General features: G+C 44.2%; 1 protein-coding gene across 1 annotated transcript; it reads left to right on the forward strand.

The window, feature by feature from the left end:
• Window positions 1–10,815: 10,815 nt before the first annotated feature.
• On the forward strand, window positions 10,816–28,720 carry LOC311104028 (SEC14-like protein 1). Its single transcript, XM_084145679.1, has 17 exons — window positions 10,816–10,977; window positions 13,452–13,543; window positions 21,263–21,412; window positions 21,636–21,767; window positions 22,325–22,453; window positions 22,843–23,056; window positions 23,238–23,347; window positions 23,510–23,699; window positions 24,904–24,992; window positions 25,125–25,195; window positions 25,285–25,456; window positions 25,610–25,744; window positions 25,954–26,088; window positions 26,298–26,552; window positions 27,574–27,752; window positions 28,016–28,117; window positions 28,229–28,720. Exons 2-17 carry the CDS (start codon window positions 13,481–13,483, stop codon window positions 28,299–28,301), a joined length of 2,199 nt encoding a protein of 732 aa, XP_084001805.1. The 5' UTR covers window positions 10,816–10,977; window positions 13,452–13,480; the 3' UTR covers window positions 28,302–28,720.
• Window positions 28,721–72,089: the final 43,369 nt, after the last annotated feature.

The following is a 72,089-nucleotide window of genomic DNA, read 5'->3' on the forward strand; positions in this document are numbered from 1 at the left end:
TGACCACCACTCTCTCGCTACCCCCCCGTAGCGCCCCTGGTCTGGTCCCGCTGGACTGGACACCGGTGGAGCGGATTGCTCAGGCTCCGGTGTGGAGCAGCTGACCGGTACCTGACCAGGCACCGATTGAACAGGCACAGGCTGTGCCGGGCTGATGACGCGCACCACTGGCTTGGTGCGGGGAGCAGGAACGGGCCGGACCGGGCTGACGACGCGCACCACTGGCTTGGTGCGGGGAGCAGGAACAGGCCGGACCGGGCTGGCGACGCGCACCACTGTCTTGGTGCGGGGAGCAGGAACAGGCCGGACCGGGCTGACGACGCGCACCACTGGCTTGGTGCGGGGAGCAGGAACAGGCCGGACCGGGCTGACGACGCGCACCACTGGCTTGGTGCGGGGAGCAGGAACAGGCCGGACCGGGCTGACGACGTGCACCACTGGCTTGGTGCGGGGAGCAGGAACAGGCCGGACCGGGCTGGCAACGCGCACCACTGGCTTGGTGCGGGGAGCAGGAACGGGCCGGGCCGGACTGGGAACACGCACCACTGGCTTGGTGCGGGTAGCAGGAACAGGCCGGACCGGGCTGACGACGCGCACCACTTGCTTGGTGCGAGGAGCGGGACTGGGTTTCCTCATAAACCTCCGCTCCCTCTGCTGCCTACTCAGTTCCTCTCGCCGTGCCTCTACACTCTCCTTCTCCCTTAACGCCTCCTGTAGCTCCTCCCTCTGACCAATTAACTCCTGCTCCCTCTGGACCAATAGCCCCCGTAACCTGGTGGCCTCCTCTCCTAGTCTGCAGATACGCCCTGTCGCTGCCTCCTGCTGCCTAGCCTGAGTACGGGGAGTTGGCTCTGCTCTACCTCTAGGCTCCGTCAACCTCCCTTCCAGCCCCCCAAACCTGGTGGCCTCCTCTCCTAATCCGCCGATACGTCCTGTAGCTGCCTCCAGCATCCCCGTCGTCCATGCCGTGTGCCCCCCCCAAAAAAAAATCTTGGGGTTGCCTCTCGCCTGTCCGAAGACGGCACGGTTGGCGCCGTACCTCCTCTCTCGCCAGGGCCTTAACTTTTGCCGATGGCCCTCTGCCCGCGAACATGTCCTCCCAAGACCACCATTCGCCCACCTGGGACATCGCCAACTTCTCCAGTTCCTTACCCGGCATTTGCTCCTGAACACGCTGCTTGGTCCTGTTTTGGTGGGATCTTCTGTCACGATCGTCGTAAGAACCGGACCAAGGCGCAGCGTGGTAAGCGTACATCTTTATTAATTAACGTACTTAACACACACAAACAAAACAACAAACCAAACGATACGTGAAGTCCTAGGTTATACACCAAAACAAACCTTACGGAACAAGATCCCACCATTAACTAGTGCCAACCGGCTGCCTAAGTATGGTTCCCAATCAGAGACAACGAGAATCAGCTGCCTCTGATTGGGAACCACCCTGGCCAACATAGAAAACACGAACTAGAACGAAACATAGAAAATACAACATAGACACTACACACCCTGGCTCAACATTAAAGAGTCCCCAGAGCCAGGGCGTGACAAAATGAGGTCCCAGGAATATTCACCCAAGGTACCATTACTGTAAATATGTAGCGAAATTTCACATCCATTACCTCCTAAACAGTGTAAATGTATTGATACTTTGGACTACATGTTGTTTGGCTAATGTCACCCATGTCTTCTAAGTCTCCTCCTGTACCCACACACATACAGATAGCCTTTCCTCAATTATGAATTCATCAGTGGCCACCCCCCAGACCTTTTTAAAGTGGGTATCAGTCTTAATGTAGGCTTATACACATCAATAACTTCATTACATCAGTCAAGCCATTAGGATTTATATAAGTGTTCATTCTTGGCCTCTTTCTCCTTGTGCAGAAATTACTTTCCCATCAGACATCACTTCAGATTAGACTCCTGACTCCTGTTGGAACATCATGTTGCATGTACAGTAAGAGGTTAGTGTGGGGGTAAACTGACTGAGGGAAGAAATAATCACGCTTAAAAACAGAGTATCCGTACTGCAGCCATAAATTAATAATATGAATGAATCATCCATGGAGGAATTATAATATATTATTCTTACTGTAAGTGCTTTCTGGCCTCTTCAATATACAAGCAATGATAATAGATCATTAAAACAATTCCTTGAGCGATTGAACCTCCTGCACCCAGACAAGATCATTCTTAGGCTACCATCTGCCTCTGTCTTTGGTATTGTGCATTACTTTGAAAACTGCTGCTGCAAGTCTGAAATAATCATAGTTTTGTTTACCAGCTTGCTGGGAGTGTGTGAGTGTGAGTTTGTGTGTGTGGCTGAGCAAATCTCCCAGAAGGTAACTATGCCATTTTTCTTTTGTCATTGACAAAGTACCTGCCTGGGAGTCCTAAATTGACTATGGTGTGAGGACCTCTAGTGGACTGTAGATTAACTACAGTCACTGCACAATAACCTAACCTTGAGTTAACCACCATGATCACCAATGGAGTGCTGTCTGTCACCCAGGGGACATGGAGGACGGACGGACAGCCATGCTAATGTTGTTTGGTCAGGCTGCTTACACTGTCACCCCCCCCCCCCATTAAACCAGCTGCTGAATGGAGAGATTAGCCCCATCTCTCACTCCTCTCACTCATAGAAAAAGGCCCTCTCTGGAGCTGACCGGGTTTAAGGGACTGATAAATTGCTTCTGCTCGTTCCTTAATATATCCTGACCTTTACTACACACACACAGATGTGTATTTTCCCTGACGCGCTAGCCCCTACATACTGTATATTGTTTGTTATTACGGCTGAAATTGCTTTCATTAGAATCTCTCTCTTCATCATGGGTATTTGCATTGGGTGTAACCTTTATCTACTATGATCAGATAGCCTTTCCTCAATTATGAATTCATCAGTGCGCACTAATGTTAAAATATTATTCTAAATGCACTTGGACACAGCTTTAACCTACAGTACTTACTTCAATGAATCATTGGCTATTGGTACTAAATAGTCATTCCTTGATATTTGGACTCAAAAAGACCTCGGATAAGAAATCACATCTATGTAGAAGAAGCTGTTTCTGCAGAACAAAGAAGGGCTGGGCTGCACTGGTTAATTACCAGATTGAAGACTGAGCATCATTTAAAAGCAAGGCAAGCAATCAAACCAGAACCCCCAATCTCTCCGAAGTAATTACTAGATCCATGCCTTCTACACCGAGCTGTCAATCACTCCACACAATCAGGCTCCAGCTTCATACTGAGATAAAGCGCTCTCTACAGTTAAAGGGATTGTAATGAGACAAAAACATTTTAGACTTTGTGTTTGTGTGTCTGTGTCTATCGGGAATTGTTTTAATGAGCAATTGATACAGATCAACAGGCTATCATCCTGAGTCAGTTCAGCCTCGGGCACACTTCTCTCACTCTGATGTCAGTAATACTTTTCAGCATGGACACACACACATTCTCTTTCTATAAGGGGATTTCCTGGGCTGTTTAGTTGAGAGTGAGTGAGGGGTATTTTAATTGGATTTTGAATGATCCCTTCCACAGTGTTGAACTCCAAGGCTTTTGGAACGAGTTTACTGTTGGTTCTGAAGTGAGTTAAATTCCTTCAAAGCCTTTTGTATTTTTTTGTTTTCTGAGAGGGCTTTGGTTATAATTTAAACTGACTCCTTCCCTTATGGTATCTTCCCCAAAACTACTATGGGAGAAACAGAGAACTTTCCGGAGCTGAAAGAAAGCACAATGGTCACATTGTATCACTGGGGGAAAGCCTTATCTACTACACTGACTCACTGCTGCTAACTAAAAAGGGGGAACTTAAAGAATAAGGGAGATGAAACAGGATGGTGTCACCCTGGACCTGAACATCACTTGTTAAGGTTGCTATTGCCTAGATGTTAATGATCCCTCTGTTGACAATGGTAAAGATGAGGGAGAATTATAGATACAGACAAAGATGGTGACAACAGCAACTGCACAATCTCTCTTGTGTGTGTGTGTGCAAGTGTGTGTGTGAGATGTGAAGCTCTGAGTGTGTCTGAGATCTGGAGGCGGCGTACAGGGGAGGACAACATTCAATTAGAGCCAATCTCAGAATTACAGCTAATCAGACAGGATATATAATGTGTCTGCAATGAGGATGATAAGGTCAGGTTGGAGGGGATAGAGGAGCTGAGTGTAATACTGCAGGTCAAATCAAATCAAATCAAATCAAATTGTATTGGTCACATGCGCCGAATACAACAGGTGCAGACATTACAGTGAAATGCTTACTTACAGCCCTTAACCAACCTTTGGACAGGACTGTCTGCAGAGATGCTCACTGAGATACTTTCAAAATGGGGATAGGAAACAGTAATCCGGATATAAAAGAGAACAAGGGATAGGAGCTATACCCATATGTGTTCAATGAAAGGGTTTATACAGGTAGGCTGGAGAAAGTGAATACATCTGTTGGTGCTGTGGCTACCTTGATGACATTTCTAGAGATATAGAGATTTATTGTTTGCTCAGACTGTCGTCTTTTAGAGATCATTATCCTTGTTGACAAGCAACAGCAGCTGTGGGAGTAATAGCGGAAAAAAAGCAGAAGGATAATTCAAATCTTGGCATGGCCAGCACATTACAGGCTCCAGCTGTGCATTTCAGTGGTGTTTAAAAATAACATTTATGCGTTGGTGTTTTATTATACAGTCTGCCATCTACCTGGTATTTTCTTTTGAAATGACTCGGTCAAAATGGTGATTATAATAATTACCTTTCGGCAGTGGTGGAAAAAGTACCTAATTGTCATACTTGAGTAAAAGTAAACATACCATAATAAATGACTCAAGTAAAAGTGAAAGTCACCCAGTAAAATACTACTTGAGTAAAAGTCTAAAACTATTTGGTTTTAAATATACATTAGTATCAAAAGTAAATGTAATCGCTAAAATGTAATTAAGTATCAAAAGTAAAAGCATAAATCATTTCAAATTCCTTTTATTAAGCAAACCAGATGGCACCATTTTCTTTTTTTTCTTTTATTTACGGTAGCCAGGGGCACACTTCAACATTTAGACATAATTTACTAACGAAGCATGTGTGTTTAATGAGTCCGCCAGATCAGAGGCGGTAGGGATCCCTAGGGATGTTCTGTTAAGTGTGTGAATTGGGCCATTTTCCTGTGCTGCTAAGCATTCAAAATGTAACAAGTACTTTTGGGTATCAGGGAAAATGTATGGAGTAAAAAGTACAATATTTTCTTTAGGAATGTAGTGAAGTAAAAGTAGTCAAAAATATGAACAGTAAAGTACAGATACCCAAAAAAAACTACTTAAGTAATACTTTAAAGTATTTTTACTTAAGTACATTACACCACTGCCTTTCGGTTTCTTTGGGATTCATGTAGAAAATAGCCCTCTATATCATTTGGTAAATAACTGAATGTACAAACTGTTACTGTACCACGTGATTTCTAACTAAATACCAGGTCAATAGAGGCTGAAACAGGACTGTGAAATACATTTTTGCATTTTCCTCTGCTGTCTCAGCTGTTAAGTAACCTTCACTCATTTGTTTTGTGCAATATGTTGAAGGGAGGCTTGTCAACACACAAACCCAACCAGGATCCTCCTGAAAACCATGGCGTGCTGCCCAGCTAGCACATTTGGTTTCTTGGAAGTTGTGGGAACGTACGTTTTTCAACCCTCTGAGAACGGAAGTGAAAATGTTCCTGATAAGTTTTAATTAACGTTCTGAGAACTAAAATTATAGTTTACTTGAAAGGAAATTCAATAACTTTCAGAGAACATGTTTCAATAAGACTTTTAATAAAACTGCTAGCTTAGTTTGGGTTAACCTCCAAGCACAGATAGGACACATGGAAATGAATTTGCTTTGGCATTAATCATGCAAACACATTTATTTTTGTTGTTTTGTGGCACAGCATCAGTATGATTCAAACCTAGGATGGAGCTTGCATTCTATGTTTTTTTTAAACTCATACAACACTGTTAATTTTAGACAATTCAAACAGAGTCCATTTCAAAGGAAACAAGCACTCATTTAGATCAGGTGTGGCCAATTAGTGGGCGTGGCCAACAAACCTGAACACACTTAACAAGATAAAGGATAGAGAGAGTTTTGTTGAAACTGAAAGAATAGAATGTATATGTTTTTAAATAACATTTGTAGAACCATTCTTAGAATACTCTCAGAACGTTCTCGGAACAATTTGAAAACATGACTTGAAATAGTATCATGAGGGAACCTGTAGGAAACGTTATGCTGAAGTACTGTAATTCCCACAGAAGAACATTATTCCGAGAACGTTAAGAAACAATGTGGGAACATGACTTTAAATATAACCACAAGGAAACCTGTAGGAAACGTTATGCTGAAGTACTGTAATTCCCACAGAAGAACGTTGTTTCTTAACGTTCTCTGAACTATTTCAGAACATTCCCGATGTCAACATTCCTAGAACATTACCAACATTTTAATTAAATGTAACCATCTTTGAACTTTTAGGAAACGTTCTGTTAAAGTAATGAAATACCAACCAATTATCCTTCACGATTCCCAGAAAGTTGTGGGAAGGTTGGATGCAAAAGAACCATAGGACAACCACACTCTCACCAAGCTCTAAGAAACATATCGTTCTCAGAACATGATGTGCTAGCTGGGTGAGAAGTAACAGTCTGCCTTTGCATTTTAAAGCATTCTTAATTGATGTCAAATATGGAACAATTTCACTCAAATTATCTAAAACCAGGGGCTGCATTTTCAGATAAAAGCCCCTCAATGCCAAAACAGTGTTATGTTATGATGCAGTCTCTCTTTTTTCTAGAAGATCTTTGGGAGGGCAAAGTGGCACAAGATGGCATTATGGACTTAGTCTTGAGCTGACTGGAAGAGAGTTTCTAACTTTGTTAACTCCATTCCCCCTTCCTGCCCCTGCTCTATGCAACAACAACAAAAATGTTTTACTTCTGCCAGATCATCTTTGATCCAGCAGCTTTGAATCCCTCTCCAGATGCTGCCTCCGGAGCTATACTACTGGCCAGAACCAGGGCCAGAGCCAGAACCAAGGCCACAGCCAGGCTGAGGCCAGGGATGTCCAGACACACACAGTTAAGACAGCTGCCACCATAGCCAGTCCAGGGACTGGACCTAAAAATCGGTCATTCTTTGGCGAGCTCTCATATTACAACTGAGTGCAATGTGATGATGACGACTATTTTAAACAATGCATTATATAATTCAAGACATTATTGTGACAAACAACACAAACAACATTTGTTCAATTTAAAGGTGTTTATTATTGAAATCAAGGGAGATTTCGGACACAGTCTGACTGAGTCTCCTCCACTACCATGGCCGTCTAGTTGAGTCGCTTGACACAGACAAAGGCAAACAGGTTGGAACAGGTCAGATCATTTCATTGCATTCCACCTGGCCAGTTAGTGAGAACACAGTCTTCAGCGCCTTCGTCATTATCTGGCTGCTCTCCGTTCCAGCGGGTGAAGTCCACCTGGGAGCCGTCAGACCACATCCACCTGCCCTCCTTGTGGGTGTCACTCAGTCAGATCCAGGTGGGACTCTCAGCAGGATCGTAGCTCTTGATCAGGTTGTTTATAAAGTAGTGTTCATCCAGGTTGTGGACAGAGGCCCGGTTAGCTTTCTGAGACACGCAGTATTACTCTACATTAGCCCAATCAACACACGTGGCAATGTACTTGAAGCAACGGCCATTAGAGCTGTACCAGCCCATGGGGCAGGAGCCCTAGAATAGCTCTCCATCCCGGCCAGACAGAACATAGCAAGGCTGAGGAGAGAGAAGAAACAGTGGAGCACTGACATGGTGAAAAGGTGATGAGATCTGCAGCTCTGCTCCTGTGTACGTGGCTGGTAGGCTGAGAGGTTCACTGGGCCAGGCTTTTATTTCATTTAGAAAGGATGGGACAAGGTTTGTTGCTAGGCGGGATATCATTGGTAGATCATTTCTGGACGTGGAACCCTCATCATCTCAAAATGAACGGTATGCAAATGTCATCTTTGAGGCTGTTTAGTCAGTGCATTTGGCAACAACAAAAAACCACAGAAATCTGAGGTTTTAAGTGTATTTCTCTCTACCTTCACTAAGAGCTGTATGAATAAGCTGTAAAGGGCAGCACTACAAGATAAGTGCTATTGCCACATAACCCAGTCCTTATCTCTGCAGCTGTGTTCTTCCCATAATCTATCCCAAGTTTAGATAGAAGGAAAGAAAAGACACCAAAATAAACCTTACAAAAGACAAAATATAACTTTTGGGTCAATCCTAAGTGAGATCAACGAAAACTATTGTTACTCTTTAGAGAAAGACAGTACAGAAGTCTTCATCATACAGATACAGTAGTAGGGTTTAGTATTGTATTTTGTGTACTGTAGGCAGTCCAACAGTAAGCAGGTTTCCATTAACCCAGGTTTATTCGACAAAAGCAATGTTTTAACAAAAAAACATTGCGATATAGGACACTTTTTCTAAAGATCGACAACACTTTTATACATTCGACAGGGGTGGATTTGTCTTTTGTCGAAATTGCTTTATTGGCAAGCGGTGATCACGTAACTATAAGCTCCACTCCACATGTAATTCTAAATGCCTACTGCAAATAAATGTTCACCTATAAGAATTGTGTTTCTTTGCAGGACAAGGATTGTCCTGACCTTCAATAATGCTTGAATTACTTCGTCTTGCTTTACTGGTTGGCTGGCAAGTTTCACCGTCCAATTATTTCAGATCTTCAGGAGTGCACCTTGGCATGGACCTTGGCGATACATTGGAACATGAGAAGTATTAGAATTTGGTAAATATTAGTCAATTATTGCATTCTATCCATGCTGGTTTTCGCGGGCTACCTGAGACATGAAACTGATAGGTGGGAGGGCATTTATTTATTAATGCGCAATTTGCCTAAATTGGTAATGGAAACACTTCAACCACTACATTTGTTTTCGACTGTAGGTTTTTGCGAAAGGTGTGACGTCATTACGTCCAGCTGTTTTCATCGACACAAGATAGTTAAATGGAAATGCTCCCTAGCAGGCAATTGTCGCATCTATACTTAACAAAAATATAAATGCAACATGCAACAATTTCAAAGATTTTACTGACTTACAGTTCATATAAGGAAATCAGTCAATTAAAATAAATTCCTTAGGCCCTAATCTATGGATTTTACATGACTGGGAATAAAGATATGCATCTGTTGGTCACAGATACCTTAAAAAAGAGGTAGGGACTTGGAATCAGAAAACCAGTCAGTATCTGGTGTGACCACCATTTGCCTCATGCAGTGCGATACATCTCCTTCAGATATAGTTGATCAGGCTGTTGATTGTGGCTTGTGGAATGTTGTCTCACTCCTCTTCAATGGCTGTGCAAAGTTGCTGGATATTGGCGGGAACTGGAACACACGTCATACACGTAAATCCAGAGCATCTCAAACATGCTCAATGGGTGACATGTCTGGTGAGTATGCAGGCCATGGACGAACCAGGATATTTTCAGCTTCCAGGAATTGTGTACAGATCCTCCAGGAATTGTGTACAGATCCTCCAGGAATTGTGTACAGATTATCATTCTGAAACACGAGGTGATCGCGGTGGATGAATGGCATGACAATGGGTCTCAGGATCTTGTCACAGTATCTCTTTGCATTGAAATTGATGTCGATAAATGCAATTGTGTTCGTTGTCCTTAGCTTATGCCTGCCAATACCATAACCCCACCGCCACCATGGGGCACTGTGTTCACAACGTTGACATCAAGAAACTGCTCGCCCACACCACCCATACACGTGGTCTGCAGTTGTGAGGCCGGTTTGATGTACTGCCAAATTCTCTAAAACGACGTTGGAGGTGGATTATGGTAGAGAAATGAACATTCAATTCTCTGGCATGGCAACAGCTCTGGTGGACATTCCTGGAGTCAGCATGCCAATTGCACGGCCCCTCAAAACTTGAGACATCTATGGCATTGTGTTGTGTGACAAAACTGCACATTTTAGAGTGGCCTTTTATTGTCCCCAGCACAAGGTGCACCTGTATAATGAGCATGCTGTTTAATCAGCTTCTTGATATGCCACACCTGTAAAGTGGATGGATTATTTTGGCAAAGGAGAAATGCTCACTAACAGGGACATAAACAAATTTGTGCACAAAATTGGAGAGAATAATGCTTTTTGTGCGTATGGAACATTTCTGGGATCTTTTATATCAGCTCATGAAACATGGGACCAACACTTTACATATTGCGTTTCTTTTTTTTTGTTCAGTGTATTTTCTAAGCGAACTTTCTAAATGTCTACAAAAAAATCACTGGACAAGTTAATGGAAACGTAGCTATACTGTCTTGATGCAGTGTTAATCGTGAATCCCTAGCGCCATCTACTGACCATATTCTTAAAAGGTCACCGGTTCACACAGTATATTCCTTTGATCACGTTGTACAATAATTGCCCATATTACATTTCATCATATTTGAGGTACTATTATTTTACTATTACTGTAACTAATAACTAAAATACAGCAAAAGCTGAAATTAAATTAATTAACATCTGTATTTTTCCATACAAACAATTTTTTTTAGGATAGGCTACTATGATGGTTTTATTCATTCATGACAGAATATACAATGTTGCAACCTTTTATTTTACTGTCTATGGTTTCAACAGTTACCTTGGCTTATTCCCAGTGTTGTCTACTACTTCACTTGAAAAACACGCTGCTCCATAACAAAATGTTATAAAATTATGTGACGTAGTCAAAAGGGCGGAGTTAGCTACTCCGGCGGCTTGCCTTGTGGGATTCAACATCAACTCGCCAAAGACCTGTCTCAGAAAGTTGGTTTATTTACGTATTTGTGAAAGGGTACCATGGATTTAATATAAGTAAATAGTTTATTGACAAACTTCACTTGACCTATCTCGGATAGTCATTTATCTGGTAAGTTTTGGGTACATTTGTAGCCGTTTAGACCTTGTCATTTCGCTAATGTATGAGGGAGTAGAATTCAGTCTGTTGAGAATGTCGACCATTTAAATATTTTTTTTTTTTTTTTGCCGGTTTGACTGTCATCAAATTGAAGTTGACAAGAGACATAAATAACTTGCCGCTTACGTGTCGAGAAACAGGCTAGCTAGTGTTGTGGATTGTAATAGTTATGATCTATAATACAATAATTCATGTATTAAATTAGTGGAGGTAACGTGTCATTGCACAAGGGAATTTCCTGAAAAAGTGTGATAATGTAGCTGCTGCACTCTTGTCTGTACATGTTTCGTTTTTGTAGCTAACTATGCCATGAAAACCACTCTTTATTTTGAAGTCCAAGCTACTGTATCTGTGTCAGCTGTTCACTGTATAAAACGAATTAACGTGATTAAAAATAAGAAAAAACACAGTCACTAGGCTTAGCCCAGTTGATAGATGCCACTTTTCTCAAATCCCAGCTAGGTACAGTGGGGAAAAAAAGTTTTTAGTCAGCCACCAATTGTGTACGTTCTCCCACTTAAAAAGATGAGAGGCCTGTAATTTTCATCATAGGTACACGTCAACTATGACAGACAAATTGAGAAAAGAAAATCCAGAAAATCACATTGTAGGATTTTTAATGAATTTATTTGCAAATTATGGTGGAAAATAAGTATTTGGTCACCTACAAACAAGCAAGATTTCTGGCTCTCACAGACCTGTAACTTCTTCTTTAAGAGGCTCCTCTGTCCTCCACTCGTTACCTGTATTAATGGCACCTGTTTGAACTTGTTATCAGTATAAAAGACACCTGTCCACTACCTCAAACAGTCACACTCCAAACTCCACTATGGCCAAGACCAAAGAGCTGACAAAGGACACCAGAAACAAAATTGTAGACCTGCACCAGGCTGGGAAGACTGAATCTGCAATAGGTAAGCAGCTTGGTTTGAAGAAATCAACTGTGGGAGCAATTATTAGGAAATGGAAGACATACAAGACCACTGATAATCTCCCTCGATCTGGGGCTCCACGCAAGATTTCACCCTGTGGGGTCAAAATGATCACAAGAACGGTGAGCAAACATCCCAGAACCACACGGGGGGACCTAGTGAATGACCTGCAGAGAGCTGGGACCAAAGTAACAAAGCCTACCATCAGTAACACACTACGCCGCCAGGGACTCAAATCCTGCAGTGCCAGACGTGTCCCCCTGCTTAAGCCAGTACATGTCCAGGCCCGTCTGAAGTTTGCTAGAGTGCATGTGGATGATCCAGAAGAGGATTGGGAGAATGTCATATGGTCAGATGAAACCAAAATATAACTTTTTGGTAAAAACTCAACTCGTCGTGTTTGGAGGACAAAGAATGCTGAGTTGCATCCAAAGAACACCATACCTACTGTGAAGCATGGGGGTGGAAACATCATGCTTTGGGGCTGTTTTTCTGCAAAGGGACCAGGACGACTGATCCGTGTAAAGGAAAGAATGAATGGGGCCATGTATCGTGAGATTTTGAGTGAAAACCTCCTTCCATCAGCAAGGGCATTGAAGATGAAACGTGGCTGGGTCTTTCAGCATGACAATGATCCCAAACACACCGCCCGGGCAACGAAGGAGTGGCTTCGTAAGAAGCATTTCAAGGTCCTGGAGTGGCCTAGCCAGTCTCCAGATCTCAATCCCATAGAAAATCTTTGGAGGGAGTTGAAAGTCCGTGTTGCCCAGCGACAGCCCCAAAACATCACTGCTCTAGAGGAGATCTGCATGGAGGAATGGGCCAAAATACCAGCAACAGTGTGTGAAAACCTTGTGAAGACTTACAGAAAACGTTTGACCTGTGTCATTGCCAACAAAGGGTATATAACAAAGTATTGAGAAACTTTTGTTATTGACCAAATACTTATTTTCCACCATAATTTGCAAATAAATTCATGAAAAATCCTACAATGTGATTTTCTGGATTTTTTTTCTCATTTTGTCTGTCATAGTTGACGTGTACCTATGATGAAAATTACAGGCCTCTCTCATCTTTTTAAGTGGGAGAACTTGCACAATTGGTGGCTGACTAAATACTTTTTTTCCCCACTGTAAATGATTTTGGTCTGGCTCAGTTGTAGCTGATTGTATCATTATGGTCATCGTCCTGTGATTACCGTTGATCTCAGCATGTTAACCGATCAATCAGCTACAACAGTTTATGACCTAAAGAGTAGTGACTTTGCAATTGAGGACAATCAAGCGTTTTGCATCAGGCCAGCTGTCTAGTTGGTTTTACAGCTGACGATACAGCATTTCTCTTTGTTGTCTTTACAAAGCCCATTCCTCTGACCTTTGCGTAATGTTGATGTGAACTTGTGATGTACAGAGGATGTTTTGTTAGTTACAGTTCTCCAGTGCTGTGTCAAGTGAACTCTAACTAACACTAGGGTTTGTCTATTGTACATTTCAGGGCAGAGCTCCAGAGGTTGAGCTACAGCCATGGTGCAACAATACCAGTCACCTGTAAGGGTCTACAAACACCCCTTTGAGCTGATAATGGCGGTAAGTTATGTATATTTGTGTGTGTTTAGGCCTATGCCTTGTCTATGCATATATGTGTGGGATGTTTGTGAGAGGTTGCAGTGCTCATGTGCAAATTGGACCCAGATGCCCAGGCAGTCAGACTGCCAGTGTTTTGTGCTGCAGAAACAGGTTTCTATGCAGCCAAACCACCCTATCTCATCTCATACAATATATCTTTATACACTGTATTACAGTGTCCCTGGGCACTGTATTATGTCATGTTCTAGTGTTTTGTTTGTGAGATCATTGTTTATCCACCTTTTATTTTGGAAACCCAGGACAACCCTTGTCTGATTTTTATTTAGTCTGCAGTATTTCTGTTCACCCAACCTAATTAGTCATGGCAGCAGATAACACAATATCATATTTATTCTAGAGTATGAGACTGTAAAATAGTACGATTTATTTAGTAACTTTTTGCCTTTAGTATTTTTGCAGGCACCTAGACTGAAGTGACTCTCTGTTAAGTGCAATACCATATATTAGCTTTTCCACTTGCCCTGCTGTAATACCCATCATTCTTGATTTCAGTCACCGATCACCACTGCGTAGATGTACTGTACTGATGCAGCAGTAGTTCTGTAGATGGTTGCAAAAGTCATAGGCAATACACCAAACCACAATGTCATACATATACAGTATCTTGTGACTTGGCAGGAAGTCAGCATTCTTATAATCCCAGTTCAGTGAATAGATCAGATCACATGGCTTCAGACAGAGTGGTGGTGGTTGGGGCCCAGTGTTCTAACAGGAAGTCAGGCCCAAAACACAATCAATGTTTAACCATGATATTTATATATTTATTAAGGATCCCCATTACTCTTCCTGGGGTCCAGCAACATTAAGGCAGTTATATACTATTTAAAATATTACATGACATTACATTTCATAACACTTTTCACAACACATTAAGTGTGTTCCCTCAGACCACTACTCTACTACCACATATCTACAACACAAAATCCATGTCTATGTGCGTGTCTTATCATGTGTCTGTGCCTGCGTGTCTCTTCACAGTCCATGCTGATTCATAAGGTGTATTTGCATCTGTTTTTTAAATCTGATTCTACTGCTTGCATCAGTTACCTGATGTGGAATAGAGTTCCATGTAGCCATGACTCTATGTAGTACTATGCGCCTCCCATAGTCTGCCTCTCTCTCACCACGCCACCAGCTGTCTGTCTCTCAGGGTCATCTGTCAAAGAGGCCCCATCATGCTCTATGGGTTTTAGGTTTAAGAGCATGCACATGACAGCATGCCTTGGTGTGGCTGCCTGGGAAGGTTATCTATTTTGGATGTACTAGTCTTCTCAGTCTGATATGTGGTGCATTCTGGCTTGTGACACAGGACAAGCGGTACTCTAGCTCCTCCTCCCATCTCTTCTCTCCTCTCTCCCCTGGGCCTGCTACCACTGTGACTTCCTGCTTAGCTGTGGCTGACTGGCTGCTCTCTGAACTAGGCCCTTAGTGTCATTAGGCGTTGCTGCGCTTGGTCCCTTCTGCTGCCTGGCCTACCGCCACAGCTGGTCTGCCCTGTTAGGGCTGACAGGACTGCTCCATCCGGTGTATGTTGTGGCTTAGTACAGTACAGTTGCACTACAGAGAGAACATGCTGTACGAAGGGTTGTTTATATCATATCAACCCCCACATCTTTTCACTGCACAACCTCAGTGTTTTATGGTGAATAACTGCAATCAGTATATCTTATGATTTATATCCACTTTTATTTTCTAAACTCATGAATTTGAGCTCTTGGCTCGGCATCTGTTTACCTTGTTTCTGCTCTGTTTGAGACGCTGTGCCACTTCCTGTTCTTTGGGGTTATCTATTAAGCCAGAAGCAAGTTACATTATATAATGCAAAGGTTCAGCCCAGGAAAAGGTCATTACTGACAAAGCTTAGCTCATTAAAAACACTGCAATTGTTTCTGATGTAAATGTCCTTTTTCACTATGTTACGCAACAACCTGATTGCGGTGGAAGTCAGGTGCTCTGTTTTTTCTCTAACTGCAGCTGTGGCTCTGCTTTACCAAATACCACAAAACACAACCTTTGTCCCCCAGGAGTTCTTGTCTCAGTTCTAGTCTTGGCAACATCTTTTAAATGTCTGGGAATGTTTTGTTATACTTCCATTCACACACTGTCAGCGTGATTCAAAGGCACATCAAAGATGATCAGTTGATTTAAAGGTTGTGGGGCTGTGAAAAGGCTGTTCTAATGACAGAGCAGTTTACAGTAGATAGAGGGCTAGCCTAGAGGCTTCCTCTGTCCTCTGACTGACCGTCCCAGTGACTGATCCTTGGCTTGGCCCACTGACAGACATTACAGTGTCACTCCTGTCCTGACCCCATCTTCACACTAAGCATGTTGGTTTACCGCTTATCACTGACATCAACATTCCTCCGTTCTCAGGAACGTTTATGTAAACAGATTCGTTTTTCATATTGGGCAGGGATTGGAGAGGCAGCATAGTGTGACGTAAACAGGTAGCTCAGTATGAGCTGTACTGTAATTACAGTGGCAGTCTGAATGACCCTGCTGCAGAGAGTCATCATGAAACTAAATACAGCCTACCTTATCTCAGTCAATCAATTACATTTATTTATTAAGCCCTTTTTACATCAGCAGTTGTCACAAAGTGCTTATACAGAAACCCAGCCTAAAACCCCAAAGGGCAAGCAATGCAGATGTAGAAGCACGGTGGCTAGGAAAAACTCCCTAGAAAGGTAGAAACCTAGAGAGGAACTAGGCTCTGAGGGGTGTCCTGTCCTCTTCTGGCTGTGCAGGGTGGAGGTTATAAGACTACATGGCCATTAAGGCCAGATCGTTCTTCAAGATGTTCATAGATGACCAGCAGGGTCAAATAATAATCACAGTGGTTATAGAGGGTGCAAAAGGTCAGCACCTCAGGAATAAATGTCAGTTGGCTTTACCTAGCAGAACATTCAGATGTCGAGGACAGCAGGTGCTGGAGAGAGAGGGTGGAAAGGGGGGGGGGGGGGATTTAGAGGGAGCATACAGGACAGATCACACAGGACACCAGATAAGACAGGAGAATTACACCAGATAGGACAGACTGACCCTAGCTTTCTGGCATATAGACTATTGCAGCATAGATACTGGAGACTGAGACAGGGGGGGTAAGGGGACTCTGTGGCCCCGTCCAAAGTTACCTCCGGACAGGGCCAACCAGGCTGGGTATAACCCACCCACTTTGTCAAAGCAAACCACCACCAAAGGGATATCAACAGACCACGAACTTACTACAGAGACAGCAAGGGTGGTTCGTTACTCCAGTGCCTTGCGGTTCACCTTCGCATCCCTGGGCCAGAGTACACTCAATCATAGGACCTACTGAAGAGATGAGTGTTCAGTAAAGACTTAAAGGTTGAGACCGAGTCTGCGTCTCTCACATGGATCGGTAGACCATTCCAGAAATTGAGCTCTATAGCAGAAAGCCCTGCCTCCAGCTGTTTGCTTCGAAATTCTAGGAACAATAAGGAGGCCTGTGTCTTGTGACCATAGCGTACGTGTAGGTACAGTTGAAGTCGGAAGTTTACATACACTTAGATTGGAGTAATTAAAACTCGTTTTTCAAACACTCCACACATTTCTTGTTAACAAACTATAGTTTTGGCAAGTCGGTTAGGACATCTACTTTGTGCATGACACAAGTAATTTTTCCAACAATTGTTTACAGACAGATAATTTCACTTATAATTCACTGTATCACAATTCCAGTGGGTCAGAAGTTTACATACACTAAGTTGACTGTGCCTTTAAACAGCTTGGAAAATTCCAGAAAATGATGTCATGGCTTTAGAAGCTTCTGATAGGCTAATTGACATCATTTGAGTCAATTGGAGGTGTACCTGTGGATGTATTTCAAGGCCTGCCTTCAAACTCAGTGCCTCTTTGCTTGACATCATGGGAAAATCAAAAGAAATCAGCCAAGACCTCAGTAAACAAATTGTAGACCTCCACAAGTCTGGTTCATCCTTGGGAGCAATTTCCAAACGCCTGAAGGTACCACGTTCATCTGTACAAACAATAGTACGCAAGTATAAACACCTTGGGACCACTCAGCCGTCATACCGCTCAGGAAGGAGACACGTTCTGTCTCCTAGAGATGAACGTACTTTGGTGCGAAAAGTGCAAATCAATCCCAGAACAACAGCAAAGGACCTTGTGAAGATGCTGGAGGAAACTGGTACGAAAGTATCAATATCCACAGTAAAACAAGTCCTATATCGACATAACCTGAAAGGCCGCTCAGCAAGGAAGAAGCCACTGCTCCAAAACCAGAGTAGGCACATTTGCTATTTAACGCAACAGTTTTTGTTACAAAACTATCGCTAGTGTTGAAAATGCGATGGAAACCAGGAATACAAGTACAACACTAAACAATTTTAAATAAACAGTTGCATTCATGAGTTTTATTGACAAGTGTCAAGGTTGGAAGGCAGTTAGCCTGGGTACCTCTCTTTAGCTAATCCACTCCCTGTACTCATGTCATGTGCCAAAGAAAAACACCACCTGCTGGAGAAGAGATTTTGGGCCCACTTATCCCTCTCGCTTCACCTCTTCCTCTCTGGTGTGACTCACAAATTTCAGTTAATTACTATAGCTCCCGCCTTGGGCAAATCAGTCTAATTTTGTAAATGCCGGATCTCTGGCAAGCCGCATCATTCACCCAAGTTTCGTCAACATCGGGCCAGTGCTGTCGAGATCGCGTGTGACTAACGTACAGACAAAAGGCTGGACGGACGGAGAGTGATCCACAGTCCCCTCCCGGATTTCATCGTTGGGGACAATAAGGTCAGCCAAAACAAAAAACCTGATCAAATGAATTTATATGAATGCTGTACGTACAGAAATTGTTTGCACACTGAAATGAATATCCAACTAGTCACTGACAACTGTGTGGAGTTTGACAGCAATGATGTGAGCTTATTACAGTTTTATAGACACTATGTACTGAGATCTTCTATGTTGAACGACTCTTGTGTAGCTTGTGAGCGTCATAGGGCAAAACATGTTCGTGAGAGTCTCAGCTTTTCATATATAGCTTTTAATAGTTTGTAGCTCAAACCATTCGGACTACAGACATTTTTGTATAAAAGACCCAGCCCCCCCCCCCCCCCCCCGTGTTCCTTTGGGATCCACCCTTGTCTCACAAACACCGCTCTAGCTCAGCCCCTGTTAATCACACAAACTAATGGTTGGTACCACAGACTAATGGTCAAATGCATAAGAAATTGACCAATCCATTGGTACAACCCAATAGTCTGTAGCTCAAACACAGTGTTTTTAAAAGGGGTTAGAAGTCCAAAACGTGCCAGCGTTATGGTGGGACTCATTGAGTTAAGGGTAGAGTTCAGTTGAGAACCATCGTGTCATTAACATGGGTGCTCTTTGTATTGGTCAAGCCTGGTGTGTGTGTTTGTTTGTGTGTGTGTGACATAACTAGCTCACCTCTTGACATTGATTGACTCTGGTTGGACTCCCAGATTGTCACATGACCTACTAATTTATCTGGTGACCTTTGTCCTGAGGGAGTTCTCCAGGGGCCTCAGCAGCATTATAAAGATATCACTCAGACCAGGGGCCAATGTTGACAGAGGAAGCCTGGTCGGTCTGTCTTGGCCTGATTGTCAGCCATAAAAGCAAGGAGAAAGCACACTTTAAAGAGCCACATGACTGCTGTTAGATTACCAGCACTTAAAGCTGGAATCCTGAATGGTGAAACTGACACGTCCGTTTGCGATATTACAACAACAAAGACTGTTTTTCTCTCGGACATCATTGCACGCGTGATAGAACAGCAGCATATGTACAGTGGGGAAAAAAAGTATTTAGTCAGCCACCAATTGTGCAAGTTCTCCCACTTAAAAAGATGAGAGGCCTGTAATTTTCATCATAGGTACACGTCAACTATGACAGACAAAATGAGAAAAAAAATTCCAGAAAATCACATTGTAGGATTTTTTATGAATTTATTTGCAAATTATGGTGGAAAATAAGTATTTGGTCAATAATAAAAGTTTCTCAATACTTTGTTATATACCCTTTGTTGGCAATGACACAGGTCAAACGTTTTCTGTAACTCTTCACAAGGTTTTCACACACTGTTGCTGGTATTTTGGCCCATTCCTCCATGCAGATCTCCTCTAGAGCAGTGATGTTTTGGGGCTGTCGCTGGGCAACACAGACTTTCAACTCCCTCCAAAGATTTTCTATGGGGTTGAGATCTGGAGACTGGCTAGGCCACTCCAGGACCTTGAAATGCTTCTTACGAAGCCACTCCTTCGTTGCCCGGGCGGTGTGTTTGGGGTCATTGTCATGCTGAAAGACCCAGCCACGTTTCATATTCAATGCCCTTGCTGATGGAAGGAGGGTTTCACTCAAAATCTCACGATACATGGCCCCATTCATTCTTTCCTTTACACAGATCAGTCGTCAAGGTCCCTTTGCAGAAAAACAGCCCCAAAGCATGATGTTTCCAACCCCATGCTTCACAGTAGGTATGGTGTTCTTTGGATGCAACTCAGCATTCTTTGTCCTCCAAACATGACGAGTTGAGTTTTTACCAGAAAGTTATATTTTGGTTTCATCTGACCATATGACATTCTCCCAATCCTCTTCTGGATCATCCAAATGCACTTCAGACGGGCCTGGACATGTACTGGCTTAAGCAGGGGGACACGTCTCGCACTGCAGGATTTGAGTCCCTGGCGGCGTAGTGTGTTACTGATGGTTGGCTTTGTTACTTTGGTCCCAGCTCTCAGCAGGTCATTCACTAGGTCCCCCCGTGTGGTTCTGGGATTTTTGCTCACCGTTCTTGTGATCATTTTGACCCCACAGGGTGAGATCTTGCGTGGAGCCCCAGATCTAGGGAGATTATCAGTGGTCTTGTATGTCTTCCATTTCCTAATAATTGCTCCCACAGTTGATTTCTTCAAACCAAGCTGCTTACCTATTGCAGATTCAGTCTTCCCAGCCTTGTGCAGGTCTACAATTTTGTTTTTGGTGTCCTTTGACAGCTCTTTGGTCTTGGCCATTGTGAAGTTTGGAGTGTGACTGTTTGAGGTTGTGGACAGGTGTCTTTTATACTGATAACAAGTTCAAACAGGTGCCATTAATACAGGTAACGAGTGGAGGACAGAGGAGCCTCTTAAAGAAGAAGTTACAGGTCTGTGAGAGCCAGAAATCTTGCTTGTTTGTAGGTGACCAAATACTTATTTTCCACCATAATTTGCAAATAAATTCATTAAAAATCCTACAATGGGTTTTTCTGGATTTTTTTTTCTCAATTTGTCTGTCATAGTTGACGTGTACCTATGATGATAATTACAGGCCTCTCTCATCTTTTTAAGTGGGAGAACTTGCACAATTGGTGGCTGACTAAATACTTTTTTTCCCCACTGTATTACAATTTGTTTTACCTTGATGCGCGACGCTCCCCACCTCTGCTTCGCCAACGAAACAAAAACAATAACAGTGGCCTTAGGGCAGACAGTGACGCTGTTTTCCCAAATGCAGATTCCATCTTTAACCTAAACATTATAACTATTTTTTTGATCAAAGTGATTATAACCCAGAAAATACTTTTACTGTATGCATTTTGTTTTCATCATGTGAGTAATATTGCATATTTTCTTCCTCCTTCCCCCTCCCCCTCCCTCTGTCTCCCGTTAGGCCTATGTGCGGAGGTTTCCCAACTGCCCCCTGATCCCCATCTTTGTGGACAGTGAGGTGGTCAAGGAGGAGCACAGTGATGATGGAGCCACTGTGTTCACTGAGAGGCGCTGTAAGGTGGAGGCAGACGCCCCCCGGCTGTTCAAAAGGGTATCTTACCTTTAACCTTTCACCTTTTAACTTTCCCCTTGAGCAGTGAAGCTACTCAAGCTAGTAATGTATAGTAGTGTCTGTTTTACTCTTATTTTCTTATGTGAAGGCTATTAGTGTTTATTTCCACTCAGACATGAATATCCTGGTAGGAACGTTGTGTTGATGTTGTGTTAGTGTTGTCCAGTGTTGATTGACCGTGGTCTACTCTGTGTGTCTCTAGATGGCTGGTGTGGACTACCTGTACTTCATCCATAAGAACACTCTGGACCGCAGGGAGAGGGCGCTGCACATCGAGGTTGTCAACGAGACCTTCTCCAACAGAGTCATCGTCCATGAGATCTGCAGCTACACGGTGTGTCTCACAACTATAATAATCATCGGTTACATGGGCTGCGTTTTACACAGGCAGCCCAATTCTGATATTTTTTACACTCATTGGTATTTTGACCAATCACATCAGATCTTTGCACATGAGATATTTTTCAGAGCTGATCTGATTGGTCAAAAGACTAGCAACGTATAGTGTTTGTGTCTATTTGACTCTCTTATTTTCTTAAATATGTGAAGGCTATTAGTGATTATAATATATTAGAATTGAGCTGCCTGTGTAAACGCAGCCATACTCTCTCTTTATCACTGGAACATCATAAAACTCATGTCATATACAGTGTCAATGTTTATGATCACTATGTTTGATGTACAGTTACAAGATGACATGGAGTCATACCCTGGGTTGTTCTGAACAGAATGAGCATATGTTTGTCTATGTTTGTCTAATGCATATGCTTTTCATGTTTCTCCTGTAAGAAACATTTTAATTTAGCAGTATCTATATAGGCCAATTACCACGAGTGTAAAGGGTTAATCCATTTGGAGTCTGTATTGTGATGTGTTGTGCTTCCTCCACAGGTTCACCCAGAGAATGAGGAGTGGACGTGTTTCGAGCAGACAGCCAGTCTGGACATCAAGTCCTTCTTTGGCTTTGAGAACGCGGCCGAGAAGCTAGCCATGAAGCAGTACGCCAACAGTATTAAAAAGGTGTGTTCATGTGTCAGTCTGTGAGCATGTGAGTACAGTATACATGTGAGTGTGATAGATGGTATGGCTATAGGATAAGGCAATGGGATATGCCATCATCATCATCCGCCATGCTGCTCCCCCATAAAGACCCAGTGTTACATGATCTTGTTTGCTCAGTCTATTCCCAGGCCTACTGTGATCCAGTCTGGCAGGTCTGTGTAAACTGTGTGTTTTTACCAGGATCTACCCGTTGGGCCATATATCCTGCTCAGCCATGTCACACAATGGTGTGTGTGCGCTCGTATGCGGCCAGGCGCGTGTGTAAACAAACCTGCAGTATGTGCCCACAGTGTTTGCTCATTACACTAGCTACCTGTACTTATGCTGTCATGTGCTCTGTCCTCCAGGGCAAAGAGATCATAGAGTATTACCTGAAGGAGTTGGAGGACGAGGGGGTGACCCACATCCCCCGCTGGAGCCCCCCTCAGGCCCCCCCACCAACTGCCAGGCTCCAGCTGCCACTCACCACTGCCAGTGCCCCTGCCAATGCCATCCCTGTGCACACAGCCAAGGAGACCCTCTCTGCCAGCCTCACAGAGCTACCGGCTGGCTCCCCAGATGGTCAGTGTTCCGAGTCAAAATCAACACCGTAATAAACACACAATCTGAACGATCTGTCACGGCTGAAGTCAGAATCCCATTCCAACATTCTGGCCTTGCCTTGGGCTGCATTGGGCTGGTAGACTGTGGGTATGCATTGGGGTATGTGTGTGAATTGACTGTGTCTGTGTTTTGGTTGCAGACAAGTTGGACGCAGACTACATCAGGCGTTACCTAGGAGACCTGACGCCGCTGCAGGAGAGCTGTCTTATAAGACTACGCCATTGGCTGCAAGAGACCCACAAGGGCAAGGTGAGATGTGTATGAACACACTCAAACTCTGACTCGAATAGCTGCAGAAAAGAACAAGAGGAAAATGTGCATCCAAAGAACATACAAGCGTGAATAAAACTCACATCCGACTCACACACACCACAACATCTGCATAAACACAATCTCCTCTCCCTCCCCTAGATCCCTAAGGACCAGCACGTGCTGCGTTTCCTGCGGGCCCGGGACTTTAACCTGGAGAAGGCCCGGGAGATCCTGTGTCAGTCGCTCACCTGGAGGAAGCAGCACCAGGTGGACTTCCTGCTGGACTCCTGGGAGAGACCTCAGCTGCTACATGACTACTACACCGGGGGCTGGCACCACCACGACAGAGGTAGGTACCACTCGGAGCAGGATAGGGTTAATGGCAGGGTTGTGTTCAATGGGCACAGACAGAAGATTAAAATATATTTTGAAATGTGAAATGAGTGTTCTTAATGCACAAATTCAGGAAGTACTGTACCACCACAGTTTCACAATGTTTTCTTCCGTTTGTTTTCTAGTGAATGTGTCCCAGCTCTTATGTATTGGTAATGACTAACTGTAATGTCTGGTTGCTTCTCTGGAATTGACATCACTAGCTATGTTTCCATTAACTTGTCCAGTGATTTATTTTTTTACATTTTAGAAAGTTTGCATAAAGAATAGTTGTGACAATTGCCTGCTACGGTGCATTTCTGTTGAACTTTTCTGTGTCGATAAAAACAGCTGGACGTAATGACGTCAAACACTTTTTAGCAAAAACCTGGTGTCGAATACAAATTATGTGATTGAAGTGTATTTATTATCCATTTTGGCAAAATGTGCATTAATAAATTGGTGACAGCCTGTATGCCCACTCCCACCTATCTGTTTCATGTCTCAGGTAGCTTGCAAAAGTCAGCATGGATAGAATGCAAGAAATGACTAATATGTATCATGTGCCAATGTAACGCCACGGACCGTGCCATGGTGAAACTTGCACTCCTCTAGCTCAGAAATAATTGGATGGTGAAACTTGCATCCAGCCAACCAGAAAAGCAAGGCAAAGCAATTCAGGCATTCTTGAAAGTCAGGACAATCCTTGTCCTGCAAAGAAACATTATTTTTATAGTATAATTCTTTTGGGATTTAGCAAGCAGTAGGCATTTAGAATTAAATGTGAAGTGGGGTGCCTATCCAGGCGTTGTAAGATCTGGCATGTGTCAGAAACGTCTGGGCAGAGGAAATCACCCATTATCTCCACTTAGCTGATAGCCAATCGGACGTTTAGGACCTCAGACCAGGAAGTGGCCCATAATAACCATAATAACAATAACCCCCACCTAAAAGCCAAAACAGCTGGTAGTAAAACGCCTATATTTACATAAATGACTTTAATGTGAGTTGTAAATGGATATACCATAGATGTGATTATGGTCAACATAATCTGACTCAGTTTCTCTATTGATTTAACTGAATAATGTCTATTGTGTCTGTTTAATGTCATGATCATTACTGATCCTCTTGTAGCTTTGTTAACAGTGCGGTCATGTGTTTGTGTCCATGTCTGTCTGTAGATGGGCGCCCTCTGTATATTCTGCGACTGGGACAAATGGATACCAAGGGTTTAGTACGTGCCTTGGGCGAGGAGTCCCTTCTGAGACAAGTGAGTATGCCACACACACACACACACTCATCCAGATGCTGGGTATAAACACACATATATAAATACATCAACACATACTATACACAAATGCTCGCCCTTCCGCTGACCTCTCACCTCTTCACTCTCCCTCAGGTCCTGTCCATCAACGAGGAGGGTCTGAGGCGTTGTGAAGAGAACACCAGAGTCTTTGGCCGACCCATCAGGTAGCTACCATTTTCATACTCACTCCTCTTATCTCTGTCTCCCCTCCCTGAATACAGTATGTCCTATAACCCCCCTGTCTGTCTGTCAGCTGCTGGACGTGCCTGGTGGACCTGGAGGGGTTAAACATGCGTCACCTGTGGCGACCCGGGGTTAAAGCCCTGCTGAGGATCATAGAGGTGGTGGAGGCCAACTACCCAGAGACCCTGGGACGTCTGCTCATACTGAGGGCTCCACGGGTCTTCCCTGTGCTCTGGACCCTGGTGAGAGCCTTTAACATCACATATTTTAGTGTACATTACATTGTACAGTGCTTTTTCTTTCTCCAACTTGATCACATTCAGGTATTAAATTCCATGTGCAGAGCGAACATATGAGATGACCTTTGACCCTGAGTGTCTGTGCTCTGTTCTCAGGTCAGTCCATTCATTGATGAGAACACCAGGAAGAAGTTCCTGGTGTATGCTGGGAATGACTACCAGGGGCCTGGAGGTCTGGTGGACTACATCGACAGAGAGGTCATCCCTGACTTCCTGGGAGGAGACTGCCTGGTGAGTCTGTCTGGCAGACCAGAGGCTCATCTGGCTGTTGTGTACATTAGACAGTACCCTTCTACATGCATATGAAGTAATATTGGCTAATGCTGTAATATAGTTAACAGTGGGTCCTCTTAAAAGACCTTGTCCTAGCTGTGTGTACTGATAGAACTGGGGGCTGATTGTGTCTCGGTCTCTTGTGTCTCCTGTCATGTCATATCCAGTGTGAGATCCCTGAAGGAGGTATGGTCCCCAAGTCTCTGTATAGGACAGCAGAGGAGCTGGAGAGTGAGGAGCTGCGGCTGTGGACAGACACCATCTACAAGACTGCCAGTGTCTTCAAGGGGGCCCCACATGAGGTAACTTGATCTAATCAGTAACTACAGTACGTGTGTTTTCCAGCTTCTCAGTTGACAGTGCTCAAACAGTGGGTTAGGTGCCCCCCCCCCCCCCGTGGAGAAATACAACACAACAGCAAAAAGCTGTATAAACCCATTACAGTGATTCATTATCTTTTGTCTGTAGTTTTGTTTTCTACTGTGTTCACTCACTACCAATCCTGTTCCAGCTGCTGATCGAAATCTCAGAGCCCTCTTCTGTGATCACCTGGGACTTTGACGTGTGTAAAGGGGACGTCATCTTCAATATCTACCACTCCAGGAGGGCGCCCCAGCCCCCCAAGAGGGACGCCCAGGGGGCTCACAGCAGCATCACGTCGCCAGCCACCAACAACATGCAGCTGATTGACAGATCCTGGATTCTGGGGCAAGACTACAGTATGGTGGAGACAGCACTCACCTGCAAGGAGGGAGAGAGTGTTCAGGTAAGAGACTGAAACAGGCATGGTCACATCCACAGCTGGTACAGGTGGGTCTGATGATTGGTAGTACCTCATTTGGATTTGTGTGAGTGGGTCTGTTCAATTGGCTGTGTTTCTGAAGGTTTCAGAATATATGTGTTCGTGATAACATGTACTACTCACCAACCTCAGGGCTGAATCCTAAGACGTGAGTGTAACTGAAACATCCACTGATGTCAGTGGGAGGTTTCTGTGTTTGGAGTTCTGTGCTGTGTACATATCTAGTCTCTTCATCCCTAGGCAGTGTCTCTGACCAGTGTTTCCGTTAGCTGGTAATTGCTGGCTTTTGGCAACAACAACAAAAACATTATTTTTTTTAACTAAAAGCCGACAAATAGAAACATTGCAATACATGGAAGTTGGTTCAAGTTGTCTTTCAATCCCATCTGTCTACTCTGTCTGTCTTTAGTTCACGCTCTCGATAGCAAACTTGCAACATTTTATCAACTGGTACCGTACCGCAAAGTTTCCAGCGCCAGTGAGTCTGACAAACAAAGCTAGATTCATCTCTCTAAAAGACAATTTACAGAGATGTCATAGAAGTCCACCAAGGAGTATTTAGATGAGGTAGTTTTGCATCCCTCTTCTAATCTAATGCCTGGTCGAGTAGCTAGCTGAAATGCTAAAAATTGTGCAAATCAGGTTGGCTGGCTACTGTACCATGGACTGAGGCACATCCAAGTGGAAAAATGAAGCGATATTGAAAAGCCAGAGGGATGAAGGGATCAAGGAGCTGACGTTCAGTTGGTAGGCTATCATTCCTCCTTACGTAGCTCAATAATCATTGCAGTCACTTCCATGTCGTGTCAATCGGCAGTGGGCACTCCTTAAAAAGCATTCGCCTACACGTGAGGGAATTCAAATGGGTTTCTATTACATAAAGTCTGTAATCTAGATATTGGATATTCTATTAGCTATAGCCGGCATTTGAATGGAACACTGCCTCTGACCCTCCACCTCACCTGTCCCCTCCTCCTCTCCCCAGGGCTCCCATGTGACGCGGTGGCCCGGGTTCTACATCCTCCAGTGGCGGTTCCACTGCTCCCCGGCCTGCTCTGCCTCCAGCCTGCCCCGGGTGGATGACGTGCTGGCCTCCCTGCAGGTCTCCTCCCATAAGTGTAAGGTCATGTTCTACACCGAGGTGCTGGGCTCCCACGACTTCAGGTCAGTCACCATTCACTATACTGTACTGTATAACACAGTGTATGGTTATAGTGATGCTTAGTGTGTAGGGCTGCTGCATGTCGGTGAATACATGTTTTAGGCTAGCTTCTTTTTTTGGCAGTGTGTGTAGTTGTGTGGGGAAAATGTATTTGCTGTGATTTATAAGGGTGTTATAAAGATTCTTAGGGAAAAAATGCTCTAAGAAAATATGTTCTATGGATATTTAATCTATTGTCTGTGTGTCTGTCTGCCTGTCTGTCCAGGGGCTCTATGACCAGTCTGGAGTCCAGTCACAGTGGCTTCTCCCAGCTGAGTGCCGCCACCACCTCCTCTAGCCAATCACAGTCCAGCTCCACCGTATCAAGGTAGCATCCAGCCAATAGGAGGTGAAGGAGTTTGAGTTTTGCAACATGGAGATCCCATTTAGGATCTAACTGACTTCTGATACTGTTGACTTCTGCCCTGTTGCCTTAAAGAAAAACCAGCGCTGTACCAACACCTGCCAATGAGGACTTAACCTTACCGAAGGGGATGAGAGAACTGTTATGAACTGTATGGAACAAGGATAGCCTCTCCTTAATGCCATGTGGGTGGAACGGTGGAGTTCCTATCTGTGATCACCTTCTAGTACTTGCATTTAAAGCAGTGGAAGATGCACTTCTTTCTTTGTGTGCTAATAATAATCGATTTAATTAGTTTCGCTAGTGATATTATTAAAATATACATGTACATTGTTAATTTGTATCTGTATCCATAATTGGTGACATTAAGATTGCTCTGGAAATGGAATATCTGCTATATGAGCATCTGCTGAATGAATAAATGCATATGGAGATTTCTTGGAAACCATCATCATCCTCTTCTTCTTAGTTTTTCTTTCAATAACATTGTTCTTTCTTTTAAGGGGAAATGACAGAGATGTTTCCCATTTTATTGAAACTGAACAATAAAGCACTTCCCATTTTCAGCATTTGTGTAATACAATGATGATCACCGTTTCAGATGGTACTGTTGAAGTTACCCTTATTCACCATAGGATGTCAGTGTGCTACATGAGTAACGATACTACAAACAACCATACTAGAGTAGCCCTTCTCCAGCCAGTGATTCAGTCTTACCAGCCACTCTGTCACTCCTTTCTTTCTACTCCACCTTTTAAAGCTGTGTTGCTGAAATAGAGAAAGGCATGAGTTATAACTGAAATGGCCTATCAGAGATATTACTGTGAGAGGTTCCCAAACCTCTGCCATGGCTTTTCTAAAGCACTATTTGACCTTGGGGGAAGATGCAAATGTTGGCATGTGCGTCAACAAGGTGGTACAGGCTACTGGGTTGTTACGTTTATTATTCCCTGCTAATTTAAATGCAGTGTTGCGTTCCTTCGCCCGCCTTGTGATTGTGCGCAAGGCCATGCAGTCGGCTGTTATTTACATAAAACCTTAATTTCCATAAACTCATCTCTAGCTAAAGCTGACTAATTAATTTTTTATTTTGTTGTTCTGTTGCCCTTGTGACTGTATTTGTTATACAGTAGCTGCTGATACGTACATAATGAAATGGCTGGCGGCCGCAGTGCTTGGTTGAGAGACGGCCTGCTTGGCTGTGCTTGGTTGTTGGGCTCCCTGCTGGGTTGTCAGTGTTGGTAAAACAGGACGTGCGCTGTCTGTCATTGCCAGGAGGATGTTTGCTGACTATTTCATTCAGCTCTAATGACCTCCCAGGACATGTTGTCCACAAACTCCGACTCTGGGCCACACGTTCCTCAAGTCTCATTGGCCAGTTAATTATTGAACTTTGTGCCCTTTACAGTCTAATTTCGTTCTCTTGATCGGGTAAACATCCGCATTGAGTTGGGGTAGACCAAATCTGCGTCATAGCCAAGCTATGTCGATAAACATTAGTATTCACCTTTTTTTGCCAAACACATTTACATGTACAGGAATTGGACTTGGTGAAATGGTGCTGACACAATAAACAGAATATACAGGCAGACTATAAACTAGCTGACAAGCGCTCGAGTCCGCCTCTGTAAGAGCACGCAGTTGAGCGTTCCTCAGCTAACGATAAACAAGATATACAGACATGTAGAAGCAGAGTTTACACATCCACAGAGGGTATGAACAATCTTATGGAAACTAAGAACTACAAGCTTCACTAAACACTAAGCTACATTATAAATTATGTATGTAGAGATGTTTAAATAAAAACAAATGTACAGGATGATGTGCGGTGGGAAATATCTGAGTTCGGAGCATATGAGGATGTGCATAGAGTGCAAAGACCAATGTGCAGTTCTAGGATGATAGTGCAGGGTGCATAGTCCATGAATGAGAAGATCATCGTGGTCCAGGTGGCGGGAGGTATTGGTCGTGATTGACCTGAACCATCCTCTGGTGTGCCTTCTTGGTGATCGCTGTGATGTTGTCCTCCTACTTGAGGTTGTAGGAGATGATGGACCCCAGGAATTGGAATGTCTCAGCCATGCTCACAGCTGAGCCATTGATTTCAAGGGGGAGAGCTGATGAAGGATGTTTCCGGAAGTCAATCACCATCTCCACGGTGTGTATGCATTGGCCATGTGGCAGTGGCACCTCAGTCATAGACATGCTGCAATGGTTAGAGAGGACCTCTGTAGACAGTATGCTGAGGATGCACACACAGTCCAGACTTAGGAGGAGTGCTGGTCTCTTGCCAATACAAGAGTCACTGATGTTGATTTGTTGATCTATTATGAGCATAGTGCTGGTGGGGATGATTCCATACCATGTGCCATTTTCCAGAGATGGCTGAAATTTACATATCTTAGGAAGCCATTAATGTGGAGTGGTACCATCATGTCATTGCTGCCTGCCAGTCTGCACTTTGTTTGCTGTGTGCTATTCATGTTGTATAGCTAGCTATACCTTATTTACTGTGCCTCATTCTGTTTGATGAGGGCATCTTGTTTTATGCTTTTGCTTTTCTATGTCCCTCTATCTCTTTCCCTCGATTTCTCCCTCCCTCTCTTTCTCTCTCTTCTCTTTTGGCACCCCAGACTACATTCTCTCCATCTCTCAGTCCTGTGCTCCATGTGACCATATTAAGACCGTGTAACCGGACAGAGGGCTAGAAGTCATGCTCCAGTGTGGCTTCTCATTAAAGACCAGGGCTGTGTTTCCTTCGCTTCCATCTGAAAAGTCTGACCTTCCTGTTAATTGAAAATGAGAACTCCGGATGAGTCTGGTAAATCATTTTTAGGGAAGAAGAAGTTGAACAGAAACGTTTAAAGCAATGCCTGTGCCGTGTTACTTTGTGGTGTCTAAAGTTTCTAGAGCTCTGACTCAGTTCCTCATTGCTTTGATTAAGGTTAGTCTAAAAAGAGAATACTGATGAAAGTTTTTACCCATGTGAACATGTCTTCTCAGAGAACATTGAGTATCTCAGTTGTATTAAAAGCTGTCTATTAACCAAACTCATATTCGGTAATACACTATGAAGGCCTGATTAATTTGTCCACAACAAGATAGATACAGTCAAGTCTATTTCTCTGTGGTTCCTCATCCTATCTCTCACATCTTACTGCATTGCTTCCCTGCAACAATAGTGCCATCAATCTATCCTCAATTTAGGACAGTTGTCTGAGTGCAGCCCTTGTTTGTAGCTATCTGTTTCGGTTATGTTTAAGTTGTTTTTTTATTGGTTCCTGAAGATCAATCCTGGTGTTATTTCTCTGGTGCGTTTTCTTGGCCGACTGCCTTCCAGACTTGACATTTCCGTTCCGTAGCCCCTTAAACTGAGGCCGGGACTGGTGCATCAGGTATAGGCTGGCACTTCCTAAATGTTACGAAATCAGCAAGCCATCCATTTTCCCTGACGTGGGGAGACTCAGCTCATGAATATCTATCTTTTGTTTCTTCAATTATTAATGGCTCAGGTTGGTATCTTGTGAAATAGCAATAGAGAATGTACACTTTGAATTACAGTAGGTGTTGACTAAACGAAAAACATTCTGAATTTACTACAAGACATGAAAGTCAAAATAGCCAGAATATTCTTTGGCAGATGATTTTCTGTAAACAGATTTGTGATTTTCTAAAGCAGAACTTGAAGCAGTAACAAAACAGTGGTTGGCTACCTGTGAATGAGGACAGTCAGTATGTGGACTGCGTGGGTGGACTGAGAGCCCAGCCGTGTAGCTCAGAGCAGTCTGCTCTCAGTCTGTGTGCCCTAGTCATAGACTGTTCTCTCTGCTACCTCACGGCAAGCGGTACCGGAGTGCCAAGTCTAGGTCCAAAAGGCTTCTCAACAGCTTCTACCCCCAAGCCATAAGACTCCTGAACAGCTACCCGGACAATTTGCACTGCCCCCCCACCCCCACCCCGTCCCCCTTTTTTACTCTGCTGCTACTCTGTTTATTATCTATACATAGTCACTTTAACTCTACCCACATGTACATATTACCTCAATTACCTCGACTAGCCGGTGCCCCTGCACATTGACTCTGCACCGGTACCCCCCTGTATATAGCCTCCCTACTGTTATTTTATTTTACTGCTGCTCTTTAGTTATTAGCTTTTTTTTTTTTTCTTAACACTTTATTTATTTATTTATTTATTTTACTTTGCATTGTTGGTTAAGGGCTTGTAAGTAAGCAGTTCACTGTAATGTCTACACCTGTTGTATTCGGCGCATGTGGAAAATAAAATATGATTTGATTTGACCTGTATGAGCCCAGTCTAGATGGAACCATGGTTGGTGCAGAGGAGGGAAAGTCTGCTGTGATCACCTGGACAGATCTGTCTCTGGCAGCGGGGCCAATCAGACAGGGGAAGGGAGGAGAGGGCGGTGTCTAAGACATCCATCTTCCCCCGGCTCACCTGCCAAGCCTCACCGCCCCTCAGTGAACACAGGCTGACTGTATCGGCAGGCAGCGGGCCGCATGGCAGCCCTCAATACTCTGGGACAAGGTGGATGACTGAAATAGAAAATAACAAAGGGATGGAGGTCGGATGAGAGATAAAGAGAGGGAGGGACTTTAGAGAGGGGGAGAGAGAGAGACAGAGAGAGATTCAGGACAGCTAGCTTCTGGGCATCCTTGGGGATTGGCATGCTGCCTGTTGGCCTCTTTCTCTCCTGTCTCATGCTGTGGTGAGGTGTTATTTTTGGAGTGTGTAATGCAGGACTCCTGTGAGGGGCTACGTCTGCTTTAGTGGCTGGGTGTCTCAACAACTCCATGTCACTATTCTGTCCCACTCTCCTCAGCCCTCATCCAGTGAACTTTTCCCCTTCTCAGTCTCTATGATTTATGGGTAAAAAGTATTAAACTGTGTACTGCAACCTCTGGAAGCGTTTTGTACAAGTAACTGCCAAAATAATGGAAACATTTGAGTAAGTGAGGGATACAAAGTATATTGAAAGCAGGTGCTTCCACACAGGTGTGGTTCCTGAGTTAATTAACATCCTATCATTGTCACACCCTGGCTCTGGGACTCTATATGTTGAGCCAGGGTGTGTATATTCTATGTGTTGTATTTCTGTGTTGGCCAGAGTGGTTCCCAATCAGAGGCAACGAGTGTCAGCTGTTGCTGGTTGTCTCTGATTGGGAGCCATACTTATAGAGGCTGTTTTCCCACATTAGTTGTGGGATCTTGTTCCTTTTGGTGTGTTCCAGTTGGTTTGTTCCTTTTGGTTGTCACATAGGACGGCACGTTATCGTTTGTTGTTTTGTTGTTCGTGCATTCATTAAATAAAAGAAGCATGTTCGTTCATCACGCTGCGCCTTGGTCCACTCTCTCTAACGATCGTGACAATCATGCTTAGGGTCATGTATAAAAATGCTGGGCAGGCCATTATTTTGCCCCCATAGGATGACAATGCCACCATCAACAGGGCACGAGTGGTCACTGAATGGTTTGATGAGCATGAAAATTATGTAAACCGTATGCCATGGCCATCTCAGTCAACAGATCTCAACCCAATTTAACACTTATGGGAGATTCTAGAGAGGCGCCTGAGACGGCGGTTTCCACTACCATCAACAAAACACCAAATTATTGAATTTCTCATTGAAAAATGGTGTCGCATCCCTCCAATAGAGTTCCAGACACTTGTAGAATCTGTGTCAAATTGTATTGAAGCTGTTCTGGCTCGTGGTGGCCCAACACCCTATTAAGACGCTTTATGTTGGTGTTTCCTTTATTTTGGCAGTTACCAGTACCTGTATTGAGCCCTTAGCATTACCATGCAGCTGTAAGGAAGCAGAGACCCAGGAGGGAGAAGTGAGAGAACATAGAAGCAGCACAGCTCTGTGAGGAAAATGCTTTCTGGCAGCGATGATGTCTGCACCCTCTCACTATAATGATGAGGTCGTTACTGTAAGCCAGGCCATAACCGCTCCCATGATGCATACTGGCACCCAACTCAATCTGTCTGTGTTTGTGGCCCGTGTGTCTTCCTATCTCGTATGAACAAACTGCTTCATCATAACTGTTGATTAAGGTCATTCATTTCCGTGGAGGGATGCCTTTCCTCTCTGGTGTTTATGTGGACCACTGACATTAACTACACCATCAGTCTGGCCTGATTACACATCATTAAGGCCAGTGGAGGAGACCTGTTGGCACAATTTGCTACCCACTGTGACACTAATTGTCCATCTGGTTGAGGGGCTGTAGCCCAGGGTATTGGTATGGGTAGACTCTGGTCAGGAAGGGTTATTGGGCTGTACATTCATAGAGACAGGGGGGACATCTTAATTGTCTAAAGTGGCTTCCTCCCCTCATCTGCTCTCCTTCATCTGAACTAATCTTATAACACAGGATAGGTGAAAGCAACCTGGTAGGTGTCTGTTGGGGAATTTGCTTCACCTGCCCTGCTCATTCTAATCAGTGCAAAGCAAGGAAAGGAGATGGACAGAGGAAGCCACTGTAGACAATTGAGATTCACCCAATGTTTCCGCTGCTGTCCAAAAGAGGAACAGTCATTCTTCCCAGAGATGCAGATTGGGCTGTTGTTATTGTCTGTCTGTGGGGACTGTGTGAAGAGTGGTTCTGACAGTAGATGGAGTCTGACAGGCCCTGCATTGCTTGAAGGGAACATGTCATCTGTCTGGGACAGAATTACATTACATTAGATTTGTGCCACCATGTTGTTGCCAGTAATGGCCTGTTTAGGAAATGAACAAGTCCCACACTCAATAACCACCCATATAGGCTGGCTGGGAATTCTTGACAGGGATGAAGGCTTGAGCCCCCATCACCATGCAGTCTGAATGGTGTGGTGGAGAAATCAGAATTGGCTAGGTAACATAGATAATTAAGATGTCTTATCTGCAGAATATGCTTATATGATTGAACTGTTGAACTCTTGTTATTAGAATGTCTCCTTTCAGACTCTGGTGTTGGCAGCTGCACTTCCTCCCTCATATGGGCCTCAGTCACCTGGGGCCCAGAGAGGGGAGAAGTCAGGCTTGTCTATCACATTTCCCTGTTGCTATGCAGAATATCAGAAAGAGAATAGGCCAAAGGATGTCAGAAGGAAACATTGTTTCCATATGTGAATATGTATCTTTACCTATTAAAAACCATGTGAAGGGATGGCATGAGAAATGGGAACAAATCACTTGTCTCCACAATGTCTGTGTGTCAGTCCCCTGGTTCCCTTTCTAGCAAGGTAGAAACTAAGTAACAACAAATGTCCTTCTAAATTCTTAGAACTGAACAAAACAATGAGTTCTTTGTATTTGGGGCTAAGGTCTGGCACAGGATGTGTGGAGTTAGGGTCTGGAACCATTGTATGTTATCTCTGAGGTTGCACCTATCCTGACCTATCCTGAGATGGTATATAACATAGAGGCTCACTCCACTCAGTGGGCTCTCACTCTGTTCGCTTTGGTGTGGGTATTGTGACCAGCTCCCTTATCTATACATTTATAATAAAGTTAATAGGTTCTGATTGGTGATTGACATTACAATGAAATTACAATTACAATGGACTGGTGTAAATAGCCTGTAAAGATGGGATATGACCGTAGATCCAGGGTCTTTGTTCTAAGCCTATTATGCACTTATTGTGTAAAGGACAATCCTGTCTGATTGATGGTCTGGCAGAGGAGACGGAGAATAACTAGTCACTGTTTAGCTGGATTGAATCTTTTTTTGCTCTATTAGACATTATTTGTCAACACAATCTATGCATTCGATGGAGAGTTCTTTCACTAGGAGCTGTACAACTGCAGGTGTCCAGTCTGGTCATCTGGTCATGGTAGTGGTCTGAGTGGGATTAGCCTCTGTGTCACCTTATCAAACGGTGAAAATCAGAAGAGGTGTCCCAACAATACTAAGCCAGTTAGAACCTGAGAGTGAGAGAGTGGCTTAACGTTACATTGAAATCTAAGACAATTACCCAGGCTCTCTTTAAACCTGATATTAACATTAGTCAGGATACTCCATGTTTTCCTGCATCCCATCTAAAGAGGTTGGCTAGGTCTGATGGATCATGGGAAATGGCCTTTTGTCGGTGTGTGTACGTAGTATTTACTACTCCCCCCTCACTCTCAGCAGGCGGGCTAGGAGGAGTGGCTCTCCGCAGCAGACATAATTGACTCTGTGTGGTATAGCGGTGGGCGTATAGTGGGACTCATGTTATAGGTCTCATAGGAGACATGGACCATCTGTCTGATGGTTCTGGCTGTATGGTTAACCTGATGGTAAACATGCCTGTGTGTCTAGCAGACGAGCACTGAGAGACAGCCAGGGGACTGTTATGGATGGAATGTCCTCACATGACCACAGCCCGATCTTCAATGTATAAAGTTCCCTTGTCATCTTCAATTGGCTCTCTGGATCAGGTGAAATAACTCAACTATCACTTACTTTGTCTTAACTGAATTGATCTGAGTAAACATATTGCTACTTCTATTTAGTTTATGCTCTTTGTGTGTCCTCACAGGACATCACTAGGCTCTGGGGCTGGGTGTATTGAGCGTTGTCCTCTACCCTGATGAACCTCTGCACCGTCAGCCTCTCAAGGCAAATGCTTTCAAGCCTGTTCCATTAAATAGCCATTACACCATGATGCACTGATAAAACTGAGCAGGTCCAAATGGGCTCTCTCAGTCCTCCTCTCTCAGACCAACACAACAATGCAGTGAACTGCACTAAACAGGGAGTACATTAATATACCCCAGTATTGCCTTGCTCAACCACATTTTCTGGCTTTTTTTATTGGAAGCAATTAGCTATGAAATGTGCAGGTCTCGTCCAGGTTATAGAGAGCAAACGTCTGACTTGACAATTGATTTCTGTGATGTACAGTAAAGCCAGGAGTGCTGAGGAATTACATGCAGTAAACTGAGTTAAAAGGCTCCTTAACATCCGGTGTTGAGGAGGACTATGAGAGGTGACCTTGTAAAAAGCATAATAAGATCATGCTCTCACATGTCCAGTTTCATGTGAATCCCCCTGTTATCAAAGTGGAAAACTGTAGTGATGGAGTGCTCAACAGAGTGATATCTATTGGTAGGATGTAGAACGTAGCCTAACTGAGGAAATAATTGATCAGCAACCAACGCTTTAATCCAAAACTGTTGTTTTAAGCCACAGTTGGATGTACTGGATAGTCCAGGAATATAATTCAGATATTCAGACGTGCCAAATATTGATATAACATCATTGTGTTAGGATTTGGGAACAACTACAGCTCTGTGGTTGAGCAAGCTGCTAAGCTGTCTTTCAGCCATCTGGTTGTGCTGTTTCACTTCTCATCAGCAGCTCTGTACTCCGCACTGCTGCAACGTCTGGACCGGTTATCTCTGCTTTTCTACACCAGACAGGAGCCCCATGTACATCACAGCCAACCATACCCCACATCTGTGTCTGTACAATACTGTATGTCCTCATGATCTCTTTCTCTCTCTCTCTTTCTCTTTCATTCTCTCTCTCCATCTATCTTTTTCTGTCGTCTCTGAGCCCTCCTCAGTCTTTTCATAAGAAATGTCTTGAGTGGTGAGCCCAACAACCTCCTGTCTATTCTATGGGTTTCTTATTCTACGTAGTCAAACAAAACTTTTTATCTCCACTTATTATCAACATCTTACAGATGCAAAAGTTTCTGTCTGAGTGTCAGACCCTGTTTTCTCACTCCTGTCATATCATCCACTGCATTAATATATTGTTTTGGATCTCAAACTGAGTGCCATTGGTGGGCATTTTAATCGTTCTGAGCATGACTCAACAACAAGTTGATGGTTAGAACCATAGAATTAGGAAATAGAATAATAATAGTACTTGAACTGGATCTCTATGGTTAGAACAGTCTGTTGGATCTTCAACTGCCTCAATTAGACCATGCCTGGTTAATCACAACAGAGAAAGAGGGAGGGGTGAGGGAGATCAGTCCATGAGTATAGTACCATCACTATAAATACAGTAATTAATGGAAGTGTGTAACCTATACATGAGCAGCAGTTTACTTTATTCTTAGCAGTACAGTCAGAATTGTATCCAATAACTCGTACTTGTAAAGTGAATAGTATGACAAGATGCTTTGGCTTTCCTCTCTTTTGTTCCAGCATATGCTTCAGTGTAATCTGATTGATACTAGTGTCTGTTAGAATTAAGGGCAGCTGGGTCCGGATCAAACGCATCTCACATCTGAATTTTTGATGGCTCTTCTCTCAGTAGATGAAAGGGTTCAGACTGGGCCTCTATGGCAGACACCGGCGTAAGGTGTTAGAAAAGAATCTGAGATCCTGAGCTCATGCCAAGGCTGGGGATTTCCCTTACTCAACCTGATTACCCTTACTCAACCTGATTACCCTTACTCAACCTGATTACCTTTACTCAACCTGATTACCCTTACTCAACCTGATTACCTTTACTCAACCTGATTACCCTTACTCAACCTGATTAGAGCTAGAGAGGAAGTTGATGTGGAAAATTCCGTCCTTATACTAATCAAAGAATCAAAGTATTTCAGAGTTTTTGGAGAATTAAGATAGACTTTATTACAAACAGACAAAAGCCGAGATGATTTGCAAAGCATCTCCCATCTACCTCTCAGCTCTCCGTTTATATAGTCATATTCACATACATCTTAGCTTAAAGATCCTCCCTCTTAGGTTCCCCCATCATTATCTTCAGTTTCCCCCTCTCGACAGCTCCGCACACTTCCTTAGTCTATGATAGTGGCTAAATTTGACTTCTCTTCAGTTTAGAAACAATAGTAGTACAATCAATCAAGCCCTTGTCATGCAAAAACAATCATGTTCAGTTTAAACTCTGTTCAACCCTGGCTCACCCTGGCTTGACCTGAAGATTGATTGTTGGACATGACAGGTCCACACTCAATCTCTCAAACATACCCAAACCCAACTCCTTTCTCCCCTCCTGTCATGCTGTAATTACTCATGATTAGTCTGAACTCTGTTCAACTCTGGCTCCGCTCTCAGGACTTGTTTGAGGAGAGAGGCAAAAGGCAACAGTCTGGTTTCAGTCTCTGATAAGGTAGGACAGCCATGGATTAGGTAAGAGCGAGGAATTTGACCCGAGGTCAGATCCCCATTTCACACACACACAAACCCAGTGAAAGGAACCAATTAAGTTATTGCCCAGCAACAGAGAGTACCCATGTCCAATTCTGACTCCATGTTCGTCAAGTCTGTAATTAACTTTTTTTGTCCCTGTCGTAGAAATATTTGACTCAAAAGTAGTCAACTCAAAAATATCTCTCAAGAAACTGGAGCTTGTGAATCCAAAAATTTGACTTTATTATTGTGTAACAAAGCCGAGCTGCTCCATGGAACAACTGGCTCTCCTTGGCTCAAAGATCTCATTTTATACAAATACAAATGCATAGTCATGCTTACATAGCATATACAGTTACTCCCCTTAAGGCAAATGATTAACTTCTTTCAGTGCCACATGACGTTTTACTCATGAGGGCTACGTGCGCTTCTCTAAATGGGGCCTCTGTCACCATCATCCAGATGGTCATTGGCAAACTTCAGACGGGCCTGGACATGCGCTGGCTTGAGCAGGGGGACCTTGCGTGCACTGCAGGATTTTAATCCATGACGGCGTAGTGTGTTACTAATGGTTTTCTTTGAGACTGTGGTCCCAGCTCTCTTCAGGTCATTGACCAGGTCCTGCCGTGTAGTTCTGGGCTGATCCCTCACCTTCCTCATGATCATTGATGCCCCACGAGGTGAGATCTTGCATGGAGCCCCAGACTGAGGGTGATTGACCATCATCTTGAACTTCTTCCATTTTCTAATAATTGCGCCAACAGTTGTTGCCTTCTCACCAAGCTGCTTGCCTATTGTCCTGTAGCCCATCCCAGCCTTGTGCAGGTCTACAATTTTATCCCTGATGTCCTTACACAGCTCTCTGGTCTTGGCCATTGTGGAGAGGTTGGACTCTGTTTGATTGAGTGTGTGGACAGGTGTCTTTTATACAGGTAACGAGTTCAAACAGGTGCAGTTAATACAGGTAATGAGTGGAGAACAGGAGGGCTTCTTAAAGAAAAACTAACAGGTCTGTGAGAGCCGGAATTCTTACTGGTTGGTAGGTGATCAAATACTTATGTCATGCAATAAAATGCAAATGAATTACTTAAAAATCATACAATGTGATTTTCTGGATTTTTGTTTTAGATTCCATCTCTCACAGTTGAAGTGTACCTATGATAAAAAATTACAGACCTCTACATGCTTTGTAAGTAGGAAAACCTGCAAAATCGGCAGTGTATCAAATACTTGTTCTCCCCACTGTGTCTTGTTATTTTGCTCTTTACTACTGTCAGTATTCCATTCCTCTTATTCTTAGGGGAACTAGTCAAGGGAAGAGAAATCAATGATGGGGATATCTGGTGCATCTTGGATGTCTGGAATATCTTGGAGGTCTAGGATTTCTTGGAGGTCTTGAAGGTCTTGGAGGTCTGAGATGTCTTGAAGGTCTGCCCCTTCCCAGAGGGAATCCGCAAGAGCACGTAGCTCATCATTAGCATTCCTATTGCCCTCCTCCTCCATCTCCTGATTCTTGCCAGCTCCATGTCCTTCATCTCTAGATCGTTGGTTTCCTTGTGGTACCCTGGCGCAGTGGTTCAGATGATAACAGGTCGAGCTCCCCTCTATCCATACAGCCGTTGGTGTAGAGTGGGTGACGATGTATGGTCCCTTTAGCTCTTAACCTTCTTCCATCACTCAAGTCTCCAGATCAGCCAGAGTCCCTCTCAACCCATCGACATCGGTCTGCGGAGAGTGTCCTTTTGTCAGCTTACCACTAAGGAAGCTCGGAGTCACTGCTGCAAAGACACACAAACACAGACAAACACAACAAAGAACAATGCTACCCAATGGCGGGGCCGTCTTCCTCTCCTGGGGTTGGAACACTCCTATAGTGGGACAGATGGATCTAAGTATCTGTCTCTGCCACTTTTACCGTCATTGAGGTAGCCAACAACACCTGGTACGGGCCCCTCCACATAGGGTCTTTCCATCTCTTTCTTCTGTAGTCTTTTACCACCACATAGTCTCCAGAGCACAGAAAATGCTCAGATTCTCCTGCTCATTTGGGCAGAGTTGCCTTCACCCCTGGGAAGAAAGTCTTAAGAACATTGTTAGGTTAAGTGATACACAGTATGCTACTATAACATGTCTTATTATCAGTCAGGAGAAGCCTTAAGATTAAGACGTGCACATCTTGCAGCTTGTTGCAGTCCACTTGTTTCATAGACAGGCCACCTCTACACCCTGCCTCCTATGACAAAAAACATTGAACCTAACCCATAACACATACAGTGGGGAAAAAAAGTATTTAGTCAGCCACCAATTGTGCAAGTTCTCCCACTTAAAAAGATGAGAGAGGCCTGTAATTTTCATCATAGGTACACGTCAACTATGACAGACAAATTGAGAAAAAATATTCGAGAAAATCACATTGTAGGATTTTTAATGAATTTATTTGCAAATTATGGTGGAAAATAAGTATTTGGTCACCTACAAACAAGCAAGATTTCTGGCTCTCACAGACCTGTAACTTCTTCTTTAAGAGGCTCCTCTGTCCTCCACTAGTTACCTGTATTAATGGCACCTGTTTGAACTTGTTATCAGTATAAAAGACACCTGTCCACAACCTCAAACAGTCACACTCCAAACTCCACTATGGCCAAGACCAAAGAGCTGTCAAAGGACACCAGAAACAAAATTGTAGACCTGCACCAGGCTGGGAAGACTGAATCTGCAATAGGTAAGCAGCTTGGTTTGAAGAAATCAACTGTGGGAGCAATTATTAGGAAATGGAAGACATACAAGACCACTGATAATCTCCCTCGATCTGGGGCTCCACGCAAGATCTCACCCCGTGGGGTCAAAATGATCACAAGAACGGTGAGCAAAAATCCCAGAACCACACGGGGGGACCTAGTGAATGACCTGCAGAGAGCTGGGACCAAAGTAACAAAGCCTACCATCAGTAACACACTACGCCGCCAGGGACTCAAATCCTGCAGTGCCAGACGTGTCCCCCTGCTTAAGCCAGTACATGTCCAGGCCCGTCTGAAGTTTGCTAGAGTGCATTTGGATGATCCAGAAGAGGATTGGGAGAATGTCATATGTCATATGGTCAGATGAAACCAAAATAGAACTTGTTGTGTTTGGAGGACAAAGAATGCTGAGTTGCATCCATAGAACACCATACCTACTGTGAAGCATGGGGGTGGAAACATCATGCTTTGGGGCTGTTTTTCTGCAAAGGGACCAGGACGACTGATCCGTGTAAAGGAAAGAATGAATGGGGCCATGTATCGTGTGATTTTGAGTGAAAACCTCCTTCCATCAGCAAGGGTATTGAAGATGAAACGTGGCTGGGTCTTTCAGCATGACAATGATCCCAAACACACTGCCCGGGCAACGAAGGAGTGGCTTCGTAAAGAAGCATTTCAAGGTCCTGGAGTGGCCTAGCCAGTCTCCAGATCTCAACCCCATAGAAAATCTTTGGAGGGAGTTGAAAGTCCGTGTTGCCCAGCGACAGCCCCAAAACATCAATGCTCTAGAGGAGATCTGCATGGAGGAATGGGCCAAAATACCAGCAACAGTGTGTGAAAACCTTGTGAAGACTTACAGAAAACGTTTGACCTGTGTCATTGCCAAAGGGTATATAACAAAGTATTGAGAAACTTTTGTTATTGACCAAATACTTATTTTCCACCATAATTTGCAAATAAATTCATAAAAAATCCCACAATGTGATCTTCTGGATTTTTTTCCCTCATTTTGTCTGTCATAGTTGACGTGTACCTATGATGAAAATTACAGGCCTCTCTCATCTTTTTAAGTGGGAGAACTTGCACAATTGGTGGCTGACTAAATACTTTTTTTCCCCACTGTAAATTACTACTGCTCATATACTTAATACAATTTGCATATTTACCAACAAAAAAACCATGTGATCAGTACTTCCGACCAGTACTCCCCCCTTTGGACACATGACTCACATCGTGATTCATGCGTTCAAAAACAAAACAACATCATTGTCTGTTAAACCAAAATAATAAATGAAACCTTTGATAATATCTTAATTTAATTGCATCCCATGAGATTATTGAAGGAATATCCCTCATTCAGGACTAGCTCTCTCACCTTATCCTTGTCATGTTTGGAATGATATATAGGATTATTGCCAAATTATAAACTTCTTCATAATTATCAGTATTATAAATGACCCTTAACTCTGTATAATAAATTACCTTAAACTCATCATCCTATGTCACTCGGTTTTCCAGTGTGGGTGATCAAATCACACTAGAAAGTCAGGACAAAGGTCAGAGGTCATTCAAACCCTTCAAAGAAGTGTTTCATTCTATAGTAGACTAATCATTAACAACCATCAAAACATTTAATACATTTTGTATCCTGAGTGTACAGTAAGTCCTTAGTACAGCTATTTTCAAAAGAAATCACATGTATTTACTTAAAACTCACTCAGTAAATAAAACCTCAAATTACATGTGTGTGCCCCTTTAAGATATATCACTTCTAACCCGTGAAAAGAACCCTAAAATAAAAATAAAAACCCTATACAGCTAACATTTCGTACTAAGTGGGTTGTTTGTGGTTATTTGAAAAACATATAGTAAAACAACAAACAAAAATGGCCAGGCCTTTTAATAGTCTCAGGAAATATTTCAAAGAAAGAGAAAATCACTACCCCATTTTCCTGGAAGAAAAAGTGCACATTTCGTTAGTTTCCATTTTAATATCTCTTAACAAGTCCAAACAATTCAAATTCGAAATTCTCACTCTCTATTTAATTTACCAGTCCACATCTCCTCCTCTTTCAATTCCACAATCCATGCACATAAAACGAAATAATTTCTCATGAGATTTAAACCCCTAGGCTTTTTCCTGAGTTGCATTGCTCTCACTCGATCACACCCAACATGCTTAGTGACTTCGAAAACTCAAATCCCCAAATATGCTATCTCTTGCCTCGTTGGTTGCACCTTCCCACATGCCCTGTGACCCCCCTCCACTAAAACAGTTTACTAATGTGATGATGGTCTGGCCCATCAGTGTTCTCGTCATTCGACGCCCACAACAATTTACTACAACACACAACCCTCAAATTCACCCCCTTCAGCGATTGTTTAAATGCAGCGTGATACAACATTTTACTATTTGTAACCATAATTCATGCTGTCGCCCATACATACTGCCAATTTACATGTCACCTTTCAGAATCCATTATCTTTGACCCTTGTGCGGATTCTTTAACCCCACTAAATGTAATACTTTTCCCTGTCGCAAATACAGTCCATTTCTCAGTGTAAGGAATCAGTGATATTTGATCCCAAGGATCTATTAAAATGTTGTTTGAGACGTGGTCTCCAACATCTCCCTTATCATTCATACTGTAGGGGATTCAATCCTAGAAGAGAAACTCCTAATCAACACACATCAGATATTACCATGTAAGTGGAATATAGAACTATAAAATAAAATAATGACCCCATAACCACTTTCCGGTAATCTAATCATTTCAACCTATTGCATTGATTTAGTAAAAATATAAATTTGTTGTTCGATCAATCCAGAACCTACAAAAAGTTTGTGCTATCCCATCAGCATAATAGTTAAAACTACCTGCAATCCACTGGTCCATGTACCGAAAACAAATCATTGTTTTAGAATTCATTTCTATTTGCATACTATCCCACTGCATACCTTACATCTCTATATAGCCCAGCGAGCACGACTCTCTTTCACACGCACCCTAAATCATGACCTTAGTTATCCACAAACCACCAAAAATGTATAACATATTTGCATTCTCATTATTAGAAGGCATTATTTTAATTTCAGTCTTCTCAAACAATTTCGATTCAACGCTTATTATTTCCCAATTAACCTACTTTCCTTTTAACCCAGAAAGCCCTCTACAATCTATCATCCTCTACCTCTGTCTTTCCATCCAAGGTACTTTACCATATGAAAAGTTATTTCTAAATTATAGTTAAAACAATCAAAACATCTATTCACAGAGAGGCCACTAATTACTATGTTACCCTAGGCCGCCTTGAGTTGGTAGGACAATCCCTTTCTGATAATCCAATCATTGCAACCAGTTATCCAGGTCAACACCATCAATGTAACAGATCTGCTTCCGTCATTCTCCCCCCCCCCAACCTGGGCTCGAACCAGGCATCCTCTGAACACATCAACAACTGCCTCCCACGAAGCATCATCACCTATCGGTCCACAAAAGCCTCGGCCCTTGCAGAGCAAGAGAAACAAATACTTCCAGGTTTCAGAGCGAGTCATGTCACTGGTTGAAACACCACTAGTGCACGCCGCTAACTAGCTAGCCATTTCACACCGGTCACACTCACCCCCCTTTGACCTCCTCCTTTTCTGCAGCAACCAGTGATCCGGCTGCACCAAATTTAACCCATTATCTGCCTCACATGATCCATAAACGGCACCAACTCCGAAAACTTTCATTTATCGTGTCTCACCCCTGACATACGTCTACGTTTTGGGGTTAACATATTGTATCCAATCCCTCGTAATAAATTACACTCACATAAAATTCATTCTATTTTAATATATTCACATCAACCAAACCATTAATGTTTTTAATGATTCTTTATTGCCACAAATCAGTTAATCATAATCTAGTCTCAGCGGAACAAAAACGAATTACCCAAATCCTTCCCCTCAGTCATAGAATCCTCCCAGAATCGTATTGGCTGGTCACTATTCACTGATCTTACAGAATTCTATGACAGGCAATGTTGTACGAAACTCCAAGATATAATTTACATGAAAAGCTTATTATTCAAACTTATATACAGTTAGGGAAAAAAGTATTTGATCCCCTGCTGATTTTGTACGTTTGCCCACTGACAATATATCATTTTAATGGTAGGTTTATTTGAACAGTGAGAGACAGAATAACAACAAAAAAATCCAGAAAATGCATGTCAAAAATGTTATAAATTGATTTGCATTTTAATGAGGGAAATAAGTATTTGACCCCCTCACAATCAGAAAGATTTCTGGCTCCCATGTGTCTTTTATACAGGTAATGAGCTGAGATTAGGAGCACACTCTTAAAGTGAGTGCTCCTAATCTCAGCTTGTTACCTGTATAAAAGACACCTGTCCACAGAAGCAATCAATCAATCAGATTCCAAACTCTCCACCATGGCCAAGACCAAAGAGCTCTCCAAGGATGTCAGGGACAAGATTGTAGACCTACACAAGGCTGGAATGGGCTACAAGACCATCGCCAAGTAGCTTGGTGAGAAGGTGACAACAGTTGGTGTGATTATTCGCAAATGGAAGAAACACAAAATAACTGTCAATCTCCCTCGGCCTGGGGCTCCATGCAAGATCTCACTTCATGGAGTTGCAATGATCATAAGAACGGTGAGGAATGAGCCCAGAACTACACGGGAGGATCTTGTCAATGATCTCAAGGTAGCTGGGACCATAGTCACCAAGAAAACAATTGGTAACACACTACGCCGTGAAGGACTGAAATCCTGCAGCGCCCGCAAGGTCCCCCTGCTCAAGAAAGCACATATACAGGGCCGTCTGAAGTTTGCCAATGAACATCTGAATGATTCAGAGGAGAACTGGGTGAAAGTGTTGTGGTCAGATTAGACCAAAATTGTGCTCTTTGGCATCAACTCAACTCGATGTGTTTGGAGGAGGAGGAATGCTGCCTATGACCCCAAGAACACCATCCCCAACGTCAAACATGGAGGTGGAAACATTATGCTTTGGGGGTGTTTTTCTGCTAAGGAGACAGGACAACTTCACCGCATCAAAGGGACGATGGACAGGGCCATGTACCGTCAAATCTTGGGTGAGAACCTCCTTCCCTTAGCCAGGGCATTGAAAATGGGTCATGGATGGGTATTCCAGCATGACAATGACCTGAAACACACAGCCAAGGCAACAAAGGAGTGGCTCAAGAAGAAGCACATTAAGGTCCTGGAGTGGCCTAGCCAGTCTCCAGACCTTAATCCCATAGAAAATCTGTGGAGGGAGCTGAAGGTTTGAGTTGCCAAACGTCAGCCTCGAAACCTTAATGACATGGAGAAGATCTGCAAATGGTGGAACAAAACAAAATCCCTCCTGAGAAGTGAGCAAACCTGGTGGCCAACTACAAGAAACGTCTGACCTCTGTGATTGCCAACAAGGGTTTTGCCACCGAGTACTAAGTCATGTTTTGCAGAGGGGTCAAATACTTATTTCCTTCATTAAAATGCAAATCAATTTATAACATTTTTGACATGCATTTTTCTGGATTTTGTTGTTGTTATTCTGTCTCTCACTGTTCAAATAAACCTACCATTAAAATTATAGACTGATCATGTCTTTGTCAGTGGGCAAACGTACAAAATCAGCAGGGGATCAAATACTTTTTTCCCTCACTGTATATCCACATAACATTAATTATTCTCTTTCCTTATGCGAGATTGGGCATGCCCTTTCTCCACCAGTCAGAAGCTTCAAACGACCTCAAATATAGTTCCTTTCCTTACAGAAAAGGCTATTACTTGCAGGATTTCTTATTATTCTCACTCACACAGATGAGCAGCCACTTGTGCCCAAATGAATCAGACAGTTGAATGACTCACAGCCGCCCAAGCAAACCATTCACCCATACGAGATGAGCAGACCTACTCTATTTAACACTTTTTCTATATTTTGAAGCCCTTGTGGCTATTTAACCTGTTCACCTACTCAGGATGACCGGTGTTAACTCCAATTTATGGTGTCACCTACTCCGGATGACCTAACTTTTTACCTGATCGGCCCTTCCTGATTCACTTTCTCGACACAGAGAAATGCGGTATTGCACAGGATTTTTGCCTAACCTACGCTTTCCTAAGCGACCTGTAAATTTGGCCCTCTTCTCTGATTCACTTCCTCGATACAGAGAAAAGCGGTATTGCACAGCATTTTTGCCTAACCTACGCTTTCCTAAGCGACCTGTACATTCGGCCCTCTTCTCTGATTCACTTCCTCGACACAGAGAAAAGCGGTATTGCACAGGATTTTTGCCTACCTAAGCAGTCCTCCGAACGATTCACTTCCTCGACATGTTTAGAGCGGTATCTGTAGGGCTTCTACCAATTTATATTCTGATCGTTCAAACAGATGGACAGCCGCCCGTGCTGAAATGACCCAGACAAAATGATCAGCAAGATGAATCAAATGAATCTACCGAGTCGAACAGATGCATCAGATGAGCAGCCGCGCGACCCCGATGACTGAATGCACGAATTGAGCAATCAAATCAAACAGATCGATCAGACCGCCCAGATGAGCAACCTGAATGAGACAGATGAATCATCCAACCTAACCACAACCAATTGAATCACAATGGATTAAATAAAATGACCAGCAGGACGAACAAATGAATCAAATGACCCGAACAGACGGTCCAGACAAACAACCAAGTGACATTTGACAGGTACTGTCACGCCCTGGCCTATAGAACTCTAGCTAGTTTGGTCAGGGTGTGAATTTCTAGGTTTGTAATTCTATGTTTGGCCGGGTGTGGTTCCCAATCAGAGGCAGCAGTCGCTCGTTGTCTCTGATTGGGGATCATACTTAGGCAGCCAGTTTTCCTGCCTGTGTTGTGGGTTTTTGTTGTGTTCCTGTGTTAGGCTTGTGTGTTAGCCTTTGGACCGTCACGGTTAAGTTTTGTTATTTTGGTTACTGTGTCGTGTGTTTATTCTTTAATAAACATGTACGCCTTTCATGCTGCACCTTGGTCCGTCCCATTCCTTAACGTACATGACAGAAAAACCCACCACCAATGAACCAAGCAGCGTGCCCAGGAGGAGCAGAGAGGATGGACCTGGCAGGAGATAAGAGAGGATCTGGCAAGGCAGATGGAGGCCCTGAAAGGGATCAGGGTGGAGAGACAGCCCCAATATTTTTTTTTGGGGGGGCTAAAAGGGTGGTCGGGGAGCGACAGAGAGGAGCCTCGACCACTGCACTCGTGGGGGCTCAAGGAGGAGTCCTCACTGGAGGAGGACGGGGCGCGGAGTGTAAAGGACGGAGACAGTCATAGACCTCCAGCGCCGGTTCCCAGTCCGGTACGCCCCGTACCTGCTCCCCGCACCAAGCCAGTGGTGCGTGTTCCCAGTCTGGCCCGGCCTGTTCCTGCTCCCTGCACCAAGCCAGTGGTGCGTGTTCCCAGTCTGGCCCGGCCTGTTCCTGCTCCCCGCACCAAGCCAGTGGTGCGCGTCACCAGTCCGGCCCGGCCTGTTCCTACTCCTCGCACCAAGCCAGTGGTGCGCGTCGCCAGTCCGGCCCGGTCTGTTCCTGCTCCTCGCACCAAGCAAGTGGTGCGCGTCGACCAGTCCGGCCCAGCCTGTTCCTGCTCCTCGTACCAAGCCAGTGGTGCGCGTCGCCATTCCGGCCCGGCCTGTTCCTGCTCGTCGCACCAAGCCAGTGGGGCGCGTCGCCAGTCCGGCACGGCCCTTTCCCGTTCCACCGGTGCCTGTGCCTGGTCCGGCACCGGTCAGCGGCTCCACGCTGGAGCCAGAGCAGTCCGCTCCACCGGTGCCTGATCCAGCTCCGGTCAGCGGCTCCACGCTGGAGCCAGAGCAGTCCGCTCCACCGATGCCTAGTCCAGCTCCGGTCAGCCGCTCCACTCCGGAGCCGGAGCCGCCACCGAGGCTGGAAGCCCACCCGGACCCTCCCCTATTCAGTCAGGTTTGTGCGGTCGGAGTCCGCACCTTTGGGGGGGGGGGGGGGTGGTACTGTCACGCCCTGGCCTCTAGAACTCTAGCTAGTTTGGTCAGGGTGTGAATTTCTAGGTTTGTATTTCTATGTTTGGCCGGGTGTGGTTCCCAATCAGAGGCAGCGGTCGCTCGTTGTCTCTGATTGGGGATCATACTTAGGCAGCCAGTTTTCCTGCCTGGGTTGTGGGTTTTTGTTGTGTTCCTGTGTTAGGCTTGTGTGTTAGCCTTTGGACCATTACGGTTTAGTTTTGTTATTTTGGTTACTGTGTCGTGTGTTTATTCTTTAATAAACATGTACGCCTTTCACGCTGCACCTTGGTCCGTCCCGTTCCTTAACGTACGTAACAGGTACAAGACGCGTCAGACAAAACAGTCAATTTAGTCAAACGGATGCAATCATACTGACCAAATGATCAACCCAAACGAGACAGATAACCCACCCCACTTAACCACAATGAATGAAACACACCGACCCAAGCAGACCGCCCACCCACTCAGACCGAGCAGATCTACTCTTACTTAAACTATTTTCTACGTATTGCAAACTTCAAGGCTTATTTTTTATTTTTATCCCTTCATCATTTAACATGCATTTTGAATCCAAAAGCTCCCAGTCTCTAATTTTCTGGTTCTTAAATTTGGAGAGACCTACTTGGTATTCAGCAGCTGAGGCCGGGCCCCGGATCGAACTACACAAACTTTATACTTTATAATTAAGAACTTGGCTTACCTTTTTAAAAGCAGCCGCTTTGTTTGTATGGTCCGTCCAAGCCGTTTCACAGCCGCAGATGTCCACCGTCTCTGGTCCCTGTTTTCAACTCCTGGCAACGCTCTCCATTTCTGTCGTATAAATATTTGACTCAAAAGTAGTCAACTCAAAAATATCTCTCAAGAAACTGGAGCTTGTGAATCCAAAAATGTTACTTTATTATTGTGTAACAAAGCCGAGCTGCTCCATGGAACAACTGGCTCTCCTTGGCTCAAAGATCTCCTTTTATACAAATACAAATGCATGGTCATGCTTACATAGCATATACAGTTACTCCCCTTAAGGCAAATGATTAACTTCTTTCAGTGCCACATGTAGTTTTACTCACGAGGGCTACGTGCGCTTCTCTAAATGGGGCCTCTGTCACTTATCTCATTATATTGGTGGCGTGACTCAAGAAATTATATACATACGTACGTTAAAGAGCAATCACACTCTATATTGACTATATTCACTATCCAGGCATGCATCTGGAGTACAATGTATCAATCATGTTCATTCTGTTTTACCCTTATCCTTTCATAACACATTCTAAAACATATCAATTAATACTTAAACATGGTTGAAACATGTCATGGCCATAACCCATTCTCAACCACATACATTTAAGCCAATCCCAAAAAGCATCCTCCCAGGACCCTGAGCCGCTATGGTTTTTCCTTGTGACTATGTGTATGTGGCTATGTGTGTCAGGTCATAAGCACAAACAAATGATAACACTAGTTCCATTGTTACTCCAATCTCCACACAGCCACAACGAGAAGTTGTATCTCCATCATGTCATTGACGTACCCAGACCAGCTGCGGGGAGTTATCAGAAGCACAGCATTTGCACTAAAGAAATGTATCTGCTCTGTTTTAACCCTTTAATTGGTTCTCAATCCATAAGCATTTAAGGCATATAGGCATTTCATTCTACAACATATGTACTAGAAAATCATCCATATCTCATAGTTTACTGAAAATTCTTCATCAAAGTCTTCAAAGTGGTGCATGCACAGTGACCGATGGAGTACACTACTGATCTGCCCTGATATATGTGGGGATTTTGATCAAGAGTTTTGGGATATATTGTACTCCTGGCTGACATGAGCTGTGCTGTGCTGAGCTTAGTGTATTCGTCCCATTGTGTGATAACGGAGATGACTCCAAATAGACCCCCACTGTGCTTTTCCTTCTCTCTGACTACAGTAATGGAAATGATCCATTGCGGTTTTAACTGCTTACAGTCCTCACTCAATTCAGTACGGATTGCCTGCATAGAACAATACAAATTAATTATGGTCTTTGCCTCAGGTGAGTGTTGGAAATGTGCAGAATTTCATTGTAATGTTCCCGAGGGCTGCAGCTCTAAAATGTAATTTCAGTTTGAATACTTTCCCCAGACCTATGAAGTCTTGCGCAGAGCAATATAACTTGTATTTATTTATTTTTATTTCTTTAACCTTTATTTAACTAGGCAAGTCAGTTAAGAACAAATTCTTTACAATGAAGGCCTACACCAGCCAAACCCGGACGACGCTGGGCCAATCACAGCCGGTTGTGATACAGCCTGGAATCGAACCAGGGGGTCTGTAATGACGCCTCAAGCACTGAGATGCAGTGCCTTAGACCGCTGTGCCACTCGGGAGACCCATTATCATTATCTAGCCCAGCCCCATTATCCCAAGGTTGTGTCCTGACCTGGGTGCTTCCACCTCAGCTCTTTGTGTTCAAGCCATTCAATGACTATGCATTAGATGCTACATGTTGCTGTGTAACTATGTCAGTTCACCGCTAACAACCTGTCTTGTTTAACCATTTGATTTGAAGATGCAGATATGAATCCAATCAGTTTGTTGCTCACTGAAAATCCATGGTAACACTTTTTTTAAGGGTCTGTAATAAACCATTTATAATGCATTTATAAGGCATTTACCAACAGTTTGCTCACCATTTATTAATCATTACTCCTACATTTGTAAATGTATGTAAGTTACTTCACAAATGTATGTATATCTCCTTAAATATCCTATGGTATGTGCTTATTCTTTTACCAGGTACTGCTGGAATGTCTTCCACTGGCATGCCCATCTTTTTGTGAGAAATTATATTGGTCACTCAATACATAAAGTATTAATAAAGCATAAACAGCTGTCACTAGATTAGGGGCTGCAAAAATACTTTACTACTGATTAGTAAATTGTTTATAATTGTGGGAGTAATGATTAATAAACGGTGAACACCCTTACCAAATCATTGACTATGCGATTGAGGTGTCTGCTCTGGTCTGAACCAGCCAAGCTGTAGCCACATCTCTCCCCCTGCTGTCATAGCAGTTGTTCGAATGACACACGTTCAGTCTGCTTAACAACAAGTGCTTGGATTGCTGGTTTCATGCCATGCACTGTCATCTGTTTTAATTAATTAAGTATGAGAGGCAATGTTTTTTTTTGTTGCAATTATACCACAGAATCTCATAGCAGCATGTTATTTTTCAAAGGGGAGTCTAGGTATGAGTGTCAAAGGGGAGTGTACGTATCAGTGTCAAAGGTGTGGGTAGGTATGAGTGTGTCAAAGGGGAGTGTAGGTATGAGTGTGTCAAAGGGGAGTGTAGGTATGAGTGTGTCAAAGGGGGGTGTAGGTATGAGTGTGTCAAAGGGGAGTGTAGGTATGATTGTCACAGGGGAGTGTAGGTATCAGTGAGTGCGTTTACATGCACACTAATAATAATTTTATATTAAACTGATTATGGCAGAAGGCCGAGTAATAATCTATATAATAATAATCAGAAACACCTTACTCTGCTTATCTTAATCGGTGTAGGGTCATAATCGATGTAAGCATACGCCAATTAAAACACCTAGTTTTCTGAGCAAATTCAAATTATTTTGACATGTAAACAGCTTAATTGCTGTTCCAGCGGTGTATTTGATTTGCGCATGTGCCAGCACTGGTAACGCAAGCCTCCCTCTTATGGGCGAGTGAAGTGAGTTCAGAAACACTTAAAGTATGCATCTTAGAAATAGTTTTCTCAAACAAACTTTATATGTCAGAATCAAATATTATTCCTAAAAATAACACGGTCACTGTGGTAGAACATTTATTTTAATTGTCGATTTTCTGCATTTATCTAAAGTCCCATCAGTAGTCTGATGTCAGATGTGTCCATGTAAACAGGATTATTAGGGAAATCCTTCTTCTTGCAAATATTTTAAACAAACTAATATATGAATCTGACTATCAACAAAAATTATATTATTATGTGCATGTAACCGTGCTCAGTGTATCAAAGAGGAATCTAGGTATGAGTGTCAAAGGGGAGTGTCACGTTCGTTCAAGGACGGGTCAGACCAAGGCGCAGCGTGAAATGCGTACATGTTTATTTAAATGATAAACACACGACAAAACAACAAACCAACGAAACGTGAAGTCCTAAGGCTACACACAAAACAAGCCTACTCACGGAACACAAAACAAGATCCCACAACACAGGCAGGAAAACTGGCTGCCTAAGTATGATCCCCAATCAGAGACAACGAGCGACAGCTGCCTCTGATTGGGAACCACACCCGGCCAAACATAGAAATACAAACATAGAATCAACACACACATGATATTCACACCCTGACCAAACTAACTAGAGTTCTATAGGTCAGGGCGTGACAGTACCCCGCCCCCAAAGGTGCGGACTCCGGCCGCACAAACCTGACTTAACAGGGGAGGGTCTGGGTGGGCTTCCAGCCTCGGTGGCGGCTCCGGCTCTGGGCTTGACGTCTCCTCCCTTACTGACTCCGGGTTGCACCCCTGGACCGGTCTGGACCTCAACGCGGAGCTTCCCCTCTCAGTCCTCCCACGATGCACCGATCCCTGTCTAGACCCTGGTGTGGGAGACTCCGAACCTAGAGAGGGGCTGACGTCTGGACCCGGAGTGGAGCCGCTGACCGGAGCTGCACCGGATCCCGGTGGAGCGGACTGCTCTGGCTCCGGAGTGGAGCCGCTGACCGGAGCTGGCTTGGGCACCGGTGGAGCGGACTGCTCTGGCTCCGGAGTGGAGCAACCGACCGGAGCTGGATCAAGCACCGGTGGAGCGGACTGCTCTGGCTCCGGAGTGGAACCGTTGACCGGAGCTGGACTGGGCACCGGTGGAGCGGACCACTTTGGCTCCGGAGTGGAGCAACCGACCGGAGCTGGATCAGGCACCGGTGGAGCGGACTGCTCTGGCTCCGGAGTGGAACCGTTGACCGGTGCTGGACCAGGCACCGGTGGAACGGGCACGGGCCGTGCCGGACTGGAAACACACACCACAGGTCTGGTGCGAGGAGCAGGCACGGGCCGGACCAGACTGGGAACACGCACCACTGGCTTGGTGCGGGGAGCAGGTACGGGGCGTACCGGGCTGGCGACACGCACCACTGGTTTGGTGCGAGGAGCAGGCACGGGCCGGACCGGACTGGGAACACGCACTACTGGTCTGGTGCGAGGAGCAGGAACAGGCCGGGCCGGACTGGGAACATGCACCACTGGCTTGGTGCGGGGAGCAGGTACGGGGCGTACCGGACTGGGAACCGGCGCTGGAGGTCTACGACTGTCTCCGTCCTTTACACTCCGCGCCCAGTCCTCCTCCAGTGAGGACTCCTCCTTGAGCCTCCATGAGTGCAGTGGTCGGGGCTCCTCTCTGTCACTCTCCGACCACCCTTTTAGCCCCCCCCCCAAAAAAAATGTTCTTGGGGCTGTCTCTCCTTCTCCACCCTGATCCCGTTCAGGGCCTCCATCTACTTTGCCAGATCCTCTCTTATCTCCCTCCAAGTCCATACTCTCTGCTCCTCCTGGGCACGCTGCTTGGTCCATTGGTGGTGGGATCTTGTTTGTGTTTCGGTGAGTTTGGCTTGTGTGTGTATAGCCTTCCGAAGTCACGTTTTGTTGTGTGTTTATCAGTGTAATAAACATGTACGCATTTCACGCTGCGCCTTGGTCTGACCTTCAACGAACGTGACAAGGAGTGTAGGTATGATTGTCACAGGGGAGTGTAGGTATGAGAATCAAAGGGGAGTGTAGGTAGGGGTGTCAAAGAGGAATGTAAGTATGATTGTCAAAGGGGAGTGTAGGTATGAGTGTCAAAGGGGAGTGTAGGTATGAGTGTCAAAGGGGAGTGTAGGTATGAGTGTCAAAGGGGAGTGTAGGTATGAGTGTCAAAGGGGAGTGTAGGTATGAGTGTGCACATATGAATCATACTTAGTCGAGCATGAGCCATGGTTAGCGCCTTATGTGGGAATCATAGGTACAATCTACTGATATGATGTGACTGATGTTAGAATTGATCAGGTTAGGGTCTGTATGCTCTATACTTAGGTTAGGCTTCCTATCTATGTTAGCCCTATATTGTGTATTTGTGGCTCCCACCTCACACCTATAGACTGAAGACCATGTGTCAAATGCACAGATGTTTAACAGATACTTTACGAAGGTCTGGATAACAAACAATAGGCATATTGTTTTTGTGTTGAGTATAGTGAACTGCCTTTTTAATACCCAAATCAATCAAAGCCATGCTCTCTCTCTCTGTTGTAAATCCTTTTTTATGAGCTACAATCAATTCGCTATTAATAAAACAATCAGTGGCGCCCAGATTTGCTGCCCTCACTCTGAATCCTGCCAGCCGATCAAGTCTATAACGAGGTAATACCTGCTGGGGTTATTGTTTTCTTCTCTCCTCTTGCTAACCTGTGAGCCAAGCTGTGCTTCCCAGCCGGCGGGGAAGGGATTTTTAGTGACACACAGAACGGGGGAAGGTGATTTATGGGTTTTGCTCCTGCGGCCCAAATTATTCGGACCAGGGTTCAATTGCACAGCGATGCAAGCAGGCACCCGGGCGAGTCTGGTAATGAGGGTCAGTGGGGTGAGGCTGGGGTGGCAGTTTGAGGACAGTGCCCAGCTCACTCTTCCTCACACTGACTGACTGACTGCCTGACTGACTGACTGACTGCCTGCCTGACTGCCTGACTGCCTGACTAATGGGAGGTCTAAGTACCAAACTCAACCTGCCTGCTGCTGCTGCTGTGCTGGCTCTGTGGCTGGCTGTGCTGTTTGGTCACACTCTTAGAAAAAAGGGTTCCAAAAGGGTTCTTCGGCTGTCCCCATAGGATAACCCTTTTTGGTTCCAGGTAGAACCCTTTTGGGTTCCAGGTAGAACCCTTTTGGGTTCCATGTAGAACCCTCCGTAGAAAGGGTTCTACATCGAACCAAAAGGTTTCTACCTGCAACCAAAAAGGGTTCTTCAAAGTGTTCTCCTATGGGGACAGCCAAAGAACCCTTTAAGGTTCTAGATAGCACCTTTTTTCTAAGAGTGTACTGTTAGGGTTACAACTCTGGGAATAACTGGCCTTGCAGATAAGCCTCTGTTCCATCCACACTGGTTAATTGATGTTACTTTGACCTCTCCAACTATTGGTCCAGGGCTGAACAGTGCATGTGAGGGGTGGAGACCGCTCTATATCAATGGATGAATGGGGATTTAATATGAATGACTTGTCAAGGGTATAGAGTGGCATGTGGAGTCTGGGTTTGAACTCTATCTAACCTGCCCTAGCATTGTTAATACACCATCTGTGTTTGAACTGAGCCCCATCATAGCAGTTGCTATTTGATTGGTATAGATTATTACAGAATATAATTTCTGCTCTGTTCTCACTTTTGTTGATATCAAAAACAACAATAATGGAAGAATATTTGGTTGTTTGACTGCTCTCATACAGTATATGCTTGTTCATCATGATTATTTGATACATGTTGTCCTAAGCTGTGCTTGCTGTTTGTTTGATTAGTTGATTGTTCAAACCCTTGATGAACTCAGCATTTTCATTACATTAGGGCCTTTCCCAGAAACACTTGCAGCATTTCAATGTGGGTTAGTTGAGTGTGTTTTCATTTCACCCAGTGAGGGCTGAGGCGTAGCCTATAAAACACATCACCCTCTCTATGAGGTGTGGAACCAGGTGTCTTTCAGCACCATTACACAGTAAATAGCCTTCTGAGGAGAAGGTGGTGTTTTATTGACTTGGGAGCCATCTCATGTTTTCCAACACAGTATCCTGCTGCCGTATTATCCCATGGAGCAACCAGCCAGACAAGGACAGCATCATTATGCCCAGCACAGTGTGTGGAAACAAACACATATCCAGTTCTACTCCTCTAAACGCAAATAATGGCCCAGATGCCTTCTGTGTATGGGCAGATCCTACTGGGTGAACTGTGTGTGGAGTGTAGTAGTGTTAAGGCTGCGTGGTGTTTGGAGGAGGAGGACAGGGAGAAGGAGGAGATAGTAGTGACATCCTGGGTTGACTCCTCCCTGGGTTGTTTTTGATTGATCTACTGATCTGGCGTTGCTATGTCCACAGCTCTGGCTGCATTATCTGCAATACTAAAATGGCATTAGGAATGAGATTGTCACGACTTCCTCCGAGGCTGCCTCCTCTCCTGTTCGGGCAGGCTTCGGCGTTCGTCGCCACTGGCCTTCTAGCCACTGCCGCTCCTCATCTCATTACATTTAACATTTTAGTCATTTAGCAGACGCTCTTATCCAGAGCGACTTACAGTTAGTGAGTGCATACATTTTCATACTGGCCCCCCGTGGGAAACGAACCCACAACCCTGGGGTTCCAAGCGCCATGCTCTACCAACTGAGCTACATGGGACTCATCATTCCATTTGTTTTGTCTTGTTTATTACACACACCTGGTTCATATCCCGTCATTAGTACCTGTATAAGTGTTCCCTCTGCACCCTTGTCTTTGTGTGTGATTGTATATTGTGAGATTAGTGAAGCTCGGTGGAGCTCCTTGTATTTTATATCACTGGGTTATTTTTCCTGTGTGCCTTCTTGGTTTCAGTGCGCCTGTTTTGCGCACTGGACTGTTTTGACGCTTTATTGCATAGCTCTGTATTCCGGAATAAATCCTGTTATTCTGTGATTTACCCTCCTGCGCCTGACTCCTTCAAATCACCACATCACAAGGATGGATGGATGGTGGGGTTTAAATGGGATGGTTGATTAAAACTCCCAGGCCAGGCCAGCAGTGAGAGAAGTACAGGGTAGCTGAGGACAACGGTAGAAGGTTGGGAAGGATTCACGAAGTAGGGTGGTAAATAGGATGGAATATTACCAGAATTTATATGAAGATTTACTGGAAATTATTACTGGAAATGATTTATTTAAGCAATAATACACTCGAGTCCATGTGTTATGCCATTTTACCATGATAAAAATGTCATAACACATGGACTCGAGTGTATTATTGCTTTTATACAACGGGTTACCAGCATTAATTTTTCAACAGAACGTGATGCTACATTCACTAACTCTTTTTCTTGTTTTATTTCTTTAATATCCTCCTCCTCCTCTTCTTGTTGGCACCATTCATTAAACGTTAGTGGATAAAACAAATCAAAAGTAACTTTAAAAACATCCATGACGAGTTACACGTGCTAAGACTAGTAGTTGTAAAAGTAGTATGAACGTGGATGTTATATGAACGTGGCCATGTGTATGTTGTCTCATATATCATGGGCAGGAGAGGCTCTAACAATGGGAATTCCAAACCACCCATTGTATAAACATTTATACATTTCTCATAGAAACAAATCAAAATTCTAAATGGTTGGGAATTTTCAATCGCATAAAGATACTGTAAATTACACATGGTTGATACACTTCAAAAACAAACATCAGATGGGTAAACCAGATATAAATACACCAACTAGAAATACACCAACTAATATGTTTTTCTTTGTGTGTGTTTGTGTGTGCATGCGTGGGTACGTGCGCGTATCATATGTTTGCATTTGAAAGAGACGGACGTTAGGGCGTTGTTTACAGAGGACCAAAGTGTAAATGAACTTATACAGTGTACATTTCGCTTTTGGACATGTTTGATGTTTATTACAAACCAGAGATGGAAGCGTTGATGTTTTCAGCACTTGTAAGTATGAGGGACTGGGCCTTTGAGTAGTTTACAGATGAAAGCTGCTGTCGCCGCCCCCTCCCTCCCCCCTCTGCTGCACTGTTGGAGCCTTTGTGAATAGCATTGCATCAGAATCTTCAGTGACAAAAATAACAACGGCAAAGTTCTGAAGTACATGAGATGGAATGCCAATATAAACGAGGAGGGGAAGGACAGGGCTGCACATTGAGAGTTGAAGATATAAAGAGATCCAAGGCCTCTAAAGGCATTAGAATAACAGATGCATATCTAACAAAATTGGCACAATAGTGTCAGATATGTTATTACAATGGCGTAACAATGTTCAGCCATTCTAGTAATGAATGTGGAGCTAATCATCCATCATGCTAAGTGTAGTTACTATTGTTCCCTTTGTCTATTATGATGAGTGCTTCCATCACATCTGAAGAGTGTGATTTATGTAATGTCAAAGGGAAAACTGTGTGTGTGTGTGTGTGTGTGTGTGTGTGTGTGTGTGTGTGTGTGTGTGTGTGTGTGTGAATAGGAGGGATCTCTGTTCACTCCCATTCATGTACTGTATGTGTATATTGTATATACAGGGTCCATGTGGAGCAATCTGTGTTATTTTGTTTCCAGGAGAAGTACCTTCTGGTAGAGATTAGGCTGTACTCTGCTCTGGGACTCTGGGATCTCTATCAAACCTCTCTCTGTGCTGAGGACCAGATGCTTTGTGTGTGCTCTGCTCCACCCAGATGACATCGCATGATGGTAGCACAACATTCTACCCTATGTGGACACGCACACACACGCACACACACATGCACACACACACCTCCTTCTCTATATGTCTGGAGCCACCTGTCTCATCAACGTTACAGTTTCCACCTGACACAAACAGATGCGTCTCTTCAATGTAAACAGAATGCTTTGGAAGACCTTTGCTGTCTTCCAGGTATATAGGACAGTCAAACCTCCCTTTCAGAACACTGTGCAGGCAACTGACACCTGCTGTGGTGCAAATGACATAGAACACCAGCATATGTGATTTATGATAAACAGGTAAATACTCAGTGCTTGACTTGGGCAGGAGCTCACCGGAGCTGAGTACCGGCACCTCTTTCAGTCCAAGTAAATACTCCTTATATATTTGCGTTTTGAAAAAGATGATATAATCGGACAGGATCTCCTTTACATGTATCTTGCTTTTTACTCTCACCAGGGTAGCTGCAGTATTTGCCTTGCTTTTCAATACACCCATCCAAGACACACCTCCAACTCTAATGTTTTGTATATATGGTTTAATGACTGGATAGAAAGTCAATGGACATTAGAAACATTAGACATTAGAACTGATAGTTACCCTGACTTTGCTAAGGAATCCAGTGACATTGACTTAAAATCCCTCCCATTAGAGAAATACAATCGTCTTTGGTTATTAATGGCTGAATTAGCTCTGAGGGATGGCAGGGTTAATGCTGAGCTGTTGTATTGCCTGTAGTATCACACCCTGATCTGTTTCACCTGTCTTGTGCTTGTCTCCACCCCCCTCCAGGTGTCGCCCATTTTCCCCATTATCCCCTGTGCATTTATACCTGTGTTATCTGTTTGTCTGTTGCCAGTGCGTCTTGTCTCGTCAAGCCTACCAGTGTGTTTTTTCCCGTACTGTTCTCTCTAGACCCTGTTCTCTAGTTCTCCCGGTTCCGACCTATTCTGCCTGCCCTGACTAGAGCCTGCCTGCCGTCCTGTACCTATTTGACTCTGACCTGGTTTATGAACTTCTGCCTGTCCTGACCCTGAGCCTGCCTGCCGCCCTGTACCTATCAGACTCTGACCTGGTTACAAACCTCTGCCTGTCCTCGACCTGCCCTTTGCCTGCCTCCTGTGGTTTTAATAAACTACTCTGTATATTGAACCTTCTGTCTCCTGTGTCTGCATCTGGGTCATATCCTGAGTCGTGTTAGTACGAACTGGCCATGACTGACCCAGCAGACTCAGACCAGCTCCGCAACGACGTCTCCTCCCAAGGAGCCACCATTGGGAGACACGAGGAGTTAGTTCGAGGTCTTATGGAAGGATTCCAGACCTTGTTGGAACGCCATGACTGTGCCTTTAATAAATTGCTGGAGCAATTCCGCGGATTGTCTGTTAGGCATCAGGCCGCAACAGTAACCTCCCAGCTCCTCAGTAACCCCACTGTCAGCAGCGCGTCTCTCCAGCCCACCCCGACTTCCCGAGAACCCCGCTTACCTCCTCCGGAACGCTTCGCTTGAGAGTCAGGAACCTGTCGGGCATTTCTCTCCCAGTGCTCCCTCATCTTCAAGCTGCAGCCCTCGCCCTTTCCCTCGGACCACTCGAAGATAACGTACCTCATAATGCTGATGTCCGGGAGGGCTCTCGCTTAGGCCAAGGCGGTGTGGGAACAACAATCTGCCGTGTGCTTCAGTCTGGAGGTGAAAAAGTGTTTTTGATTCTCTGTTGTCTGGGAGAGAGGCTGCCCGGAAGTTACTCCAGCTTCGTCAAGACTCCTACAGTGTGGCAGACTATGCGGTTGATTTCCACACGTTAGCTCCGAGAGTGCCTGGAACCCGGAATCCCTGTTCGACACGTTCCTTCACGGATTATCGGAGGAGGTTAAAGACGAGCTCGCAGCTCGGGAGCTGCCTACGGATCTCGACTCGCTCATCGCCTTGACCATCCTGATCGATGGGCGGCTACTGGAACGTAGGAGGGAAAGGAGGTCTGATTCCAGTCCCACTCGCCCGCCCAAGGATCCCACCTCGCCTCTGAGGAATCCCGGAAGTCCCCGGCATCTACGTACCCAAGAGAATCCGAGGTTAACCGAGTTCCCCTGAGAGTCTCCAGGTCCATTAAAAGACCAGGCTCATCAGTATGTATGAGTACTCTAGTGGGCCATACAGATAATTTTCCTTCTCCCCTTGAGAGTTTCATGGACACTACGCTGGTGTCAGAGCTGGGTATCCCCACTCAGCTCCTCTCCATTCCCATGGACGTCAGAGCGCTGGATGGGCGCTCTATAGGCAGAGTCACCCACAATACTGCTCTTATCAACCTGCGAGTGTCAGGGAACCACAGTGAGTCTATGCAGTTCATGCTCATCAATTCAACGCAGCCTGCCCTGGGACGTCTTCCTGTGGGCTCGGAAGAAGCCTCGGACCTCTCTGCCATTCCTGCGGAGTACCAGGACCTCCGGGAGGTTTTCAGCAAGGCCCGGGCCACTTCGCTTCCTCCACATCGACCCTACGACTGCGTGATCGACCTTCTCCCGGGCACTACACCACCCCGGGGATGGCTGTATTCTCTGTCGGGTCCGGAGACCAAGCCTATGGAAACGCACATCGAGGACTCCCTGGCTGCAGGGTGTATCCGTCCTTCTGCCTCCCCCGCAGGAGCAGGGTTCTTCTTTATGGAGAAGAGGGACAAAACCCTGAGCCCGTGCATCGACTACCAGGGCCTTAATGACATCACGGTTAAGAACGCTACCCGCTACTACTCATCGCCTCGGCTTTCGAGCCGCTCCAGGGGGCCACCATTTTCTCTAAGTTGGACCTGCGGAATGCCTACCATCTGGTGCGGATACGGGAAGGTGACGAGTGGAAGACAGCATTCAACGCGGCTAGCGGGCACTACGAATAACTGGTGATGCCATTCGGACTGACCAACGCTCCTGCTGTGTTCCAGGCCCTGGTTAACAATGTTCTCCGTGAAATGTTGAACCGGTTTGTGTTTGTCTACCTCGACGACATCCTCGTCTTTTCCCGCTCAGCTCAAGAACACGATTTAATAAACTACTCTGTATATTGAACCTTCCGTCTCCTGTGTCTGCATCTGGGTCATATCCTGACTCGTGTTATGTAGTTACTAATGATGGTGGAAGTATGGACAATATATGTAGTGAACATACGCCAGTGTTTTGTTTTGTTATCCTTCATTCTATTCTAGTCTGAAGAAATAGCAGTTTGTCATGTGGCAAAGAAAGGTTCTTCATTCGTTGGTGTTGTAAGCTGATTCTATGTTTTACAAAGTATGTGGACTGGTGAACTCTCAAGGGTTCTCTTTGACATGTGTTAGTAACACTTGACTGGTTCAGATGACTTACAGGTCAGTGCGTAAATAATCATTTACAAAACAACTTTACAAAACTCCCAGTAGATTTCATGCGTACCCTTCTTTGGCTTGCCCACATTTTTGGCCAGGCCAGGCCATGGGTTGTGTTGCCAGCTCTGATCTTTAAATATCCCCCACTTTGGGATGAATCATCACTCCACTCTTCTTCCAGTCAGTGAAGCTGACCACAAATGCTGACAAATGGCACCCTGACAGCCTTTGTCACCCAGGCCATTACTCAGAGGGTCTGAATGGCAGAACAGAGAGGAGGCTGACTGATGCCAGGGTATCAGAGTCACACAGACATAACGATGAACAAACACCATGATGAGGCACCAGGAACTGACTCACGCTCTGCAACCCTCTTTATGTATCAGCAGCCAGCCTCCACTCAATGTGCCACTAAGAAAGGCCTCCCACAGGTGCCATTACCCACAGCTAGTTTACACTACACAACACAGTAGCCTGGTTCAAGGGAAAAATAACACCATCTATTACACTTGTAAGGAAAACAATATGTGTACCCTTTCTTTCCTACAAGGTACAGTATGAGTTACCCATGAGTGAAAGGCACTGGAGTCATGCTATTCCTCTACCCACGACATCAATGGTTACACATACATGTATCTAGGCATGCACATGTACGTGTACGTGTGTGTGTGTGTGTCTGCGTCTGCGTGTGTCTGCGTGTGTTTGCACAAGTAACACCTAGTGGGCGTCGGTATGATTCATTATTTCCCAGCACACCCTCCTCTGCAGCCTGGATTCATTTGTTAGAGCACTACTCCCATTTGTTTTGTGAAGAGATGAATAACATGAGTGAATACACGGTAGAATGGCTTCGATTGATGAGGAGAGCCATGAAGTGTTTATCAAGCAAGCGGGTTGATATGCTACCTTGGACAGTACTCTAATTTTGTCCAAATGCTTGTGCGTGTCCCACTTTTGAAAACAAGAGCTCAGCAGAGAGGGATACGATGAAGAAGCAGTACTACATCCATCTCTGGATCCCACAGCCTTTCCTCTTTAACTTTGCCTGCAATCATATCCAGCAAAGTTACTTCACCTTAACTCGTAAGAGTTGTCTTGTATTAAGGGCTGGGAGAAAATGGCAGAGAGAAAGTATGAAAATGTTGCTTAGAGGTGTTACTGATTCATGCAATTTCTCACATACTTTTATTTTACTGTAGCTCAAGCTGTCTGCTCTCTATGTCCTCTCAGTGTCAGGTGTCTGTTTTCTAGATGAGCTATAAGTTAACCCTAAACAACTCACTCTGTCAGGCTGGCATAGAGTGGTGAGGAGGAGGAGGAGCTCCGCGGACCCTTCGTGTCCGGAAGTAATTCAGCCATTCATTGTAGCCATTGGCGCTCTGTAGAGTTGCTATTTTCTCAAGTTTGCTCGTGTCAATTAACTCATGACATTCCTGGATTACTCATTATATTAATAAAGTCCGATTTAATCAACAAATAAGATAGTCAGTGTAAAAAAGGTTAAGGATACAAGACTGTGTACATATCTGGCTGTGTTGGCAGAATCACTACATATCCCATCGAGCCAAGCGGGGAGAGGCTGCCCATTGTCACAGTTCCAAGACCAGTCAGAAACGTCCAGCTAACCCTACGCCAATGATGCCGGTGGATCTCAAAACTGAACTTGGATCCGTGTTAAGTAACAATGATATCCTTCCCCACCGTTGCCTTACGACACAACAGATAGCTAAAACCAGTCATGACTATTCAACAAAACAATAAATCATTTTCAAGTCTCTTTCCAACAGATTTCTTAGTTACATGATTGTATAACTTATTTATGAAGTTCTGCAATGAGGACGAAACTACCGTAGCTCAGCTAGCCAGCTAGTTTAGCCAGGGAAAACAAGCTCGGGACAGGATATAGCTGGGTGCACATGTGCACTAGGCTAATTCAGGACACAGATTGTAGTTTTTATGCCCTGATATTCGGACCTGGCGGCGAAAGGTTTGATTAAACAATATAGAGACTGAAACTAATACATCAGATGACAAATATTTAAGGAGAGCAAATCGGTATATAATCCTAAAATCAGCTGTAACTCTCAATAGTAAAATAAAGCTTAAAATGATGTTTGAGTGAACCTGAATTCAGAAAATGTATGGTGAAGTCTCTTCCGGACACGGTAGACTCCTCCTCCTCACCACATCAGTCAGGGGTGAGAGGTCAGGTTCTGGAAATATTTCTCTGCAGTCCAAACTAAGTGAGGGGAAAAGCTAATTTAATTAACAGACCTGCCATATTCCATTTTAAAGGTCAAACAATCTCCTCCAAACAGGCACCTGGGAGCACAGTCCTGCCTCCATCTCTGCTAAATAAGATTTCCCCTCAGCAGAGCATTATTAATATTAAAGCAGTAGAGGCCCTCCAAAGGCTAGCTATGTCAGGTATACTGCAGCAGGAAAAAAGGTGTGGTCATGATATTTTTGCCTTCCCTCAAAATTGGTTGCCAGGACTTGGAGGGGAAATGTTTGCTCTTCTTCATCGAGTGCATCTGCTGATGCCAGCACAAACTTTTTTTGCCGTTTGTGAGTGCTTTGTCTGTTTGTGAGCCAGTGAAATCCAGTTTAAAGTAATTCACTGAGTTTGATGCTATTTCTTTGTTTTTGCAACTTGCTTTAGTAGAGCATATTAATGCAAATAGATTCAAATGGAACCCTTTCTTCATAATAATTATTGCATTTTGTGTGAAATGCAAATGATAGCCTCTCCTCTAACTACTTTACTGCATTTTTTTGGGGGAAAGCTGACCTCGGTAGTCAAGGTTGGAGGGCATGTCAGGCTTTGCCCACAGGGCACCACGAGACAATAACATATTTACAGAGCGAGTCACGCCATCAGGGATTTAATGGGCCTCTGACCCAACCCATAGGGCTCATCTTGTGTGGAATAGAGCGCTGCATGGGTCGAACTGGGCCTGTATCAAAGCCTGGTTATCTGTCGTAAGACTACCGGCTAAAGCAGTCTGTATCTCTATAAACCCACCATTAGTTAAAAGCTTTAAATGGTGTTCACTGTTCACCCAGTTTATCATGTAAAGTGTGTAAGGATAGACTGACTCATTCGAGGCCTTTCATATATGTGTATGTCAATTCAATATCAAGTTATTGTAAAAGGTAAAAAGCCATTGTGGTGTTATCAAAACAGACCTACGTCCATAGAAATTGTAACAGCCGTTGCTTACCTGTTTGTTCATTAATATTTGATTTATGAGCTGGAGATTAGATCAGTCACGACACAATTTAGCACTGAGCTGGGGAGGGGGTGAGGACAATCTTGTCCTCACCCCCTCCCCCCTCACCCCTCCCCCCTCCCCAGTGTGTTGTCCCCAGTGTGTTGTCCTCATTTACAGTTGGTCTGGTTTGAAAAGATTTGTTCTGTGGACCAGGGAAGATAATGATATTTACCACAATGAGAGAGAGTGGTTTCATATCAGGCCCTTGTTTGATCTTGAATAATAGATCTTTAAATTTCCATCTCTATACAGCAAACACACTGCATGACAGCTTAAAAAAATAGTTGTTTACAGGTTTAAATTTGTATTATTTTCTCCATCCAATCTGATAAACATGTTGATTTTATGCACTAAAGGGGGATCAAGATAGAAGGAGGGTGTTCAGAACTTTGACCTTGAATAAACAACACATTGAGTCACTCAAAACAAAACAAAATGTTTAATTGCGATTGTGGGACCATGAGAGGGCATGGCATGCCCAGTGACTCATCTTGGAGCTGTCCTTTCAGCTCCTCCACAGACCTACATCAGGACCATGGACAGCAACCAGAGACAAGGCTGTCCTTCAGCACCACCCTGCCTTTGCAGGGCCATGGACAGCTCCCCAGTACTTGTGGTGCTTATTATTTATTCACTGGTCTTGCTGGACCTGGGTTACTTACCCATTCAGAATCCACAGTAATATAAATGCAATGAAGCAAAACTAGTTGTCCTCGAAAGGACTGAACTTTTCAACGAGTGATAGATGTAATTGTATATCAAGTAGTAAGTTCTATGAAATTCTAAAATAGAGTACGTTTTGAAAACAAAAATCTCAAATACTGCCTCTGTCCTTACATTCCCTATACAGAACTTGGTAAAAAGCCACAGGGATGTCAGTTCTGTACCATCACTAAGGGATTAGTTCACTCTGTCCAAATAATCTGGCTCTGTTTGTTTTGCTTCTTCTCTACAATTATCTTGGATTTGCATTTTTATGGCACTTTCAAGTCTTTTTTTTAGTATTTCTTCACATTTTGACTCACACAATAAATCTGTGGGGGAATGTGTTCTTGTCTTGCTGTAAAAGGATTTAGCCTATCATAAATTGTTAGTAGTGTATGTAGCCTGATATTGTAAACAAACACCACAATCCAAGAAAAATAAGGTCAAAAAGAGCAGTTATTGTGTGTTTAATGGAACATTTTCCCATGTATTCAGTTATTGTCCTGTTGTAACATAGCTATAATGTTATGTTATGACCAGACTGGGTATGACCTGGTTGGTTGACAAAGTGACCTTGGATTAGGAGCTGGTCCCTATGGTGACCTGGGGTGAGAGCCACGTCCTGGGATTATTGCTGAGCCACACCACTCCTCTGCAAGTGTCATACCAGGGATTATTCAATATCACTGTGCCAGATTTTAGGACCTACACACAAGTCTGAGCAGGGCTGATGTCAAATGTGTTTTGAATGTGCTACAGTTCAATGATCATATGTAATCATCACTGACGTAACACAAGCGGGTCATTCATTAATTGTAAAAGCCTCTTTAATAAAGATACTAAATTGTTTTATTACATTTCTTTAACATTCCTTTAAGAAAGAGGATTAACAGACAACCAGTCAGTGCTATGTTTTCAGTGCCAGCCTTCGTGCCACTCCCCTAGTCTTCCACAGCAGCCATGTGAGCGTCGCTAAGCTGTGTTTACTGGTTTATGTCTCTGACACCCTCAGCATCTGTCTCATCAGTTGCTCCAGAATAAACTTCCCATCATGCCCCTCAGTGCTGGAGCAGCTCAGCTCTCAGCAGCCTTCATCAGCTCTGTCACTATTCCTCTGGTGGGCTGAGACTGACAGTCAAGTCCCTCTTAGAACTAAGAGGCTGTCCAAGAGCCTGGCTTCTGTAGAGCAGGAGTAGTGCTGACTGAGATCAGTCCAGCTGTAAACAATCTGTCTTTGACCACATGCTTTTGACTGCAATGAGTTTCTTCCATGGAGATTTGGTGATGTCACTGCAAACATTAAGAGAACAATGTTTACTCCCAGGTTCCTACTGGGCACCACCCCTAGAAAGGCAGGTGATGTGTATTCTGCTCACTTTTCGATTTGAAAGGCACGTCTTTTGAATTTGACTCTCCTTGACCTGCCGTAGCCTACTGAACTTTGATTCAACTAGAGTTTGTTTTCCCCATTTAAACACAGTACACACTTACTGCACTCTACTACTGTAATGACTGTGAGTGGAGCTGTGTGCGCTGTGTGGAGGTGTGCCAGGCTAAATCCTATCCAGGTGTCAGCACTGAACAGGGAAACAGTAGAGATGCTGGCCCTTTGATGTGACAGGTAGGATTAGCTCTGGTCCATAAAGACAGGTCCAGGGGAGAGATTTGGCCAAATCCACACAACACTCCTCCTGCCCTGTAGCAAAGATAATCAGGTCCAGATCCAGATCTAAACCTCATAGCCTGAGAGCATGGCTAAACAGCACAGAAAGATAGAGCTGCTATCTGCTTCAACTGTTATTTCCGACTTGCTCCTTTATGGAGGATTGTTGTATGTTTTTCACTAGTGGGATGAGAGATGAACATGTTTCCACTTCATAGTACAGCCTAAACATTTGTCCCATGACATCATATTCATATTATATCACATTGTGAGTCACAGAATGACCTATTCCTTTGGTTACGTTATAACGGTTATGTACCCCGTTATGTTAGCCTTGATGACATTCCAGCCCTGTTTACCTGTCGCTAAAATGCGTCTTTCGTCCTGATCTTGACCTGATCTTGTCTGTTTACACTTATAAGATCTATAAGATCTGATCACAATCAGATCACAATGCGTCTTTTAGTCATCTACACCTGTCTAAAAATGTGGGTACAATCAGAAACTGGACAAGATCAGAACAAAGAACGCATGTTAGAACCAGGCATAAACAGGGCGTATGTATCTCAGTCAGGAGCCAGTTGTTTTGCTACATGACGTGTCTGTGATGACTCACACCACCAGGTCTGTGGGGCAGAACTGGTAATTATACTCTGCTGAGAGGTCATCCCTGTGCTGGTATAGATTGTTCAGAAAGGTACATTATGTCTGTTCCATATTTCTTAAGTCTATAATGGAGTTGCTGTGGAGTCTCTCAGTGGGATTTGGCCCTGTGGCTCCAGACCCGGCCTCCAGATGATGTATGTCTCTCTTGGTTGGTGGGAAGCTCTGGCTCTGGCCCCGGAGAGATTTAATATGTTCTGTGTCTATCCAGTGTATTGCTTTCAGAGCAGGGTGGTGCTTGGATAGAATGAGTCACCTTGTGTGGATACACACACGCACGTACACACACATACAGTAATTTACTAAAGGCCCTTTTCCTGGATCATTAGTCCATCATGTGTTCTCTCCATCCACCTCTGTCAGAGACTAAGCCTAATTGCACTGATCTTTTGCTCCATGCAGTACTGCAGAGAAACACACAGGGGCTTCAGTCTGTACTCAATAGAAACCAAACTTCATTAAAATGTCCTTGACAACGACAATTGCTCTAGGAAGATGGCCCTAAGAGAGTCACTGATGAAAAGGGCAAATGGGGCATGTGATAGTTCAAGTCTCCTATTTCCCATGTGCCACATGGAGGTTGTTAAGTTTGAAAGGGGATGAGGGGTAGTGTATTATTATTCCCTGGTCCAACAGCCCCAGCCTGTCTCATTCTTTCCCATCTCATTTCACAGTCCTCTCACTCCTCTGTCCTGTATGCTCTTAAGAGAGGCACAGTTAGCTCCTCTCCTCTCCTCTCCTCTCCTCTCCTCTCCTCTCCTCTCCTCTCCTCTCCTCTCCTCTCCTCTCCTCTCCTCTCCTCTCCTCTCCTCTCCTCTCCTCTCCTCTCCTCTCCTCTCCTCTCCTCTCCTCTCCTCTCCTCTCCTCTCCTCTCCTCTCCTCTCCTCTCTCCTCTCCTCTCCTCTCCTCTCCTCTCCTCTCCCTTCATCCTTGTTACAGGTCCCCAGGGCTGCTTCTGCGATGACGTCTACAGTCTTCACGCTCAGTTATCCTGTCTTTATTGCTTAAGTGGCCGTGACACAGATAGTGTCTCACGCTCTAGCCCAGTCCCAGTGTCTAGCCACCAAAGTAATTAAGTCTTCTAATGAATCATCCATGGGACTCACACACCAATCATCTGCACTCTGTCACACTAGACACCACACACACCATTCATCTCACATAATGGTTCAGAATAAATGTGTGTTCATTCACTTACGAGACGGTTTTCAATGTGTTTTCGTATATTTTAGTGAATGTGAGTGATTCAGTGTTCTGTATAGAACATCAGTAATGGGGTTGTTCTTTAGAGATGATTAACGTCTGGATTATGTTTCTTTGCTGACCAAAAATACATACCCCAAGGACAATGACTGTGGAGTGTACTGTATTCACACAGAACCACACAGAAGTTATTTGAGTGAATACCTGAGCACTGTCACAATAGGAAGGACAGACAATGACACTTCTCCTTGTCTGACTCCTCCAGTAGCCAAACATACCATCACTCAATGACATTTCCTCCAAGAGACTCATTCTTACCCAGTATTCTTCCCCAGTAAGCTGACCTGGGGTCATTTCTAGTGGTGCCAGTCCTTCTTCATTAGAGGCACATATTGGCAGCTGATTATCTCTGTGGTGTCTTAATGGCTGTAGCAGCCCGTTAGTGAAATTATCATCCTGGCTCCCATTGAACTGCCAATTAGATGGACATGACATAGTCTAGTTACACTCTAATGGATCACTTCATCCAAGCTCTCAATAGCTATCCACACACAGTAAATGGTCTAAATTAAGAAATGGGATCAGGCAGTCATCATGTCCTCAGGCCTATAGACAGATCAAGGCATCCCTGTCCAGTGTGTCTACATTGTCTTGTCATATAGTATCATCACTGTATACATCCATGTCGGTGCTGTAGGCTCACCTGCTGTATCTGTGAAGCTGGCTGGTGTTCCATGTGTCCATGCTGCCAGAGAAT

Source organism: Coregonus lavaretus (genome assembly GCF_964263955.1).
Source record: "Coregonus lavaretus genome assembly, chromosome: 28".
Classification (NCBI taxonomy): Eukaryota; Metazoa; Chordata; class Actinopteri; order Salmoniformes; family Salmonidae; genus Coregonus; species Coregonus lavaretus.

Bases quoted from the DNA above. Each gene is read 5' to 3' on its own strand.
- LOC311104028 (XM_084145679.1), top strand. From the start codon at position 13,481: ATGGTGCAACAATACCAGTCACCTGTAAGGGTCTACAAACACCCCTTT. The intron at 25,745-25,953 runs GTGAGTCTGTCT...TGTCATATCCAG, and splicing joins TCCTGGGAGGAGACTGCCTG to TGTGAGATCCCTGAAGGAGG. The intron at 26,089-26,297 runs GTAACTTGATCT...ATCCTGTTCCAG, and splicing joins TCAAGGGGGCCCCACATGAG to CTGCTGATCGAAATCTCAGA.